The 72,089-nt window shown below is 36.0% G+C and overlaps 1 protein-coding gene and 1 pseudogene across 1 annotated transcript; one reads left to right on the forward strand and one right to left on the reverse strand.

Moving 5' to 3' along the window:
• The first annotated feature begins 5,273 nt into the window (after positions 1 to 5,273).
• On the forward strand, positions 5,274 to 12,494 carry LOC149554963 (protein FIP1-like; annotated as a pseudogene).
• Positions 12,495 to 28,736: 16,242 nt separating this feature from the next.
• Positions 28,737 to 45,165, reverse strand: LOC149554964 (pyruvate kinase isozyme A, chloroplastic-like). Its single transcript, XM_089829001.1, has 7 exons — positions 43,068 to 45,165; positions 36,694 to 36,784; positions 36,118 to 36,311; positions 35,912 to 36,033; positions 35,463 to 35,706; positions 29,445 to 29,679; positions 28,737 to 29,266 (listed from the first exon to the last, which is right to left on the reverse strand). Exons 1-7 carry the CDS (start codon positions 43,656 to 43,658, stop codon positions 28,965 to 28,967), a joined length of 1,779 nt encoding a protein of 592 aa, XP_089685127.1. The 5' UTR covers positions 43,659 to 45,165; the 3' UTR covers positions 28,737 to 28,964.
• Between the last annotated feature and the right edge of the window lie 26,924 nt (positions 45,166 to 72,089).

Consider the following 72,089-nt stretch of genomic DNA (forward strand, 5'->3'; position numbering starts at 1 on the left):
TATCATCCAACTAATTCACAAAATTCAATGTAACAAACTTATTTTTACTAATCTAGTGAATCTTTTAACTTAACAAATAATACAAAAACTCGGTATCATTGGTTTACTGATGCTTGGCATTAACTAGGTTACTCGGCTTCTATTGCATTTACTGATGCTCAACACTAACTAGGTTACTCGGCTTCTACTGCTTATTTACTGATGCTTGGCACTATCTAATTCAGGATTGCTCGGCATCCTCTGTAGTTTTTTCTTTACTCGGCACCTGAAGCTTTCCTGTATTGCTCGACTTCTACTATTTTCTTGAATCACTCGACACCTATTAACTCCTATGTTACTCAGTACCTGAATGATCTTGCTCGGCACCTAAAGAATTGCTCGGCAGAAGTTGAACTTTCTTGGCTTCAACTAAGAATTTGCTCAGCACTAACTAGCTTGCTCGGCTCTCACAAATGAACTTAGTTAAACCTTACATCTTTGATGTGTCTTAGTGTGTCCATTCCCTGTGTCTTAGAGTATGTCATCAATACACTATTTCATCAATGGCTTAGCTGATCCTTATACTTCATTACAACATCATAACTTCAACCTTTCTCTAGGTGCTCTAGTTACATCTTATTGATTGCCTCCTCCTTGTCAATCAACTAAGTGATAGTATTTGGATCACTTAAGCAATTTTCATTCCTGCAAGTAGCAAGTTTGACATCAATGACAAAACAATGATTGAAAACATTCTTTACCAATTCCATTATTCTTCATTCATGATCTTTTCAATCATTTCAAACAAATAGGTGGCAGCACAAAGAAGATTGTTTGGCTCTGCAAATGGTAGAACTCAATTTTAACAAAAAAATTCAAAAAATGGATGTTTTTGGAGGATCGACATAGTGAAAGTTTTTGGCAATGGTGATGTCATAATGACTGTAGGATTAGATGTCAAGTTTGTTCAGTGAAGCAAATGCCTTTTAAATAAATTAGCCTAATAAAGAGGCTTTTTTGGTATTAGATGTAAAGGAGATACATATCATATTGTAAATGATGGTCCTCTAGATAGAATTAAGAACCTTTTTATCTTGATGTAAAAATTATTATATTAATAATAAAATAAAAACTTATTACTGACCAAAAAAAAAATTATGTGTGTGTGTTTTTGTGTGTGTGTGTGTGTGTGTGTGTGTGTGTGTGTGTGTGTGTGTGTGTGTGTGACTTTAATAAATAACAATTATTTAATAATTAAATTTAATTAATTAAAAATAATAATAATACTTACCTATCGCAATACCTTTCCATTAGGGGTAAGATGTTGTCGTGGCAGCACTATTGTCGTAGCAACGAGGTATTGCATCAAGAGTACCTGTAACTATGGCAGCAAGGTTGTTGTGTGTAGACCTTAAAAGGCCATTAGCAAGGGAAGAAGAAAAAGGGGGTGGGATGGTGGCCCCGGCCCACCTAAAAAATATATAATTTTATAATTTTATATATATATAATTTTTTTAATTAAATCAATTCCCAACCCAAAAAACTATCTTGTTACCACAGTAATAAAATTATTACTGTGGTGTATATATATATATTTATTTATTTATTTATTTATTTATTTATTTATTTATTTATTTATTTCTTTCTTTCTTTCTTTCTTTCTTTCTTTCTTTCTTTCGTTCTTTCTTTCTTTTTTCTTTTTTCGGTATAGATTTGATAGGGAAAATAATTGCAAACAATCAAATATGTTAAATTAAATTCTAGTTTTCATTTTCAAACCCTATCTTGACCTTAGTTTGCTAAAAAAAAAAAATTCCCGTTAAGCGTTTCCAATCTGATTTCTCTAATAGAAGTTTCAATAACAAAGAAAAATAATAATTTCTAGACAAGGGTTTCAATCCAAAATCACTCTTGAAACAAGATCCATAAACAACCATGAAGAAGACAAAGGAAAAATTTGAAGTAATTTACTGTGATAATCTCAACAAAGTTCTCACCTCAATCTGATGCTAATTAGACGAGTGCTCAAAGATTGCAAGAATTTTTGCCTCTCAAAACCCTTTCCAAAATTTGATCCCCCAAATCTATGTGTGGAGAAATGAGCTCTAATTTCTTAATAAAGAATTTCTCAACCCAGGGTTTTGATTTTACGAACACGCAAAGCCTTTTCTTTTATTATTTTAATTTCATGTGAAAACTTTTTGCATTTTAATTAAAATAAAATTTATTTAAATTATTCTCAATTACTTTTATTAAATAACAAGACATATTTAAAAGTATATTTATTAATTTAAGTAATAATAATACTTAGAATTCATTATTAAAATGAAACTCCTAAATTTCAATTATTATTAAATTAAATAAATATAATTATGCCAAATTTAGATCTTTAATCAAGTCTTTTAAATTTAATTCTTCCATTTAATTAATTTCTCAATTAATAAAATATAATTAAAAATTAGTTTTTCTCTAAAAAAATCGTTAAATTAAATCATCTAATAATGTCTATTTTCATTTAATTATAACTTAAAATCATAATAGATCCATAATTTTGAATAAGAAAATCTATCTATAAAATAAAGTACAAAATCAAACTCAAAGAGTCAAAATCTCAAATTCACGCCACTTGACAAATTTGGAAGGGTAAATAACTCAGGTACTTGTCCTATATTCTAGGACAATTGGCTCAGGTTTAGGATTTGAACTTGAGAACTATCTCTCATCTTTACCATTGAGATATTGCGATCGGGCACACTCATCCTAGTAATTCATGGAAGGTGATGCCCAGCACCTGCAATCTGTATAAAAGCTTAACATGTACATATGCATATATATCTAAACTAAACAGGCAATGGTAGGGAGTGGTACATCATGTAGATCCTGACTAGCATGTGACTACAACTCCCTCCCTCAACCACATCAGAAACCTCAAACATAAAGTAAAACATACATGTACACCATACACATGCAAGTATGGGGTAACCATAAAACCACATATAAATCATTGATCTAACTATCATTATGAAACAACTAAAATCATTATATGAACATGCAAAGCATTATCATCAAAAGAATAAACATGAACACATGAAATAACCGAGCATCAAGTAACTCATCAAATATATAAACTAAGTATGAAATAACATCAACCAAATCGGGTAACCAAGTACCACTGAATCATAACACATAACTATAAAAGCTAGCCTACAAGAATTTGGTAATATAACATGAAAAGTAAACTAGGGGTAAGCACTACATCCACTCCCCCTAGACTTATGCTTACTCCTAGAAGCCTACAACTAAGATAAAACTCAAGCACTCAATTTGTGGTTCCCATTGGACCCTTTCCCCCATAGAGGATAAGACTCCACTAAAAATTAAATACCCATATCTCCAACCATGGGTTCTCAAACTGTAGGTCTCTAGTCTAAGAATTGTGGTTTCGGTTGGGGATAATGGAATGACTTATGCCCACATTGTCTACATGAAAAACACTCTCCAACAAAACTCCCCTACACTCTAAGTATGTTGGACTACTCAAAGCTACACCCACTAGAAAAATAATGAGTATTATGTGTTGGTTGGTCGTAATGATTGCATCTATTGCACTGAGAGTAATGAGAATCCCTAAAGTGTGAACCACCACCACCACTTGTGTTGGAGGATTAGATCCTCCCTGCTACTACTATTGATTGCCTCTCAAAGAATGAGGCTTCTTATTACTACTCATTCCATGGTTTTGTGTGCCCTTGGACCAAGATGGTGCATGTCCACTAGCAAGTGCACCCACAAAACCACCATGTCGCAAAGTGACATTCTGCTCCACAAGAATAGCTTGATGCACTGCATCCTTAAGAGTCTTGGGTTGGAATACATGTACACCCCCAATGAAATATTTATTCAAACCCTGAATGAAGTGTTGTACCATCAGTGGTGAACTGTCATTTATTCCTGCATATGGAGTGAGCTCATAGAAATTTTTCTCATACTCCACCATGGTCATGGTAAATTGCCTCAAATTATGAAGCTCATCAGCTCTATTGTTTCCATTGTTCTGTTAAGAAGTGATCACAAAAAATTTCAAGAAACAACTCCCAAGTAACAGTATTCATGTCCATGCCTAGTTTCTTTTCCTCAATATTCCACCATGTAGCCACAAAGACTTCCAAATGTGTGATGGCATACCATGCTTTGACATTGGAGTCAAAGTCTTGCATCATGAAACATCTATCCAAGGCAATCAACCATTGATCTGCATCGTAACTAGTACCTTGCTCGGTGAAGGGTATGATCTTGGCCCCTTGTAGGTCTCTCATTTGAGTGGCCTTGGCCAACCTCTACCTATCCTCATGAGGATCTTCCTGAGTACTCCTAGATCTCTACCTCTCCTCATTTCCAACATGATGTGATTCCTTCTGATCAGCACTCTTTAGAGGAGGTAGGCGCTCTATAATAATCCTCATCATCTGCTTCATATTAGCCTCCTCTGAGTCAGTGTGCTCTTCTATATGGCTATCCTTCCTAATCTCTTCATGAACAAGAATATCTCTATGAGCTGGAGGAGGGCTATCATATCCACCTCTCCCATGACCTCTACCTCAGCCTACACTACAACCTCTAACAACTAATCTAGTCTCAGACACCATCCTCCTACAACACCCAAGCAAGAACAACAAAAATGCCCTTAAGTCAACAAGGCGTACTAATGTAAAGCATAGTCATAAGAAACATGTTTTGAAATCATGTCTTTTTCTAGGTTTAAGTATTCGTTTATGAAGTTCAAGTTGTAATATATATATATATATATATATATATATATATATATATATATATATATATATATATATATATATATATATATATATATATATATATATATATATATATATATATATAGTTGTTATTTAAGTTTCATTTAAGTTAACTAGTTGTCATCTAGTGGTGTTCTAATATACCCAAACCTCCCAATGTAGAAACTCGAACTTTGATACTAGATGTAACACCCTGCCAAAGAACCCAAAATAAGTTAACCTTTTATGTCACTAAGTTTGCCAAACATTTTTTTTAAAGATTAAAACAAAAAGAGATAACATAGCAAAAGCAATAACTCACATACATACAAAGCAATACATTAACAGTTACATCTCTTAAGGGTTCCATGATGTTGAATCACATACAAAGTTTTATTAAGATTAAATCTAATACATAACAAAATCCACATCATAGACTATGAAAGTATTCATTTCCGCTATAGGGTCTGCTCTAGAACTGGACATGTTGTTGTGTGTTGCCCTATGGAGCTGAGGAAATCAAAGAAAAGACCTTCTTGGTGGGCTGGGGCTTTGGGTCAACATTACTCTATCCTTAAAGGCACTGCTCCTTTGATTTCCCCCACGCCTATGGTTGCTTCGGGTGCCTGTGCTTCTTCCCTATCTGACCATGCTTTTGGTCCATTGTTGAATATGGATGTAGTGGTTTCTCCTCCTTCTATGGGTCAGGATTTTGTGGGTAATCTTTCTAGTATGGTATTGCTTGTTTCTCCAGATGGGCTTGATGTCGATGCTTTGGTTTGGGATAAGAAGGCTTCTTTGGTGGAGGAAGGTTGGACAAAGGTTAAAGAAAAAAATACAAACGACCCCAATAGTCCTTTGATCGGCATCTTTGATCTCATTCTTTTGGGACTAAAGGGTCCTAAATGGTTTTATGAAGTTGTAATTTGGTGGCGGAAGTGAACTGTGTTATCTGTGAGGCCACCCTAGTCACCTTTTTTGGTTGGTGACCTATTTCTCCTCTAGTCTATTGTATTTTCTTTTTGGGCTCCATTGAAAAAAAAATTATGTGTAAAGAGTTTTAGGCACCCTTCAAAACCTGTTTTACTTAATCAAAAACAAAATCCACATCATAGAATAACCATAAGTACGAATAAAATAAAATAATATCTAAATACATAAGATGCCACATGGCATAACCCAAGTGCATAACCATCCTCTGTAGAAGTCATAGGATATGAAATGCTAAAAGAATATACATCATGAATAGATACAACATCTCATAATATCCCCAATAATCAAGTACAGTACATTAGAGTATGACCAAAAAACACAATCATAAGATTAGAAGAATAGGACAATTGCATAAGTACACCCAGCAATGGCATCTTGTTGTTAGACTCTCAATGCTATAAGAAACACTACCACCCAACCTCATGGAACCTAAATTGCCCACTCCCACCATGCTAAGGAGATAATCTCAAGTCCCAAATAGCTAACAAATCCAAAAGTCATAACCAAAATCTAGGTCAAGAAAATCATGATAACAATCTATCTCAAAGGTACCAAGTACACACATAACATCTACACCCATAGGCAACAAAGATGCATAGGAAACTTAAGATGTAAGTCGGCAAGTGTAATTGCATGAGCCAACTCAAGGTTACCATGGTAGCCTCTTTGGACTGTGCCCCCCTAGTGACACTATGTGGCATTAGTATCCTTTCTTGCAAACAAGGCATACTAACGAGGCAAGGTCACAACTGTGTATCTTCTTTATTCCTATCCAAGCCTGTACTAACACTCAAGGCATGGACAAGGAAACATACTTACTCTTGTTAATTCATTTTAACCTATTTAATGAAATGTTATCACTTATTAATACAACCTACAATGGGTTACTCAGGCAACCTCTTTAGGGCTTCGACCTCCATTACAAGCCTCTTCCCAACATACACATAGATAACCTACCCTAAGCTCATAAAAGTATATCTCAGAAAATTATAATGTTCACCTCAGTCCTATACAAGCAACTAGAAAGCACCAAAAGATAACTGATTGAAACCTCATAGGTTACACCAAGAAAAGTCATAGTATTCACTTCAATCATATACAAGCAACTAGAAAGCACTAGTAAATAATTGATCAAAACCTCATCACAAAAATACATGAATGCATCACAATGGTTGGGAATAAAAGATCGTGACCGATAACATACATAACAACATCATAAACCAATCACCTCCCAACCCTCTGGTATATACATACCTAACTGGTCAAAACTACGTTTATCCCAAACTCATCACAACAAAAATCACAATACTGCAATAGGTATACAAACAAGTAAAAATAATCAACAACTTTAAAAATTTTTGATATAAGTTCCATAAAAATTGTTTTACGTCAAATTTGTGTTTCATTGGTAATAGTCTTCCTGATATATGTTCCTTCCAAATTTATATGATCAAAATACAACCCCCTATTTTCATAATTTTAAAGAACCCATTTTTAATAAAAACTTTATGTGTGTGTGTGTGTGTGTGTATTTTTATTTTCTTTTTATTCCCGATAATAGTCATTACTTTTTTTTTAATAAAAAAAAATGATAATGATACTAAAATTTTGATGTATGAAAGAAAACCTCATTTTTAAATAATGAAATATATAAACCAAACTATTATAAAATTCAATTTAACCCTTTTAACAAATCAAAACTTAATTTAAAACTAATTATATTTTATTTTATTTATAACTAATAACTAATAATTTAAAACTTTATATATATATATATATATATATATATATATATATATATATATATATATATATATATATATATATATATATATATATATATATATATATATATATATAATAACAATTATTTAATAATAAAACTTAATTAATATTAAAAAACTTTTAAAAAACAATAATACTTACCTATCACAAAACCTTCCCACTAGGGGTAAAACGTTGTCGCGGTAACCCTGCTATCCCAACAGCAAGGTATTACATTAGTTGTACATGATGCTACAGTAGCAGGTATGTTGTGTGCAAACCTTAAAAGGTCATCGACAAGGGAAGAAGGAAAAGGGGGTGGGGGTGGTGGCCCTCGCCCACCTACAAAAAAAAAAAATTTAATAAATTTATATATATAAACTTGGTTTTTTATTAAATTGATTCCCAAACCAAAAAAACTATATTGTTACCACAGTAATAATTGCCTTACTATGGTAATTATTTATTTATATATTTTTCTTTTTCTTTTTTTAGTATAGATCTGATAGGGAAAATAATTGCAAGCAATCAAATACATTAAATTAAATTCTGTTTTTTGTTTTCAAACCCTATCTCAATCTTAGTTTTCTAAAAATTCAATTTCTCAATAAGAGTTTTCAATCTGATTTCTCTAACAGACATTTCAATAATAAAGAAAAATAATAATTTCCAAACAAGGGTTTCAATCCAAAATCATTTTTTGAAACAAGATCCATAAACAACCACGAAGAAGATAGAGGAAAATTTCATAGTAATTTACTATGATAATCTCAACAAAGTTCCTACCTCAGTTTGATACTAACCAAACGAACTCTCAGAGATTGCAAGAATTCTTGTCTCTCAAAAACCTTTTTGAATTTTGCTCCTCAAAACCTGTGTGTGGAGAAATGACCTCTAATTTCTAATAAAGAATTTCTCAACCTATGGTTTCAATTTTACAAACACACAACTTTTTCTTTTATTATTTTAATTTCATGTGCAAAATTTTTGCATTTTAATTAAAATAAAATTTATTTATTTATTTCTCATTTATTTTATTAAATAACAAGACATATTTAGAAGTATATTTATTAATTTAACGAATAATAATATTTAGAGTTCATTATTAAAATGAAACTCCTAAATTTAATTATTATTAAATTAAATAAATATAATTACTCCAAATTTGGATCTTTAATTAAGTCTTTTAAATTTAATTATTCTATTTAATTAATTTCTCAATTAGTTAAATATAATTAAAAATTAATTTTTTTTTATAAAAAATTTGTTAAATTAAATCATCTAATAATTTCCATTTTGATTTAATTATAACTGAAAATTGCAACAAACCCACAAATCTGAATTAAAAAAACCTATCTATAAAACAAAGTACGAAATCAAACTCAATGGGTCAAAATCTCAAGTTCACGCCACTAGACGAATTTGGAAGGGTATAAAACTCATACACTTGCCCTATATTATAGGACAATTGGCTTAGGTTTAGGATTTGGACTTGAAAACTATCTCCCCTCTTTACCATTGAGATATTGCGATAGGGCACGCTCATCCTAGCAATTCAGGGAAGTCAATGTCTGGTATCTACAATCTGTATAAAAGCTAAACATGTACATGTGTGTGTGTATATAAACTAAATAAGCAATGGCGAGGAGTGGTACATTGTGTAGATCTCGACTAGCAGGTGACTACGACTCCCTCCCTCAACCACATCAGAGACATCAAACATAAAGTAAAACATATATGTACACCATACACATGCAAGTATGGGGTAAGTAATCATAAAAAGACATATAAATCATACATCTAACTGTCATCATGAAATAAATGAAATCACTATATGAACATGCAAAGCATCATCATCAAAAGAATAAACATGAATGCATGAAATAACTGAGTATCAAGTAAATCATCAGATATATAAAAGAATAAACATGAACGCGTAAAATAACTAAGTATCAAGTAACTCATCAAATATATAAACTAAGTATGAAATAACATCAATCAAATCGGAGCCACCACTTGTAGGTGAGTTGGTATGAGCCTTGAGGTTTATTTCCTTGAGGTCATAGGTTTGACTCCCCTTCATAGTGGAGAAGGGTTGTAGGCCAGTTTCCCTTATGGGACTTGTTGGCGCTCAAAATTGTAGCCCCGATTTTGATTGCCATTGAGAAATCAAGCCCTTTAAATGCTTTTAAATGCATGTGTACCCAGTTGTCCATTTGAGACCTAAGAGGTGTCTAATGTTTCTAACACCTTGTATTCAATGCATCTATGTGTTTCATGAAGTTAAATTGCCATTCTGATTCATTTCGTGAAGTCTTGTTTTGAGCAATTGTCAAATCTGCATTTTCACCTGTCAAACAACGACAAGATGTTGTGTTTGCAATTGAATATCTCACACCCAGTAATGTTTCATGACTTGCTTCTTTGAGAGTGTTTAGTGTCCATGACAGAGGTCCTATGTTTTAGATTATCAGTCGTTTCGAGTCCGTTTGACTAGGTTTTGAATCCCTCAAAGTTGGTCTTTTAATGTTGTTATGCAGATGTAATTTGTTCTGAATTTTGGGAAGCCCTGTTTGACTTGTTATAATTTTGACCCAGTTGACCAAAATGATGAAATTCACTTTACATTGCATTTTTGAGGTCAGAGACTTTCTATGTTTCAATTTTGAGCTTATGATGAATCCATTTGATTAGATTTCAAACGTGATTCCAAATGCAACTTTTAACCTTTTACTAGTGTCAAGTAGTATAGATTTGTCGGTACCCCTATTTGTGATGTCATAACTTTGAATCCATGATAGATGAGATTGAATGGATTGTACCACTGCATTGTACTCTAAAAATACTTCAAGTGTGTTAATTTTCAAATCTTGATGAATCCGTCTGCACACTTTCCTAGGTCAATTCCATTTGCAAAAAAATGTTTTCTATCATTGTTTCTAGTCATCAAATTTTGAGTAGCCCACTTTGACCGCTTGTCAAATGCGTCCTGTTATTCGTCATGAGCCCAAATCATAGATTTATACTATCCTTGTGACTAGTAAACCAACATCCCAATTTTCATGCCCCCAAGTGTCAGTTTACCTAATTTTTGAAGCCAAATCCAAAAGCATTTTATGGCTTTTTGACTTGCTTTCTTGCAAGCAATTCTGAGAGGGCAACTTCGTCAATCAATATCTTTTGATTGAGATTTTTTCATGAGACGAGATTTGATAGGGTAGGAGAATGCAGAACAAAGAATCAGTGTGTTAAATTTCAAAGCCCGGTTATGTGTTTTGGTCAATTTTTAAAGCCAGTCAAAGGACCTCCTGGCATGAAGTTGATAATTTGCAGAAAAAGGTGGAAATGAGTTTTAATGATCATTTAGTACTCGAAATTAGTCCTAATCAACATCAAATGTTATATGGATCACTTTGGCAGTTTAGTTGTTCAAAAATGAAAAAAAATTAGCCGAACCCAATCTGGGGTCCGACTGATTGCATTAGCTTGATGGATTATTTAAAATAATAAGATTGTTGTTGTCTAACAAGAAGAATATTTAGACCCAATTTGTGGTTGTTGAGATTTTAGAAATCCAAGCTTTTTGATTGATCAATGAAGGTGGATTAAATTGATCAAGTTTATGTATGAGAAAGATGTCCGATGAGTTAATTTTATTTTTAAGTGCCTTGAAATCCACTAATTCACTACGGAATTGAGACTAGCATGTTAGGTGATGATAAAGGAGACTTTGTGGGTATTGTTGCTCGTGATATCAAATTGGGGAAGGTTATTGGGTGCTTTTGTCAGTCGCAACTATATTTTGATAACATCTAAGGATCTAAGGAAGGAAATGCTAAAGTTACAATTGCTAGAGCTAAGGTTGAGTCAAGGGCTATGATAGATATATGTAATGCAACAACAAAAGGAATTACTATGTTTCGAGAAGCCATTAAATCAAATGATTTAAGATATGCAAAAAGTCATCAAATGCTAGCTAATTCAATTTGGCATAAATAATCATAAAGAAGGGGTTGGCAATGCAAACTAGGGAGCTAAATTTTAATTGAGAATTCCATACTGGTTATAACTCAACCACATCTTTTGAGTTGGAGTTGTCGTGGGTCTGTGGATTTTGTTGATTTGGGCTTTAGTATTTTGTTTTATGAGAAAAGAGGAAGCCACAGGGGAGACCAAGAAAGCCCACCCCTACACCCCCACTTTGTGGTTATTCTCCTAATTCCCAACTTCATGGTTGCTATGTTCAATGATTTGAAGGTTCATTGACTCATTGCAGGAGGTTCCCTTATTTGGTCATCAGCAACCTACAAGTTTATTTGGAGGCTTTTTATATTGTATCCTCTTGGAAGCATGTGCTATTGTTGTAGCATTGGCATCTTGGATATTTTCTTCAATGACTAGTTCACTTCTGGCATTGCTTTCTAGTGGAAATGTAGTTCTTTTTATTGTCACAAGTGAGAGGTGTTTTGCAACATTACCTGGTTTATCAAGTTAAGAAAGAGCGCATGCAAGTTACCATAGGCAAAGGGTCATGGTTGGATGACCTTGAGGTGTGCAATGTTACTAGCAAGAATATTAATGGAATTTACCTACCCAAGTCCATTCTGGTCCCCAAAATTCTGGTGTGGGCAAGGGGTTTTATATTTTCAGCCAGAAATCAAGCCTATAGTTCATCTCCCATTTTCTACTATTTCATATGGAATTGCAATAAATTTGTTGATTATTGTGTGGCTTCCATTTTTAAGGATTGATGGACTGTCCATTTCTACAATGCTTAGGATTGTAATATTTGCAGAAATTATTTGGGCTGGAGGTGTAGTTGCTTTGTACATTTGGTGTTTGTATCGACACAATTCATTGGATATGCAGCCAGATGTTACCCGGTCACTATATTCTTCCCTATAGCCATCAAATTTAGTTGAAGAATTAAGATATGGTGATGCAGGAAGCCAAAGCTGTGAGCAATAGAGGAAAACACTGAAAGAAGAGGAAAGCCCCCACATTGAAGAATGAAGGGGTATATATGAAGCATCAGGTATTTGGAGGATGCCACGTGTGATGATATTCAACTAAAGTTTTGGCCAGTAAACTTCTAAGCTTTCAAATTGGGCAAAGCGATAAATGTAGGACTTACTTTTAAGGTGTCATAAAACATTAACAAAGATTATTGTCATTTATAAATCTCAAGGGACTCCATTTCATACAGGCTAAAATTAACATCTAGACCTATATCTATCCTCTAACTTGGTCAAGGGAGGCTTGTGTTTTAGCATCACAATTGGATTTGTACAATGCAGGAAATCGTTAAGTTGGTTGGAAGTCTTGGTACCATGGAAGTTGCTTCTATTATAGAGGAATGTGAAAAGACACGGAAAGATTTCATATTTTTTATTATTGCCAAAAATGCCAGGGCAGAGGACTAAATAAATTGTGGTTTTAAAATTTGAAATGTCCAGAAAAGAGGGCAACTTACACCAACAACAGCAATATGCCAGGCAGGGGAGGTGAAATTGTGTTTGGAGGCATTGATCCAAAATGGTTCAAGGGTGAACATTGCATATGTTCCAATTGCACGTGAATGAGGAGTTCAGAGAAAGCTGCGCCATTGAAAGAAAAGTGCAGTATGTGGAAAACATTCAAAAGAAATTATCCCACATGCCCTATGAAGAGGATTTTTTAAGTGTTTAAATTCAAGAACATGCCATTCACAAGGCTTTTGGTAAGTTGCAGGCATGAAGGAGGGGCCCACTTGGCCGGCCAGCTGACGAGGAGTTGAGTAAATTTTGAAGGAACGCGTAAACCAAGAGGATGATGTCAACGTAATTGAAACTCATCGAAAAAGTCCAAAATTTGGTAAGGCACTATGTCACCACTAGAAAACAGCAAGGTTTTTTGGTAGCGCCATAGCGACCTGCCAAAAAACCATAGAAATCTAGCAAGAAGGTCGTGGGTCTCGCTTGGATGTAGACAACGAACCAAAATCTAACACGTGGCAGCATGTGGCGAGCAGATGGTGATCAAAGGTGACATGGTGATCCAGATTTCAATGGTGATCCAGATTTCAATGATGCACCAGATTGTGCCACGTGGCAGATCTAACATTAGTCATTATGTCGCTAAGGCAAAGTTGCAAGGAAGTTAACCATGCGACATGGCGACCGGCCAGCTCGCAATGACATGGACAATGACGTGGTGTTAACGTGGCATGTTGAGGTGGATCAATGACTGGTTCTGAGGTGATGAGGATGACACGTGTCTCTCTATCGCTATTTCACTGATGATGTGGCAAAATGCTAACTCGGATAGTGACATAGCAACCAATAACATGGCGTAGTGACATGTTGTGATGACATGGTGAGACAAGTAACCAATGAGATGATGCCACATGGTGCCCAGTTGGAAGGGTCAACTGACTATGCAAAAAAGGGAACCAATCAGAGCGTGACACATGTCAAAAGGGTGGTCAACCAGGTTTGACTTGGATAGAAAAATGAGGGAAATTTCAAAAGTTTTCAAAAATTAATTTTTAAATGTTTTTTCCTCAAAAGTACGTGTCAATCAGATTTTAAATGAAGTCTGAATTTCTCTATAGTTCAAACTTTATAAAGGGTAAAAATTTTATAAAATGTTGTGCAAAGCCATGAACAGGGGCCTGATTTTCAGAGGGGCATAACTAGAAAAAAAAATATCCAAAATATACATTGCAATATACCATTGGAAATAGGACGATCTGAATTTTCCAAATCTGGGGTTAGAATTTGCACAGGTGCTCACTAGTTCGAGTTATAAGTGAATTTGTGATTCTCGAGGCATTCTCAGCAGAACGAGTAGATTTCATCATGGAGCATCAAAATTGGTTAGAGGGCAGATTTGAGAGCTTGTTGAGTCTTGGGTATTAAAAAAAATGATTTTGAAAAGTTTATTTTGCCTTTTGAGGTCATATAATTATTTTTTTCTTTTGCCTTTAGTTTCAAATCGGGCATCAAAATCAGTTATCTTTTTCACCAAATATCTAAGATTCGTTATGCCTTTAAGAGCCAAAATGATGGGGATTTGATTTGCAATTACAGAGAGAGGGTAGAGAGAGGTTTTTTAGCTTCTTGGAAAAGAATTTTGAGGGGACACTTGTCAACTTTTGATCGAATTTGGGATTTCTTTCTTGCTATATAACTCTTTTTCTTTCTTTTTGTAAAGGTCGGTTCCAATTTTTAGAAGAAAATTAACGCTCTATTGAGACACCATTCTTTCAACAATTTCTCTTGTATGAATAGCAGTAATAAAGAGAATATAGAAAGTTCAAATCTATTAGGTATTTTTCATGTTTTAATTTCAAGCATATGAATGTATTATTTCAAGGAAATCAATTCAAAGAATAGTAGGTGTTGAGTTTTATCTTAAATCTTGTCTCCTTTATCAGTAATCTTCAATATTTTATGATCTTTGAACAAAGAGCCTAGGTCATAGTTGCAGTCCCTTAAGGCTATATGTTGTTTCATTGTTGCTTATAATTCAAGGAGTTGTGTAAATGCTTAAGGGAAATCAAAAGGGTTGCAAGTTTATTGATAAGGATATCAAGTAAGAATGAGATTTAGATTGAACATAGATGTCTATTTACAAGGTGAATGGATAGATCAAATATCTGAAGATATAAATATGTCTCAGGTATCCATATGTATGTGATTGATTCATGGAATTGCCCAATAGATAAGGCACCGATCAGCTACAGGATCATTAGTTCTTATTGCTACATATTTCGGGTGTTGTTGAATTCAACATTATTAATCAAATGCTTTTTCCCCTTTCATGTTGAAGAGTTGAAAAGTCTAACCCTCACTCAGCTTATGAATATCATAGAATTACAATGTGCTATTGTAGATTTGTGTTATTGTATAAGTATTAGGAGATATAAGGGTTAAATCTGCTTAATAGATTCAGGAGTATGTTTTGCACTGGTACCATATTGATTGAATCTAAGGTCCACTTGCCTAGGTTTTGCAGAGCCTAAAGTAGAAGAAGGGTCAAGCCTTATAGTTGGCCTGGTGTTTGAAATGATATGTTAAAGATGGGAGTTAGCTGCCCCTAGATGTACCATATTCTCATTGGGGTAATTTGAAACCTATAACATTTCAAAACACCAACAGGACTTTCATGCCAAGTACCTACTCCGCTAGCCTAGGGTATAGGACTAGACTTTCCCCCCAAAGTTTAAAGAAACCAGCAAACAATATTTTGCTACAAAAATTTCTTGCTTGCTGCTTCCATTTCCTGCTCACTACTCCCACCATCACCAAGGCCAAGAAAGGTTGTTGGGGTCGTGTTTGCTCAACCTATTTCTTCCGGTGGTAGACTGGGGGTTAGATTTTCTGCCTTTGTTGCTGGTGGCAATGCTTCCTTTTTTATAGATGTGGCAGCTTTCGTAGCTAATGTCCATGGATTAGGGGTCCCATTTGTGGATCGTTTGGTTTTTTCCTCGGTTGTGACTCTTGTCTTGGTTAGCAAGCCTATCCAATTGGAGTTGGAGGATGATATAGCCAAAGAAATTGCTCATATGATTGAGAACTTCTCTAAGGGCTGTTATTTTTAGATTTTGAGGTTTCTGGCCTTCCCTTGAAGCTCTTCATGCTTGGATATCTAAGCACTGGGACCCATTGATTTCTAAATTTGTCCATATTTACCCTATAGCTAGGGGTCTTTTCATAGTAAAATTTGATCCTGCTAATAATAGGAGGGCTATTTTGTGTAGTCACTTCAATTGGGAGGATCGTTACCCTTTGTTGGCCAAACCCTAGCTCAAGGGTTTTGACCTTGCATCTGAATATTTTTCTCATATGCCTCTCTAGGTCAGACTTTTGAATCTTCCCCCTCACCTATGGTTGGATTTGATTCTTGAAGCTATGGGAGATGCCATTGGTGACTTCCAAATGGTGGATTATAGATCGTCCAATATTATGCCTACTAACGCTTGCATCCTCATGGCAATTGATACTTCGCAGGGCCTCCCTGAGAAGATCAAACTTGAGGTCACTAATGGTTCCTAGATTTAGACTCTAGACTATGAAGGAATTTCTTTCTATTGTAGGGTCTGCTCCAAGATTAGACATAGTGTTGTACATTGTCCTACCGAATTGAGGAAATCAAAGAAAAGACCTTGGTGGTCTGGGGTTTTGGTTCAGCATTACTCTATCCTTAAAGACTCTGCTACTATGGATTCCCTCACGCCTGCGATTGTTGATGGTGCTAGTGGCCCTACCCTGTCTAACCTAGCCACTGATCTATTGTTGGATGTGACTGTCATGGTTTCCCCTCCCTATGCGGGTCAATTTCCAATGGGCAATGTATCTGGTGAGGTTTTGTCTATTTCTCCGGTTGGGTCAAATGTTGATGCTTTGGTTTGGGAGAAGGAGGCTTCTTTGGTGGAGGAAGGTTGGACAAAGGTTAAAGGGAAAAAATACAAACATTCCTAAAAGTCCTCTGATCTCACTCCTTTGGGATTAAAGGGTCCTAAATGGTTATATTGAGTATTATTTGGTGGCAGAGTATACTTGTTATCTATGAGGTCACCCTGCTCACCCTATTTTGGTTGATGGCCTATTTCACCTTTGATCTGTTGTATCTTTTGGTTGGGCTCCAATGAAAATATTTTGATGTGTAAAGGGTTTCAGGCACCCTTCAAAACCTATTTTACTTAATCAAAAAACATCAATGAAATTAGGTAACTAAGTACCACTAAATCATAACACATAACTATAAAAGATGGCCTAAAAGAATTTAACAATATAACATGAAAAGTAAACTAGGGTAAGGCACTACATGTATGCTACCATTTAATCAACTCTATAAGGGTATCCATTTTTTTCTAACAAAAATTAGTAAAAATTATTGTGTTAGATTATACCCAATGGATGAGTTTACATTGTTCATCAGAATGCATGCTGCAACATTATTATAGATGTGGCTGGTAAAGATTGTGTATAATATTGTATGCAAGGAATACCTATTAAAAAGGCACTTAAAACACATAAGTGAACACAGTCATAAACATGACTAACCATTGCTACAAGAACCTAGTCCAAGGTAGCAGGTAAAAAGTACACAGTGCAATCTCTGTACACATCTCAAGGTAATCACAAAACAGCCTCATGATACCACATTGATCATGGTAACCATTAGCACAAACCTCAGTGAACCATAAATCACATCATAATCTCATAAATCAACCATATGCATAATCAAAGCAACTGATACAAAAACATAAATCCAATCACCTCAATGATGTAGACCACTCATGGTCACAATCATGATCCCTTCTCAAGGAGAGATCAACAAAGTTGCATCCATTGGGATGACTTATAGAAGTCAAATGGAAGAGGCACTACATCATCCCCCCCCCCAAAGACTGGGCTTACTCCTAGAAGCCTGCAATCCAAAAATAGAAACAAAAACACACCAAGAACCAAAAATCAAAACCAATCAATAGGAATGACTCAACAAACTCTCCACAAGTCAAACCAGATCACTCCAATGTTCTCAAACCATCACGTCAACCCCCAAATAGGTTGACAACTAGAGAATAGGTGTCACACTGACACAAGGTACTCCAACTAGGAACCTTCTATGTGCTAGGAAAAACCCATCAAGCCATAAAGTCAACAATACAAGGTAAGGAACAAGCCACTCTACCTCATCAATAGGTGCCCAACTACGACATGCACCTACCACATGACCGCAAAACTATGTCAACACACTACACACTTCCAACAGAAGTTGGAATCATGGGGAATAACCAGCCCAAAATTTCCAAGAATACTATCATGTCACACATGAGCATCCTTGAATCCACATAAATTCACCCTTAGATCAAAGTGGATACAATTTACCAAAAAAATTACCCACTCCCAAAAGATTACTCACCACCAAGCGTAGGAGCACAACGCCTCTCCAAGGTACAAAAGCTCAACTACCACTTGGAACTAGGGTTGCACAACCCAGCCAGACAAGGTATCACCTTTCCACAAGGTTGCAAAGACATTTGTCAATGTACACAATCATGCAATATCTGCATACCAACTCCTAAGATGGTAACATGTGTCCAACGATACCATGTCCCTCCAACACCGTGCTGGGAATACCACACCCAACCTATTGCTAAACTCAATCTCTAGCCTCAAGCCAACTATCAAAGAGCAAATTAACTAAGACAATCCTCTAAAAGATACAAGGTTAGGGAGAAAGAAACTACAGAGTATTAGGACTGAGAGGGAGTCTCTCTCTCAACCTTTGCACTAAATCAGCCCAAGACATGTTAGGGAACTCACAATTCCACCAAACATCAACATACTCACTTGACTACACTAACTGAGCTAATGGCATAACCACACTAGCCTACTCTCACAAGAGAGAAAAGGATACAAAGATACGTCATCAACATCCAAAAAGGAGAATCTAGACTCATCAAAGAACTAAGTCACCCCTAAACGACAAGGCAACATCAACCTCAAACAAGGAACGCTCACAAACCAAACTTCACCTCACAAGGGTGGGTTGGTGCAATAGGACACACAAAAACCCAAGCATGAACTCCAACAAGTCCCTAGTAGATTATGAAGACTAGATAACTCTTCTCTTAAGAATAACATGAAGATTTAAACTTCTCCAATGGCTATAAATATGATATGTCATGATTGAATTGGCCTCTACTCGATAAAGGTTACTCAAAACATCGATCAGCAACTCTAGAAGTGCGAACAAGATAATTGTTGTCCCCCAAGTGAAATTTTGCATTAGCACAGTCTCGCGCAAAGTTTCTCAACAAACTAGGCAAGAAAGTGCAATGAACTATGCAAGAAAGTGCATGATCACTAGTTTTTCGTACGAAATTTCAATTCAGCACAAAAATTGGCTTCACTCCGGAGGCCATAACTTTCATGTCCTGACTCGGATTGGCTCCATTCAAAAAGCATCGAAAATATATCAACATGACCTACAACATAATGGAGCTTAGAAAGTCCTAAGATCTAAGAGTTTGAGTCACCACTCAAGACAAAACCACACAGGCAAAAAACAACTATCTTGATAACCAAGACAAGCAACAGACAAAACATCCAAAACCACTCAAGAACACACATGCCCAAAACAATCATAAGACATGGAATGAAAGGTAATTCACACACTAAAACCATCATTACTTCTCTTTTATAATTTCATTAATTAAACATAATATAAACACTAATGCACAAATAAACTGAAAGGTTTTCAAAGCAAGGGTTCAAGAGTCACCATAAAACAAGTACATATCTTTCAATTTCTTTCAAGAATAACATTATGTTTACTCATCTTTTAAACCATCCAATTTCATTAACAACTTTAAATCTATCAAAGACACACTAGAATGTTCTCCATGATATTATCCCTTATACGTACTACTAGAGGTTCGAGATGAACATGGTAGAATCACAACACACAACTTGGCAATAGTTAAAACACACTCAGAATAGCCATCATGAACCAAAACAAAAATCCCAAATGGGAAATTGTCAATTCCAACAATAAATATCAAAAAAGTGCACATTTCAACAATAAGTCAAACGTGACAACTATCACAAAGAGAGTGATGGATAAAATTTGATGACTATTCCAAGAGGAAAAATATTGAAAACCAATGCTAGCCCAACAACATGAGGAAAGTACCTCCAACCAAATAAAATAATTCATCAATTAAATCATGTTACATGTGATGACTGAGTACAGTCACACAAGAGAGATAAATCACCACACAATGCTAAGGAATGCATCATCCCAGCAGTGTTAGAGAACACACTCACACACATCAAGCAATATACTATCAGTAACCTCATGCATATGCAAACAACATGAATTTTCATGCAAGGCAACATTCAAATATCCATCAATTTAATGCAATTTCCATAAACTTATAAAGCATTCAGAATGGGGACTTAAGTCATTAACCCAAGGATATAATGCAAAACCTACTTCTTTGCAATGGTTCACAATAAACACTCATTTCTCAATGAAAGGAACCATTTCATCACTATAATGATATAACATCGAATCACAAATAAGATTCATTTATTTAATTATAACAGGAGAAAATAGGGAAACAATTCACCTAACTCCACAAGGAGAAATAAAAGAGGCACTGAAAGCCAACACATGGACACCAATTAGTGGTTCCATCCAACAAGGGTCACACAAACAACCAACCAAACAAGGCACATCGATTCCGCTAACAAAACCAGGAAGACTCACTTCCTTCTCCTCACACAGATCTAGTTGCATCCACTAGACAAGCAAGTCCATCTCAAGTAAAGACCAAAGCAACAAAGATCACAAGCTCTCACTAAGACACTTGCACTCACACAATGCAACATCAACCATATGGGCAACATATATGTAGAGATCCCAATGTTTGAATGTGGGCTCTGATACTAGATGTAATGCCTCACCTGAAGATCCTTGGAACAAGGATTCAATACAAGCCAAGATTTTTTTTTTACAAGTGTGAATGCACATGACAACATCATACAGGGATCACAAAGATTGTAACGAAAGACTTCACCATAATCCTGACAACCAACAAATCTTCGAACACCACTACCAAACTAACACACTCAAACAAAGGCCAACAAAAATCATGCACATGATGAGGGCTTGAAGAAATGACCACTCATCAACAAACCACCAAGTTGGGGTGCAAATGCAAAATTCTGAAATTTGGCTAAGTCTGAAATCCTGAAGCCCTAAAATTTGGCTAAGTCTGAAATTCTGAAGCCCTAAAATTTTCTAGAATCTTTATGTTATCTCGGAGAGGTCTGAAACCTATCTCAAAAGATTCCTTTCATATATTAAAATATATCTTAAGTATAAGAAATTCTTATACTTAAATGATATATTTTAAACCCCTAGAAAGACTATTTTGAACTAGAAAGGTGTGAAATCTAATAAGGTGTCCAAAACCAACTTCCAAAACTTCCTCGGCCAAGCCTAACTGCTCCCTATTTCTTGCGCGAGGAAGTGCACTGGTCTCAAGTTTCACGCAAGACCTTGCATCACTACACGTGGGAAAGTGTTATTCTCTACACTGCACAAGGACATACATTCTTGCATGAGGAACTACCTTTCCATGCAAGAAAACACATCAACACGACAATAGAGCATAAATCAAAAGCATAAAAACATGAAAACATCCACACTAGGGAGTACCAAATCCACGTAAATTGAGGAACGATCACTCGAGTGCATATGCATCAAGAAAGAAGAACATATATCCATCTAAACCATAGTAGTAAAGAACATATTGAAAGCGACATTGCAATGAATAGAAGAAACATCACAATGTACAAAAATAACATTGCAATGAACAGAAATAACATCACAATAACCAAACAACCAAACTAAGTACATGGTTCCTCACAAGTGTCAATAGCAACATAAGACCATCGTGGATCCTAGCCATCCCAAGCCACCGATCGAATCATCGGTACTATTGTAATAAGGACATCACTACTAAAACATGCTACAATAAGAGCATAAGGAAATCTAACATGCTAGTAGATAACATCACCTATCACATGTTAAACATCAATAAGCAATAGATATACCAACAAAGCAATTCACATCATCTAATCATATGCTAAACATCATAATATGGGAATGCATCAAATAAACTAATATCATCTAACATGATATCCAAGCATTCCAATGAAAGCATAAATCACAAGAAAGCATACTCCAAAACCCAAAGCATCAAGTGAAAACATCCAGCAACGGTCGCACTAGGACAAAAGACCGTCTTTGTACACCGATATCTAGCAATGGTATGGGTAGCTACACCTCCCAACCACGTGGCACCCATAGGTCCACACCTACTGTGCTGATGGAGATAATGATCCAACCACAAACACACAAAAACAACATCCATGGCTAACACTCACGCCAGACAGTATGATTGATGTAACCAAGAACCTAAGACAATGCAAGGAATAAAGGTCCTAGTCAAACACTCAATAGGTTACTAAGTAGGGGCTGACATCATTGAGAGTCGCTTGGCATCGACAAGCCCAAGCTAGTATTGGCAGCATCAACTTCCCAATGGAAGGCGCACAATTCCAAGCAGCATCAACTTCCCAACAGAAGGTGCACAATTCCTCTTTTTAATTATCTTAATTTTTATTACCAAACATGCATTATATTTAGTTATCACTTATATAAAACTTCCTATGCCAACTAGGAAATAGTCACCAGGTTGCGAGATAGAAGCCCCTCCATATGCTACCCTCCCCTACCCATGCTCATCTTACAACAAGTGCCCATGGGCATGCATACTCCCATCCCAACCCCAATGATCATAACTTCCAGAAGCACCACAGAAGATCGAGCCTCGCAAGTCACTCGACAAATGTACACGCACGTACTTGTGTGTGACGCACCACCATCACGAAGATCATAACACAAGGACTAGATGAAAACACAATGCAAAAATATCACTTAACTGAAAACAACTCGGGAGGACGGATTCTACACGAATCCCAAAGCCAATAAAACCATACATCATGAAATCACTCAACCAGCCTCAATCCGAAAGTATGGATTCTACATGAATCCCAATGATGCAACAAGACCAAACATCATGAACTAACTCAATTGACCTCAATGCAAAAGTATGGATTCTACGCAAATCCTAATGTCCACGAAACAAGAACAAAGGTCCAAAAAAAACCATAACACCAGGTATAAAATCACTCAACTGGACACAAAGTCAAGAGTACAGGTGTGACACGCATCCCAATGCAACATAAGAGAACAATAGTTGTCTAACTAATATCCAAATGGATCATCCAGGTCCATGACCCACATTGTGCCAAGAAAATAGTGCACACACAAAACGAGGTAAAAATCTTAAATTTTTGAAAAACTTCAAAAGTAAAACCCATTTGACCTTTAAGTACAAAAAATCCAAAAATTCAAAAATAATCAAGTTCAGACACTGTATGCAAAAACGGCCAGCATAACAGTGCAAAACCCTAAAACCTCAACCTGAAAAATAGGGAAATGCTCATATCCGCCCAACCGGGTAGAGCTAGCATATAGAAATGGAGGGGAACACTAGTTCTTAGCCTCCAAACAAATAGCTACCAAAAATAGAAATAGAAACAGAGCTAAAACAATAAAACGGGAAAGCCCTACCTCACAGCCAAAAGGGCAAAACGAGAATCTGAACCATAAAATAAATAGCTCACAAAAGTAGCTAAAAATCGTGGCAATCCAAGGTTTCTCCGAGCTAGATCCAATGAGCCCAATCTCGCGACGATTCCACGATCGTAGCTTCCACAACGAACAAAACAGTAAATCTTCATGAAGAGGATTTTGAGTTTTTACTCTCCAACTTTCTAATTCAAAAGTGAGAAGTGAGGAATTAATTTCTTTTTTGGATACTTATTCACTTTTTGAGTGAATAATTGATTAGGGCAAATAACCAACCAACCTAGTTAAACCCCAAATCGACTCAAACGAAAACAGGCTATTCCTATAAATAGGAATTCATCTATGGCAAAGCTGCCAGAAAATAAAATAAATCAATTAAAAAGTCTAAAAATTCAAAAAAAACACATAAATTTCTTTAACAACCTTGGCGACAAAGCGAACCTCTAAATGCACAGACACGCTCACTGGTCTAATCACATAATGCAAATGAGTTCGGATTTAATAATCACAGAAAGGTTTAATTTAACAATTAAAATAAGGATGCGTCGACTATACAGGGACAACATTGGTAAAATATGAATGGTTGAATTGCTAATTCCATGTGCCACTACCAGGGATATAAATCTTGCACACTAAACAACACGATCAAGTGCAATTGCATATAATAACATAGCCAAAGCAATAAATGCATTAAATCACCTAATTTAACCATTTATTTAATTATATTAAAATAATCTATTTACATCACTAATGTTCGCATAAAGCATAACAACACAGGAATGAAGTAAATAACCATAGCATTAAATCTATCACATAACATAATCAATGATATGTCTAAGCACTAGATATCATCATAAAACACACAGTCATCTCAAAGTGGCATCATCATGCAATATGATCAACCAAGCAGCATAGTAGTCTAACATCTATAATATTGAAATTAAGGTATATCATCCGACCCTCAGGTCATCTCAAATGTAAAACATAACATGAGTAATAAAATATCTTTCAGATTGAAATATAACAAGGTAAATATCTGCAACACATAACCAATGAATCCAACATGAACAATCCATTCCTAACTATTTAAGCATTTAATAATGGTTGTTTACACCACATTAAAAAGGCACTTAAAACACATAAGAAAACACAATCATAAACATGACTAACCATTGCTACAGGACCCTAGTCCAAGGTAGCAGGTAAAAAGTACACAGTGCAATCTCTGCACACTTCTCAGGGTAATCACGAAACAACCTCATGATACCACATTGATCCTGGTAACCACTGGCACAAACCTCAGTGAACCATAAATCACATCATAATCTCATAAATCAGTCATAGGCATAATCAAAGCAACTGATACAGAAACATAAATCCAATCACCTCAACGGTGTAGGCTACTCATGGTCACAATCATGAGCCCTTCTCAAGAAGAGATCAACAAAGTTGCATCCATCGGGATGACTTATAGAAGTCAAATGGAAGAGGCACTACACTCCTTTTTAGTAAATTTTGGCAAACAAGTGCTTGGCCAAGCCATTTACTTTTGCATTTAATTGTGATGTTTATACTTGTAATGCATATGTGTGGATATGCTTACTTTATTTTGCATATGAGTATGTTTAGATGTTACATATGAGTAGATATGTTTCAATTCTGTTTTACTGCATATGAATAGATGTGTAGTTATATTGTTTTTCTTTTTTTTTCTACCACATTTCATGATTAGGTTACTAGGCACATGTGTGGATGTAGTATGTTTCACAACTACACTAGATCCATTTGTTCCATCTTGTTCTAGGAAGCTAGGCTCCTCGTGCCAAGGCATTCTTCATGTCAGGAAGAACCCCGGGGAGTAAATACTTCATGGTTGGCATTGTAAAAGCACCTAGACCACACTCCCATCTCAGATAGCAAATGGACAACATCTTATCGCTTTGGAGACTGGGTCTCTCAAGAGGACACACAACAAGGCTTTATGTATATAGCTATTTGATGGTTTGTACAATCATTTATGATGATAATGTATCTTAATGATCTCAACATTCTTGTTATTAAGCATTTTGATGGATGTATGATATGTTGATCAGCATCATATGTAATGCCATGATTGTACTTATTTGATTAGTGAACTGTTAATCCTAATTATTGTCATGAATGAGAATTTGACATTTCAACTATGGTTTTATTATTTATTTTGTGCATTTCTAGCATTTGTATGACGTGCCATATGCTGACTCCAACACAGTTCTTACAAATAATCAATTGAAAAGGGCTCTCAAATTTGAAGTCTTAAAACTTCTAGACAAAGTAATTATAATATCCACATGACAGTAGAATTATGCTTAGTAATCAAGAATGATATTTTCTACAGGATTATGTAATATAATATGCTTAATATTTTTGTTTATAATGACCCAAGTTCAAGCCCTCAAGCATATAAAGCATCTCTTGGGCTGGACAATTGCAAATCTTTTGATTCACTGAATATATCTATATGTTTTATATATTATAAAAAAACTATTGGATATGCGTGTATGCTTGTAATCCACATATGTTTCAAAATTATGGTTATAATCTTATTGTTGTGTAGTCTAGACCCACTTAAATTCTAGGTCAAAGTTCAAATGTAATCTTTTTAATTAATAACTATGTCTATGATTCTAACTATCTTTTTTGTGAGTTACCTCCTTGTTTACAGTTGCAACATTGTAGTATTGCTTCTCTTTCTTATTAATATATTAAGAAGTTAATTGAAAAGCCAAAAGCAATATGAAAGTTAAATAAATACACACATTCCCAAGATTCATTCCACAAAGTGATTGCAAATTTTAATGGATTAGTTTGAAACAAACAAAATAGGTAAAGACTATGATGTTTGACAATCAAGGATGTTAAAAGAAATATTACTTCATTCAACAAAAATAAAAATTATAAAATTTATTATAATTAGTATTCATTTAGCTTATTATTGTAATCAATTAATAATGAATTTGTAATTTAAAAAATTCAAAATAATATAAGATTTTTTTGTTATTGAAAAGTTTTTTTTTTCAATTTTATAATAAATATTGGGTGTTTGTGAAAGAAAGAAGGGGACTTATATAGGAGTGGAGAGAGACTAAGAAATAATGACATAGAGACTAAGAAATATAAAGGAAACAAGAAATACACGTAGAGAGATAGGGAGAGGGAGATAAAGAGAGGGGTAATATAGGATAATTATGTAGAGAGAAAGAAGTGCCGATATGTGTGAGTAAGAAAGATATATAGGTACGGATAGGGAGATGGATAGAGGGAGCAACAATCAACTTTGTCAAAATAGAGAGGCAAGGACTCACATTTACAAGTTTGTAGAGTAAAATCTCTAGATGGTCTTCGTATTCAACCCACTTTTACTTTTGACGAGAACTCTAAAATACAAAATAATCCATATAGAATTATATAGAAAATAATGAAAACTCACCTAAATCAAATGGCACTTGAAACAAAATGTAATAATCTTGTATGTATAGATTAAAAAGATGAAATTATAAAAAAATATTATGAACAAACCTTCTATATCATCAATATAATGGGGTCATTTAATATATCTAACACTATCAGCACAGCCCTTGCACCTTTGGTAAATATATAGGCAATTTATTTTTGTATGTACAGATGACTTAATGACTCTATATACCCCAATATGCAAAAGACACATAACTATCAAAAAATACAATGCCTACTTAATTAAGACGAATTGAAGTGGTTACTTCTCTTCCACGAATACAAGTTGACCACCATTAGACCAACTCTTGGATGCTTTATTTTTAAGATTTCTACACTATAGGGATTTCTAGAAAAATTGAAGACTTGTAACATGACGGAGAAGTAATGTGCAGGTCAAGAGGTGACTACATCAATTTATAAAATCTTGCTACAAATGTTCGATAGTTCATCTTCTCATCTTTTCTTCTCATGATTAAAATCATCATATAAATTATTTTTCTGATTTAATACAAATTATTGTTAGGCTCTTTCTAAATGCGTCCGCAATAATGCATCTTCGTCGGTCCAAGACTCCGAAGTCCAAACTACAGTCGTACTTCAGATTATTTTACTGGCACTTTAAAAATAGTAGCGATGTGCTGTATTTCTGTCATGAACAGAATACAACAGTATCACACTAATAGAAAATATTTATGATTTAAACCTCCAAACAACTAATATTGTTTGTAATGAGGCCTTAAGATCGTTATATTTGTCATAATTGTTATTGTTTATCTTTTAACTACTGAGAATTAACACGCGCGAAAGATTATTATACATTTCCTTGCCATTTACCATTGTAGAATTGCTGACCTGTATATAACAGTACATTCCCAAACCTAAATCTACTCACTAAATTTGTTATTTTTCTTATTTAACGATAGACGCCCAAATTTTTCGATGTTTACATTACATTCCCAAACCTAAATCTACTCACTAAATATGTTATTTTTGTTGTTTACCGATAGACGCCGAATTTTTGGATGTCTACAATATTCCACTGTAATAATAGTTTAAGACTCCAAAATAGCTATGGAAATTTAATCCGTATGAATTCAAACATGGATAATACAGATATATTGTTATACACGTGCCTTTGGCTTGTGAAAATGTGTGATACATATAAAAGCAAGGACAGAAGTCCGCCGTCTATGAAAAGCTAGAATCTACACAATGATATAATAGCTGGAGGTTGCCAGGCTTCTCGTGACAAATTACAAAGATCCATCTAATATTTAAGGTCCTGACTTTTGATGAGATAATTAGACACAGATTGTGAAAAAGCTACAAATTTATTTGTATCTGATAAGGTAATCATCATTAAACAACTAAATGTTTGAACATCAACACATTTCTGTTGAAATGCAAATACGTCTCCTAAATTATTGTATTAATGAGCATTTTTGACTTAAATCGTGAAAAAATGTCACATTGGATCCCCACTTTTAGCTTCACTGATGCAAATAAAACCAGATCTGTTATTCATTCAACTAGAACCCTTTTAAATTCTGTAGGAAATAAGATATGCACCACCTATTTCACTTAAGCAACTTACAGGAGAGGAAATAATTTGCCATTAAAAGATGGGCTTGGAGAATGGCAATGAAAAAATGAAGATATGAGATCTTAAGAAAGAATGGAAAGATCTTCACTGGCGAAAAAAGATCGTCCTTGATATACAGTTTATGGCACATTCATAACCTGAATAGACTGCAACATATCTGAAACGGCTATCACCAAATCCCCTGACTTAATCATACCTCTGGCTTTTAGCAAAGCAAATGTCCGATTGATGTTACTTTCGATATCATCGGAGAAATCCAGTCTAAAAGGAATAAGACCCCATTGAAGATTCAAGCGCCGCCGCACACTCGTTGAATTTGTGAAAGCAAATATCGGGCAGTCTGGACGACATCGTGACAAAAGAGATCCCATACGCCCTGGTCTTGTGTAGACAAAGATGGCATCTGCTCCAAGTTTGTTGGCTGAAACAAAAGCAGAGTATAATAAGTAAAATCTAAATTTGGTCAAATCCTCTGCATTATTGAAGCAATTTTATTTTATTGTCCTTTCTCTCCATAAATCTCATTCTAGTCTTTGAAATCAAAATCAGAAGCACCTCAATAGCTCTTACAAAACTAGGTACATCCACAATCCACTTACCCATTTGGGCAGCAGAATTACAAATCCCTTCTGAGATGCTATCTTCAACTGATGAAGCAATGTCTGGGAAAGGCATGGGCTCATACTGCTTTTCTTCACGACAACAATGTTCAATGCGTAGGCTTACACTTCTAAGCACACCCAGAGCTTTCTCTGGAAACTGACCCATAGCTGACTCACCAGAAAGCATCAATGCATCAGCACGCTGCTTTACTGCTTCTGACACATCAGCAACCTAGATACAAAAGAGTGAGGTTCATACTTAATTAGACCGATTCATTTTGTAATGAGAAAATTGTTAAGTAATATTAATGTCGCACTAAATATTCAAAGGGTATGTCAAAGTGCGTGGGACAATTTTGTAACTTTTTGATATTTGGATTAACAACAAGACCAACCCACAAAGGACAGAAGCAACGCCAAGCAATGTTAGTTTCAGATCATACAGAAAATTTAAAAACATGAATCCTGAGTCCTAGCAAACTTTCCTTGGCTAACAATTACTGTAAATATACAACCTACCCAACAAATTTTCATTTTTTAATGCATTTTTGCATTATGTAAATAGACAAATATTGATGTCAAACTGAACCCTCTACTAAGTATATGCCACAGTATTTAGAACCAGCTTCCAATATTTCAAACATTTCCATCAGGAAAAATCAGACGATTAGGAAACACTGGCAAAACCTCACAAACACCTGAGATATGTTATAGCCCAACGCAGGAGGATGTTTAACATCATAATGTTAATAGACAAGGAAATTGCACTCTTTGTGAAAGGAATGTGAAGTTCCTAAACAATCATGCATAACCTAATGTCAAGTACCATGTGAAAGTTATTTAAACAAAGTGTTTATTTAGTTCACAGACAACAGAACAAAAGAGAGAGTAAAACAAATCACAGTTGTATTTTCACACAAGCATAAAAATCACAGAAACAAATAAAAACTTGGTTGATTTTCACAAGATGAAGAAAACAAGATCAAAAGTAATGGGTCCAATATGCATATGGATAAAGAAAAATTAGACAAATGCGGAAATCTCAGTAAAGCATTAAAAGATGCATGTGGATGATAATTAGAATGAACTTTTGCAATTATTGATAAGTAGGAGATATTTTCCACAGCAAGTCAAATTGTGATATTGTTGCTATCAGGATTTAACTGTGTAGTTTTTGAGTCAAACTCATTGACCCATGTTGCATGAGTAGTGATTCACACATGAATCCATCTCTCATGAGAATAAATGGAACACTTAGCACTCATTGGATCTAGGCGATGCTCACAATGGTGCAGCACCGGGACTTCCCAGGAGGTCACCCATCCCAGTACTGCTCCAGCTCAAACGCTAACAACAGAATTCCTCCATGGTTAAACCCACTCTGCTTGCAACCCCATTTGCAAAATCTTCACCAAGTGTTGTACCTTGTGAACCATTCATTAGAAAGCCCCTTAAGCTCATCAACTGATAAGTAGGAGATATTTTTCACAGCAAGTCAAATAGTGATATTGCTATCAGAATTTAACTGTGTAGTTTTTGAGTCAAACTCATTGACCCATGTTGCATGAGTAGTGATTCACACATGAATCCATCTCTCACAAGAATAAATGGAACACTTAGCACTCATTGGATCTAGGTGAACATGCTTAATAACGGACTTTCCTCCATGGTTAAACTCACTCTACTTGCAACCCCATTTGCAAAACCTTCACCAAGTGCTGTGCATTATGAACCATTCATTAGAAAGCCCATTAAGCTCATCAATTGATAAGTAGGAGGTATTTTCAACAGCAAGTCATTAGTGATATTGCTATCAGAATTTAACTGTGTAGTTTTTGAGTCAAACTCATTGACCCATGTTGCATGAGTAGTGATTCACACATGAATCCATCTCTCATGAGAATAAATGGAATGCGTAGCACTCATTGGATTTAGGTGATGCTCACAGAGATGAGCTTAAGAGGTTTTCTAATGAATGGTTCATAAGGCACAACACTTGGTGAAGGTTTTGCAAATGGGGTTGCAAGCAGAGTGGGTTTAACCATGGAGGAAACTCCGTTGTTGAGCGCATTCGAGCTGGAGTAGTACTGGGATGGGTGACCTCCCAGGAAGTCCCGGTGCTTCACCTCTGTGAGCATCACCTAGATCCAATGAGTGTTAAAGTGTTCCATTTATTCTCATCAGAGATGGACTCCTGTGAATCACTACTCATGCAATATGGGTCAATGAGTTTGACTCAAAAACTACACAGTTAAATCCTGATAGCAATACCAATTTTGCAATTATTGTTTATAAATCTCAATGAAGCATTATAAGACTCAAAGATGCATGTGGATGGCAATGATAATGAACTTTTGCAATTATGTTTGTTATTAGAAAAAATGTGGACAGAAATTCTAATGCAAGCTTGTCTTCTTCAGAACCAGTTCTTTGGAAGGAAGGTTATTCCAAGAAACTCAGTTTGGATGGTTAATTTGCTTGCAGACTGCTGCTGCTGCTGCAGAAAGCAGCAATTATAGAGAACGTACAGCTAATATGCCCTTTTTAGATAATGATGCCATGCCATAGCTTTACTGCTATATTTAATCTAGTATTATTGTCTGGGATGTGCCATGCCTATAATTGGATATTTTTTTGTTGACTGCTGATGATATTTGAAGTTAAAAACTTGATTTAATATATGCCAATATCATACTTCAAATCTGCATTGTGTGGTTCCTTTTTAAGGTGGGAAAGAGCTACATTTTAATTTGTGGATATACCAATTAAAAATAAAATAGGACTTCCATTTCCTACCACATAAATGATTTTTTCTTCAATTCAGCAATGTTGGAAGCTAAATGTATTCCTCAATCTACTCTTAAGGCCATATTGACAACTTTCGGATTCATCATCTCTTCTGCACATAATATTCACTGCATTTATGAACATAAATTTAACAACTGTTTAGGCTTTTTTAAGACTCTAATAATTGGATACAGCACCCCCTATAAACTGCAGTGCATCTATTAAAGCTTTTTACGTGGCCAGTGACAGTGCTGCAACACATCCTCCAATCCCACAGGAACTGAGGAGAGACTGGACCTCGTGACCTCATGCTTTACCACAGGAAGTTCTCACCAATGAAACAAAGCCCCCAGCCCCTTATTAACTATTTAGTTAATATGGATAAACCCTCTGAAATTTTGAAGGCATGTAATCTTGCAGAATACATTGGGAAAATTATATACTATCAGATGCCAAGAAGAGAATGGTTCCCTTTTAATTTGATTTGAAATCTGTTCAAATTGGCTTAGCTTCACATTTTAATTTGACTTCCTAATGAGACCTTAATTAAGCTGACTGCAATATATATTCATGGAGCAACTGAAATATGTAAGTCCAACTAACATAGGCAAACAATGTCCCAGCTTTATACTTAGACTTGAAAAAATGCAAAGCTTAAGAAAATTCATCCAAGGAGCTAAACGGGCAACTGTGGGAATTGATAAATTTGGTATTCTAAGCCCAAGTTCTATTCTCGTGCACAACAGGGCAAAACTTGTAGCAGGCACGGAGACTCCTGAGAGGGGCTAATTAGATGGCAAGCATGAACCCGCACTCATTCTGATAATAAGCCACAATGAGAAACCTTGAGGTAAAAGAATGACAACCCCCTCCATTTTCTCTACAAGCTTTGCCGTAAAGTGTACCACAATACTTGGTCCACTTGTCTAGTGGCTTGCATTGTAATGATATGGCACTCATAAGAATGCAGCCAAAGGTCAGAGTAAGTCAATAATCCAGCAGTACTGAGGGCATTATGATTATCTTGCTCCAAGTTTACCCTACACCATGCTAAATATTGAATAGTGACATTCTTTCTCAAATTGTTTTTCATATGACAGAAATGTGACAAGTTTTTTGCACAAAGTAAATCTGTATGAAGAGAACTAATATAAATGTGCATATTTTAGTTATATTATGGCCAAAAAAAACATTAAACTTCTCCCTTTCCTTCTCCCCTTCCTGTCCTATCCCTGCTTCCCACAAACTATTGTACTTCAAATTTAAACAAGTAATTATCCGTTTGAAGTTTTGTATCATCTTTACTCTTGATATTTTATTATTTTGCTATACTTCTGCACATAATTGAAGAATAAGATTATTTATGTCAACATGGACATAAGATAACGGAATGCAGTATTATCTGATTTACAAAAATATCTTCTGCTAGGAAATTTATCTGCTCAACAAGGACAGCTCGGTAAGGCCTTTAACTTAATTTTTTTCACTTCTTGTTTTTCTTGGAAATTGTACTTATTTGTCCCTTGTATCTTATTCAGAATTTATTTTCCTTTGATCATATCACTAACATTAACCAGAATCTGCATGATTTCGTAGTGTGCATGCTAAATTGTTGGTTGATTGTGTAAATTTGTACAAACTGACAACACTTTTAATTTCTTTTTAATTGCTCTTTTCTGTTAACCGCAATATCACCATCAAAATTGGAAATATTTATAATTTCATAATAATGAGGCACTTTCACTTCTTAAAGAGAGTTTTACGCAATTTAAAACTTCATAGTTGTATTTTAAGACCCTACGGCCAAAGAACAGAGGCCCTCATATGAAGCATAATCAAATGCTGATGATCATATCTGCTGCTTTGAGTTGAATCATCCAGTGTTATGATTCAACAGGAAGTCTACAGGACACAAGCTTAAGATGCAGAGGCTTTGCTGCACTGTGATGCTAGGAAAATTCAAGCACATGCATTTTTTCTGCACATTTCCAAAGAGAGTTTTACTGTTCACAAGAATTCAAAACTTAGCAGCTATCTTTACTGATGCTCAGACTGAAACAAAAGTCAACAGAAAACTCTACAGTACCATCACCCAACCAAATAAAGATCCAAGTGTTTTACTCGGCTGTTTGACAAAACCCACATCCATAGTTGACAAAATCATTTTTCTGGTACAACTAATAATTATGTGTAAAAGCTTTCTGAAGGGAGAAGGAAAACAATGTGAGATTGAGGTGGCCTACGGCAATGAACATGAGTATTTAATATTTATGTATCCATATAACTAAATAGAGTGATTTATAATTTTATATAATCGTGTCCACAAGAAAAAGCAGAAGAAATTTGGGAAAATTCGAAGCTTTGAGATTTTAGGGCAAACACAATTAAACCTAAAAAGCTGATAGAATTCAATGCATAGAAGCAAGCTTGCAATTATTCATGAGTAGATGTAATCTACCGCATTGTCATTTCCTATCTATCTATCTTTTTTGAGGTTCATTCTTGCACTTACAATAAGAAAATATTGAGCAAAGGTAGACTGAAGTTTTTTAGTTTAGGAATAGACCTAGGGCATCTTGAATAGACCTAGGGCATCTTAAATTCTCTTGTATATTTTATTTTCAATAAATCTGTTTTAAAAGTTCAACTTTGAACCTTAATGAGAGTTTAGCCAATAGAATAGTATGTCATGATGTATAATGGCACTGCATACTATTTGACATGCGCCAGGGCTTTGTTTTATTCCAAAGACCCTTTCAGATAAAAGAAAAAAATCCTATAATAAACCCTCTTGGGTACAAGTAAAATGTTTTAAAAACCAATACCTTGAGTTTCCATAGTATGTTTACTATTATTTCCACACACTGTATTTGACATGAAAGATAACAAAATCATAGCTTTTCCCAAACTACAAATACTACATCATTCTTTAATTTTACCTGCCTTGCCTTTTGCCAATCCCCATTTTGAACATTGTTAATTTAATTCCACTAGCATATCATGTGAATGGAATGCTACTATACATAGGGAAATCTTGCGAAGTGATGTGTAGGTGAAATCCTCCCAGATGAAAGAGGCATCGTGCAGGGAAAGGCTACTGCTTTTAAACACTACCTAAACTCAACAAAGACTCTATATTTTTAGCTCCCACCACTATAAAACTAAAAGAGAGCATTGAATTACTGTTAAATTTCACCTAATAAGGTCCAATCCTTAATATGAAATTACCTCTGCCCTAGTTGGTATAGGGTACTCTATCATTGACTCAAGTAGCTGAGATGCAACAATAACTGGCTTGTTCAGTTGCCGACATAGCTGGACAATTTGTTGTTGGACAGATGGAACCTGTTCCAAAGGAATCTGTGCACCAAGATCTCCTCTTGCTACCATAGCACCATCAGACGATCGAATTATATCTTCAAGATTCTTCAGAGAGTCGACACTTTCAATTTTAGCAATGACACCAATATCACTGCAGAGAATGAGGATCCAAAGTACACTCATGTCAAACTGCAAATTTACTTGTGTGTGGATAAAATGTGTGAGATATGCAAATTAAACTACCACCAAAAGCTACAGTGCATCTGTCAATAAAAGCATAACAAACCCATACTAACAAACAAGTATTTTTGTTTTCTTGAGAATTAGTGAGGTCCATTTAGAAATCTTTTCTTTACCTGTCACAAGATCGAGCAGCAATATAGCTTTTCAAATGTCTGATTACATCTGCTGACTTCACAAAAGATATCGCAATGAAATCAACACCCTCAGAAATCCCAAAATCTATGTCAAGCCAATCCTGCAGGACGAAATGAACATTAGGGTCTACAAGAACTTAATCTCAACACAAACACTTGTGACATCTAATTGAATGAGAAATAACCTTCGAAGAAATTGTGGGAAGCATGGCATTCCTTTCACGAATCACTTTTCCCTGCCTCCAAAATGTTAGGTTTGCACGCGGTAGTAACAATCCAGGATCTGTACATTGGCATTTCACGTCGGGACCTTCTTTTCCTATCACTTCAAACCTCACCATGCCACCATCTACAACTAGCTCATCCCCAACTTTGACATCTGATAAGTCATCAAACCATAGGTCATTTGAAGATTTTAAAGAGTAAAAGGCAGAATCGTAAATATGCAGATTACATAGATGTAGCGTAAGAAAAGTACTTTACAGAATATTTATAAGATTACTTTTAAGTAAGACACGTGTATTCCAAACCATACTTAACTTTTTAAGTTAAGAATTATTCATGATACTTCTAAATGCATCTTCCAGTATGAAACATGCATTCCAGAAAGTACTTCTCATAATTTAATTCAGAATCGAAAGCTGTTCCTTAAGGCCTCATTTTGCTAGTCATGCATTAAGCAAACAGGATCACAACCGTCTGACAGAATTTCCTAGAATTCCACTTACCAACTAAAATCTATCAGAGGAAGAAATGCTAACCTTCTGCAAAACCCTCATAATTGACATGGATTGTCTTGGGTGGAAGAGGCCCATTCAAAGTCCGTACACTGAAAGTCCAAACATCACCATCCTGGACAAATCAAAATCATTTTAAAGGATTAGGAAATAAATCATACAAGAAAAGAAAACTATCAAGCGACTTCCAATGCCATCAAATAGTGAACAACCTATGATAGAGGAAAACATCAAGCAAATATACTTCACAATAAAAAAGCAAGTGTTCACAAACCTCACGAACTCCAACTTGTGCATAAATCATATGTTATAATGCATTATGCTTTTGAACTGAATAACTAGAATAATTTCAAATCAATTTGAAAACTTGATAAAGATCTTCAAAGGAAATAATTGAAAAATGAACAGTCAAAGAGCTAGACATCAAAAGCCATAAATACCAAGGCACTGAAAATTCCAAAGAATGAGATAAAATTCTTGTTTGCAAATTGATTTATTCATTATATATTTCTCAACCCTCTTAATTTGCTACAAATGCAGAATAAAACAAAGCCTAGAAGGTACTCAAAATGGAGCATTGCCATTAGGTTCCAAATGCTGCAGACAGATAAGGAAGTCCAGTCAATATGAAAGATTAACACTGATGCAAGTGAATTGTGACAAAGTCATACCATGTATGTCTCTTATCTCAAAACAAAAAAGGGGAAATAAACCAGATTTCAAAATCATATCAATGATCTTTTTGCATTTATCAACATACTTAACATCCCATGTAACAATTACGTGCAAAAATCTGAACTTTGTGGTAAATACTTCATCCCAGGTCTGACTCGAATTTCTATGCCAAAAATTATTTTCAGTTGTGTATAATATTTAAATTCCGTAGCTGTCAAAGAACAGGTATATCAGTGTATCATTGTCAGGTCCTGCTTTTTGTATATTCACATCCAAAAGAGAAGGCATAAAAGCCTTAAAAGAAATATAAACCTCAAGATGAATACCAGTTGTCAAATATCTAGAGGGAACGGTGGGAGTTCAGATTGTATGGTCATAAAAGGATGAGACAATATCCTATAACATGTACAAAATAGACTGTCTAAAATTTTTTCTTTTCCAATACATGGCAAATGAAATGATGTAAGGACAAACCTTGCTCTCTAACCCTACCTTCTCTTAGGATCTTCTCTAGCCTATTAGGCTTATTCCACTAACCCTAGCCCAGGAGGATCCTATTCCCAATCCTCCCCCTCTTCAACTTGACCACACCAATAATGAAATCAACTCAGCTTTGCCTTCTTCTCTTAGTGTCTTTTTACATCATCCTTGCCAAATGATCAAATATGACCAAGACTAGTCACCGATGGAGGAGGGTCTATTACTAAGGCATGGAGTCCATTTCAATGCTCAACAACACAAAATGCAATAAGATCCTTATCGATCTCAAGAAATTGCTTCAAACTAGGCCTTGTAGGGCTACAAGGAATTAGGCCTCCAAACACACCTTTTGGCTTTTAACTCAAAACCCCCATTAACAAGATGGCAAACAAACTTCAGTTCTAGATACCCTTTTGGAAGACCCTTCAGATTTTTTCCAGTCTCACTTCCCCAACCTGTCCGTACAGTGGGTTGCTAGAATTAAGCCTAAAAACAAGGGTTTTGCACCATGTTGTCAGCCATCACAAGGGTTTGGTCAACCGTTAAACACATAGCAAGACCTATCATCATGACTTCTCCTTTGGTATGAGGCTTCTTCACACACATGACCACCTCTCCACACGCTCAGATTGAAGCAATGAATGCACTCAATCCATCAAATTGCTCTTGCAAACTCTGTGATCCCTAACTATGCTGCTCTGGCTTGCCTAGGGCATCATTGCAAAAATAACAAGCTTGCTTTCCAGGGCCCAAACTTTTGCACACTTAATGTACAGGGAGTCATCTCACAAATCCCAAGGAACCGTATAGATGTCAAGGTAGGAATCTGAGTTATGACCCAATAACCCAAAACTGCCTGGTTCAAACCAGTGAGAGTGCTATAAACAAGAAATTTATAAGATGCAATGAAATGAAACTATACAACCTGGCTAACCACACACAGAACGGAGAAATTACATCTACCAACTCATGCACAAGCTACAGTGCAGAGTTCAATCCATTAATTAACAAATATGAAAGAAAAGGTCCTAACTGTGACAAAATTGTACAGAAATTATGCTTGTCTAATATCCAAACTTACTTCAAACTTCTTCCAACCCTTCCAACAGGTCGAGCGAGACCTTATATAGCCTTTCATCACCTGTCCTAACTGTTTAAGACCATTACCCATCGCCATTCCAACATGGAATCCAGTTGCAATAAAAGTTGTCATGACAACTTTTGCAATTTTGCAAAGTCGTCATGCCACTTGACAACTTTTTGCAAATCAAGCCCAAACTTGGCCAAACCTTGACAAAACAGTACCAAATGGCTAAATAGACTCCCTAGACCAAGAAACCACCATTCCAACCTTTCCTTGTCCAATCTAACCCTCATAAGTGCAAAAATGCACTATTGACAACATTTGCAACATTGTCACACTACAAAGCAACTCAAAGAACTATGCAACTATGAAGGTTATCATGACCTAACAAGGCCTCCAAGTGATCAAGGCATATCCTAGGACTAACTAGCCCCCTTATTGCACTAGTGGCTTGCCTAAGACCACTACAAGCCAAAACTTGACTAGGAACATTAGGTTACAATGTAGCCTTACCTAGGTGCTCCTGCACCATGAAACATCAGTAATAATTTTTGTTTGAAATTAAATTTCTTTGCTTAAGCAAGTAAGAGTTAACACTAGAGGATATATTTATATGAAAACATATTTAACTAATGCAAACCTTTTTAAAAGGTTAAAGAAAAGGGCTCGGCAACTTCCATCCTGAATATATCCTTCCATTAGTATTGCATATTTTTATATAAAAAATATATAAATTTAAACATTCTACAAAATTCAAAGAAACTTGACAGAGCTTGCATTGCGCAAGCCATGTCTCTAATAAAAAGTCCATACTTGAACTTTGAAAGGATATGCTTGAGTAAGCTTGTTTAGCATTTTTTCATCACACATGCCAATCATTCAATGCAATTTTCAAAAGAATAGTCATTTGAAGCCACTCACTCAGAACACACACATGCAAAGCTGAAATTTTGAATGATGAAGTGAGCATGTTGAACATGATATGATAACATCCCAGGGGTGCTCCTGAGTCATTTAACAAGACAACTAAAGAATAGTGAACGAACTAAAATCTCAGGCTCAATAAATGCAACATTTATTGGTCAGTATTCAACTCAGCAGTGTACACATCAATCATGTATTGTTTGCTGGGAAACACGAATAAAGGAAAGCCTTGAGGTTTGCTCTGCTCTATATGTCAAGACAACATCCAATTTAGGAGTACAAATCAATTTATGTTTGGTTTACTAGCAAATGAAAACGAAGTAAAGCTTTGACAGTTGCAGATATCTACAAGTCAAGAAAATCATATAGATAGAATCTTGCATAAAAAAATTCCTAAACTACAAATTCTTTGAAAAGGTTTAAAGAGTGTAAATGCAACTTTTCGTCAGAAATGATTAGATTATTTTGCAAAGCAGATTGACCGAATCCAGATGACAGAAGCAATCATATAAACAACTATCAGTATTATATTAACCTAACAAACAGAAGAAACAACCGAGAGAAATCCAAACTACCTACAGATACAGAAAAACATAATAACAACACTAGTTGCATGAAACCGGATTTTAGAATGAAAAAATCCTTTCAAGCACACTCAAGCAAAACTAGAAAATGGAAAGAACATGTACTTTGAAATATAGTCAAATTTTATTTGCCAGTACAGATACAATCATATGACACAAAGTAAACAAAAAATAATAAGCGATTAATAAAATTGTGAAGACTATTCCACCAATGAACAATAACAAATTTGATATCAATACCTCAAAAATAGAGCAACAGACAGTTTCTTTCTAAGTTTACTGGAATGAGGTGAACATAAATGCCTAAAATTTCCTAAATTTTGGAGATGGCAAACACGAATAAAGGAAAGCTTTGAGGTTTTCTCTGATCTATATGTCAAGATGCTTATGGACAACATCCAGTTTAGGAGTACACATCAATTTATGTTTGGTTTACTAGCAAATGAAAACGAAGTAAAGCTTTGACAGTTGCAGAGATCTACATGTCAAGAAAATCATATAGATAGAAACTTGCATAAAAAAATTCCTAAACTAAAAATACTTTGACCAGGTTTAAAGAGTGAAAATGCACCTTTTAGTCAGAAAAGTTTATATTATTTTGTGAAGCAGATTGACCGAATCCAGATGACAGAAGCAACCATATTAAAAATTATTATATTAACCTAACAAACAGAAGAAACAACCAAGAGGAATCCAATCTACCTGCACATACAGAAAAAACATAATAACAATACTAGTTACATGAAACAGGATTTTAGAATGAAAAAGTCCTTTCAAACACACTCAAGCACTGCTAGAATATGGAAAGATGTACTTTGACAAAGAGTCAAATCTTATTAGCCAGTAGAGATACAATCATATGACACGAAGTAAACAAAAAATAATAAGCAATTAATAAAATTGTGAAGACTATTCCACCAACGAACAATAACAAATTTGCGACCAACAACTCAAAAATAGAGCAAAAGACAGTTTATTTCTAAGTTTTCTGGAGTGAGGTGAACATGGATGCCTAAAATTTCCTAAACTTTGGAGATGGTAAAAAATTTGAGGACTAGAAGAGGAATCTGGGAACTGCAGGCGGATGGCTATTGTAATTAACTTAACCAAACCAAAAGCAGATGCAATTTTTATAATTACAAATGTAAATACAATGTGCCGAATTCGCAACAACAATCCTCTCACTTCTAGCTTTTAAGGGGATTACAATATTTTTTCTTAAAACCCAACCTCTTTTTTTTTATGAACCAAATGGAACAGGCTATCCAATATTTAGAAAAAGGGAAATCCTCTCCAAGTTTCCAAGAGGTCCAGAATTCACTTCAAGCCCCAGGGATGGATCCCCATACAATGTTGGCACAACACATATCAAATTACTAACAATGTATTTGGAAGACCCAACATAAGTCATCAATGGGGGTGTAGAAATACAATAAAAGGTAACATCTATCTGTACCCACAACACGGGCCAGTGTGGGTGTTTGCAAGATGTAAAATTTCCATTTACACTGTTTAGAACTCTGATACTTCATGTCTTATCTCTTCGTCTGGTGAGACTCAAGAAATGAAGGGAAGATCAGTTTGTCATTTGGACTCTTACACCTTTTTTAGTAGGATTAGAATTTTGTCTATTGACCAACATTACAAATCTGTGAAAAGGAGAGACACAAAAGTTGCAATTTTAGTGTGATGCTGCACAGAAATAATACATAGAATTCCTGTTTTTTAAGTTCTTTTCAAATAGCTCCAACTGGAAACCAGCTAAGAAATATTTAAACAATGTTTTTGGGTGGACAAACTAATTTTTTACCCCCTAACCTACGGTACAGATAGGTGTAGAGTTGGGTGTGGGTTGTTCAGTCTAGGACTGTAAAATATAAAGAATGGGTCGATAAATGCATACAGGAAAGTACTGTGTCAGAAAGAGCTTCTCACCTAGCCAAACCTACTCCAACACAATCCCTGTTACCCTCCCATCCCCTCCCTTGAAAGTAGTAGGGGTAGGGATAGGGTAGCTCAGGGTTGGTTCATTCTGACATATAGAACTGTAAATATTAGACCAGTTACAGACCAGCCAGGCAGGGTATTTGCCATTGGAAAGAATAGGTTTAATGCCTGCTTTATGTATGAATCATGCTCAAGTAAAAATTTAATCCTGGCTCACAATGAATGCTAGCTACATGTTCAACCCGTGCAAGTCGTATGTTGCTCATGTTCCCAAAACCGTGCCTTCTCTTTTATTTGCTCCGAGGTGATTACTTTCTTCTGATTAGAAGCAAGAGGTAATAGGATAGTTATGTCCAGTTCATGTGACTCTGCTTCATCTGTATGTCTATATCCTAAAATCAAAAATAAATATTAAAAAATAACAGAAAACGCAAATGCTATCTTTAAGCTCACATTCTAGCCAGCAATCACTCCTAAACGAGAACAAAGGAAATTCTTCAACTACATATCGTACGTATTTCCTGTAAATTGCAATCATTGGATTTCGACTTCATTGCGAAGGCTTGGGAATAAATAGGGTCTAGGTTAACCAAATGAACAGCGATTTAACCAAAATTAAGTACAATTTAAGGCATAAATCACGATGAATTAGAAAGTTTAGAATTTGAGTTTACGAAAATAGAACAAAAAGCTTGAAAAAATACCTCGGCTTTGACAGAAGAAGCACCACCAAAATCTCCCATATGGATCTCACTTCCCTCTGTGTCCATCATGATAGCCACTGCATAACCTTTCTCTTGATTGAGTTTTCTGACGTTCCTGATTACATCCCGGTGCCATTCTCTAGTACCATGGCACATATTAATCCTCGCAACGTTCATGCCCCCCATAGCCAGCGCTTCCAGCTGCTCAAAACTACAACAAGCCGGTCCCACGGTGCAAACTAGCTTTGTCCTTCTCGTGCTGCGGAACCCATTTTCTTTCAAATCGAGTTCAGTTACACTGTCTACCTCAATTACAGAGGATGAAATTACAGAATTCTTACTCATTATAACGTTATTTCTACCCTTGATGTCCTCTGTGTCTGAAATAACTGCAGATGCATCCATTTCAAGGACCGCAAAAACCTTGTTTTTCTTCAGTGCTGTATGGCAGAGTTTCAGTCTGTTCGATTTATTAAGCTTAAGCTGAAATGGCAACGAATGGACTCCTCCGAAGGAAGAAATCGAAGAAGGGATTGCATTTTTCACCGGCAATTTGTAGGCCATGAGAGAGTTCTGCATCAACTGTGCCATCAAAACTGATAAATATAGCTCTTTTAGGTCCTGAAATTTGCAGATTTCAGCGCTAAGGGAAGATTATCGGTACACAAATAATTTCTGTAGACCTGAAAACAGAGGATTTGAAAGCAACTTTGGCTGCGGGAAATAGATTAATAACCTGAAATTCTAACTGGCCTGAATGTAAGCGGTTTGCGTCGAAGAAGATTTGGCTGAGGGACCCAAAAAAAAGGTACCTCTTTCTTGACCTGGGAAAAGTGGTTTCGAGTGCACCTTTGGCTGAGCTACAAGAAATTGACAAATTTAGCTTCTTCTTATAGCCTAGAAGGGGATGGTTTGAGTGCAATTCAGGCTGAGAAACGAAGTATAGTAATTTGGGCTTTAAAAAACTAGAAGGCGGATTTCAGTGCGACTTCGACCAAGCGCCAAATCTCGTCAAATTGTGCTTAGAAAACCCTGCAAAAGGCATAACAAATGCAATCTTGGCTCAGAAGACGTGAACCCCAACTCCTTTTGTTGGCAAATTTCGCGTGGAAGCAATCGCCGTATTCAGCAAATAAAGGTGGCTACAATCCTCGACAATTCCCCGTCTCTTAGTCAGAGGTTTTGAAGTGGAACTTACGCTCTTCCGAAGGCGGAGAAAGCTAGAGGAATGCAAATAGGGCAAATCGTCGAACTTGACTATAATCGACGGCTCTCTTGTTGCATGGCCGGACGACGTTTCCCAGGAAAACTATGTCCGATAGGTTTACTAGGGGACAAAAACCCTGGGCATCTTTTGAGGCTGGTATACAAAACACGTTTATGAGGGCGATGCGTTTCGAACGGAGGACGTTCAATGTGCCACGTCGGACGAGAATTTAGGGTAGATTCCAATCTGGATCCTCTCTCATTGTCCGATGTGTCTGTTGGAAGTTTTAATTGTCCCTTTAAAGTGCCTCTGTTGTTAGGTGTAAAGGTTTTGGACAGGATCTTGAGAGGTTTGTTTTTCACCAGGAGAATTGATAACTCAATTTATAGAAAAATGACAGTCTTGACATAAATCTATCAGAAAAAGGACATTTTTACTGTGTTTTCCACCATTTCTCATAACCAAAAGCCTGACAGCAAATTTAAAAGCTGTAAAAGTAGGGTTTGAGGTGGACCCCCATCCTCCGATCCTCTTTATTTGAGTTGAAAATAGTGGATCACCAACCTCCAACAAATTAAAGTCTTGCGCAAACAAATTCTCGGCCACAACTAAATCAACCTATTTCAAATACCGGGGATCCTGAAAAATTACTTACCGGTTTTAAATGCATGTCCCTCTCCTTATTCCGGCTCGTGTTCCTCTTCCTGCGTAAATGGGAGGAAAGCGTCCAATTTATTCGCTCAAGACGGCTTTGATTGGTTCAACAGCCTTAATCAGTAAAGAAGCTAAATTCACAGCACAATTTAAGGTGTTCTTGTGTTTCCACGGATCTTGGAGTACATCCCGCCGTCCATTAGAGTGATTTTTGAACATTTTTCGGGAATTTCTAGTCAACATTCATCATCAAATAGGGTTTATTTGCTTGCGCGTCAAGTCAAGAGATCTGAAAATTTTTATTCAAAACGTGTTAGCAAATTGTATTCTGTCGAGTCAATGGACGGGTTTAACTGCTGTAAATCTTAGAGGTGTATTTTTGTCACGAGACTCAAAACAGTAGAATACAAACCCCTGTCTTTCAGTAGCATGATATTATGTTATAATTATATAACTAGCAATCGCACCTTAGTGTGCAATGGGTATGCCCTAGAGATAGGGAAGGTGAATTTAGTATTTGTCCTTTATGTGTCTCTCCCCCATCATCCTTTCTATATGCCATATGTCTATCAATCTATCTCTATTTCTCTTATCTTTTTTTTTTCCCATCCCATCACTCTATTTTCATCTCTATTTCTATCTTCCTCTCCCACCTCCATATCCCTTTTCTTCTCAATCTCCATACCTTTTTCTATATCCTTACTATCTATCTCTCTTACTCTTCCCTCTATACCTTGCCCTCTTTCTATCTTTATCTCACCCCCTCTCTCTCTCTCTCCATATCTTTATTTCTCTATTAATCACCCTCCATTTCACTTTCTCCATTTTTATCTCACTATCTCTCCTCTCTCCCTCTATATATCTCCCCCTTTCCATTTACTAATATCCCTTTACTTATCCTTTTTTATCTCTCTACCAATATATTTCATTATTTATATCTCTTCCCATCTAACTCTCCATGTCCATGTATCCCTTTCTATCTCCCTATTTGTCTTACTATCTTTAACTCATGATCGATCTCTAACTCTCTATGCACTTGTCTTTATCCTCTCACTCTATATCCATCTAGACGTGCATCCCTCTCTATACCCATCCATCTCTCCTCATTACCTGTGTGTGTCTATGTGTGTGTGTGTGTACCTTCTTATATTTATATTTTCCATTCCCACTATCTCTCTCTATCTCCCCCTCTCCTTTCCATATCCCTCATCTTCTCAGTCTCCATCTCCATACATCTCTCTATCCCCTTACTCTCTCCTTCTCTTCCCTCTACACTACTCTCTCTCTCTCTCTCTCTCTCTCTCTCTCTCTCTCACACACACACACACACACACACACATTATTTCCTCATGTCTCCTTTAAAAACATTTTCTATATAGTATTAATTAAAATAATATCACGACATTAGATTCTACAATCTATATTAATTAGAGTAGGCTTTGGATTCAACTATTTGAATTTTATCTATCTCAAATAATGTTTCAAATCATACTCAATGAACCACCATTGAGAAATTGTATTATATCTATCTTTACTTATTTCTTCCAATCTATCTCTCTCCCTTGTTTGTATCTCCTTACCTTTCCTGATGCTATCTCCCTAAATACATATCTTTTCTATCTCCCTTCTCTGTCTCTATCTCCTTACCTCTCCTCACCCCCTCTGTTATCTCCTTACCTCTTCTCACCCCCTTTCCCCTTTCCTACATATATATCCTTTCTATCTCCCTTTGTTATCTTTATCTCCTTACCCCACTCCCCAGCCCCTCTCTTTACATATGTATCCAATCTCTATGTATATATATCCATCCTATTGAAGCAAGCTTCATTGCTATTGAACTTCCAAAGGGATTGTAAATGGTTGCAAAGGAAGTTCAGCCTTATTTCTGGTGCTCTCAAAGATGTTGATGACCAAAACATGGACAAGGCTTCTGTAAAGCAATGGCTAGAAGAGGTGAGGAATATTGTTTTCGACGCAGAAGACATAATTGATAAATCCTTGAGTGGCGTTTCCAAACTGACATGTGAAACTTGACTTCCCAAATAACAATGTCCAATCAAAGTGTACGCAACTGACTTGTTAGGAAGAAAATGAATGCTAGCATGTATGCACTCATGGAAGTCAAGAGGACCAATGAGAAAGGCACCTTACGATGAAAGATTGCTAGGGAAAATCAATGGATGAAATAGCTTTTATGGTCGTCCATGGCCTTTAGCGTAAATATAAATAAATAAAAACCTATTATGATATTTTAAAAGGGGCATACGTTTCCATATTACATTATTTTCATTATTATATGTGATTAAAAGAGGGGCAGACGTTTCTGTAGACACCTAAATCCTTTAGAAAATAAAGTATTTTTATTTTCTGAAAAAGTCCCTAATGACATCATCATTTATTAATTAATTATTTTTTATGCCATTAAATCCCTTTATCTTAATTAAAAATATTTAATTAAGGAATCCCTCCCAAAAATGTTTAAATCTTATTTAAACATTATTTCCTTATTTATTAATTATTTAATTAATAAATTGACCAAAAATTCCAAAATAAATAAATAGTTTATTTTTTGCCCAAAACTTGGCCAATTTCCTTAAGACCACTAACCTCTTCCAAAATCTTCTAATCCTTCTTTAATTTCGATTAAAGGCTAATCCCATCATTTCCTACCCCTAATTCCAACTCAAAATATTTAATCAAGATTAAATATTAATCCTCATATTTATTAAAAATATTTTAATAAATATCTCCTCAACCCAAACTTTTGAAATAAATAAAACTTTATTTATTTCCTAAAAACCTTATTTATCCTCATCCTAGGAAGTTCTAGACTCTTCTAGAAAGTCTTCATCCTCATCCAAAGCCTAGACTCTTCTAGAAGATGGCAATCCTTATCTTTGACCCTAATCCTAATCCCCCCCCAACCTTGTCACATTCCCTAAACATGGATTAAAACTTGCTAACCCAAGCCAAAGCCAACAAATATCTCCTCCTTCACCCACCCTCATTAAATGCCATCCACTTGCCCATCTCTAACAAGCCTAATCTAATCTTAACCCAAGCCTAATCCAAGCCTTAATCATTTGCACAATCCTAAACAAGCTTAAGACTTTCCTAAGCCAAGCCAAAGTCTATCCCCTCAAAATATCCCAACCATAAAACTTGATAAAGCCCACAAAGCCATAAATGACTCTTACAAGCTCATTCATTGCTCTTACAAGCCATTATGAGGGTCTTTATGAGCTTTGAGCCTCCTTTGTTGACCACTCAACCCCTTTTGCTCTAACCAATGACCCTATGACATGTGTCACTCTCTGATTGGCTGTAAGGAAGCACAATCCATGTGCTCTCCTCTCATTCAATCTAAACCTTCCATAAGCTTTCTCCCATCCTTGCATCCTAGCCCTTAATCCCTCAAGCCCTTTGCCTATTTAAAGAATCCTCTCCCAAGCCATTTTAACACAATCTAGAAAGTAAAGCCAAAATGCCATTTTGAGAAGCCTTTTTTTACATCAAATCCATTCACCAAAATCTATCAAAAATCCTCCATTGAAACCCATTTGAGCATTTGAGCATACATACATAATCAAGCCATCTTAGCTATTAGACACACCTCCACATCAAGTGATCATCCTCATTGAGAGAGCCTATCCATGGCTCATATTCTCATTTGAGGACTTCACTTTGTCTCTCATGAAGTTATGTTAAATTAGTATGCAAATGCTTTTTGATTGTTTTAATTTAGTGTTTCTAACATACTAAAGTAGCATATACATTTTGGCACGCCCCGTGGGACCCCGCATGGGTCATTTTCATTAGCTTTTTTAGTCAAATTTTGTATGTCATTTGCTAATTTTGGCTAATTTTGCTTGTTTTTGTGATTGGTAGGATTGTATAAATTGGTTTTGCAGGTCCACATGAGTATGAAGAAGACAAAGGAACTCATAGTCTATCTCATAATGTTTGCAGATTTTTCAAGCTTATAGGTGGATGGAGCACTTGTAATTCTTCTTCCTCTTCTTGTCTATATTCTTCTTCTATTCCATCTACTTCTTCTTCTTGAGGGATCTTGGCCTTTTTTTTTTTAGGAAGCAAAATCATACACACTTTTTTTTAAGTGCTTAAAATGAAACCCCAAATCATACTTAAATCCATTAAAAACTAAAAATTTGCAAAAAATCTTTTAACAAACGAAACTAAATCAATCCAATCATTTGCATCCTTGCAACATCAAGGTTTTAGATGCATTCATGCAAAGTTGGGAACATTTCATTTTTGGAAACTTAAAAAGAACTTCATGTTTCTATTTCAAAAGGTTCAAAATCAACACTAAGTGCAACAAAATTCTAAATCAAAGTCAAAGCATCAATCAGGGATAAAATGAACTTCATTTGCAAATATTTTAAAGTTCTTTTAAAATCTCATGAAAACTAAGAGTCCTAAATGGTTGCCAGAATTGTCCTAAAAGCTTTGTTATTTGTTCCAAATAAATGTCTTGTTGCAAAATCTTGAATGTTTCCTAGGTTTTTCATGCATCAAAACAATCTAGGAATATCATTTTTGGGCTTAAAACATGCAAACTAGAACACAAAATCTTGAATGAAAACCAAAGTCCAAAGAGTCATTTTTTTGAGTCAAAAACAATCTTGAATGATCTAAATTGGAAAGAAAAGCATCCATATTCCTTCCTCTTTGAATTTCAGTTCAAACAAACTCAATCTTGAATGATCTAAGGTTAAAACAAAGCACTTCAAAGTTCTTAAAATAACACGCAAAATCTCAATCTCGAATGCTCGAAGGAAAGAACTTGAATGTTTAAACACTCGTCTTTGAATGCATGTTGCTAAAATCACTCTTGAGTGCCATGGATTAAAATCAAGTTTGTTTTTTTCATTGGAATGCATAACAAATCCAATCTTGAATGCTACAGATCAAATAATCATTATCATACATCACACTTCATCTTTTGGGGCATAAAAAGAATCCACATTTTAGAAACTTTCTAAGTTATAAAAACAAATAAAGACACTTTGAGTGAGTTTGTTGTTGGACTCGCCCTCTTTAATCAGCCATCATTCTAACCATTGGTTGCAATATCAGCGCCATATATGGGGATGGGTCTACCTAAGAAGGTGTTAAATGCTCCACAAAAATCAAACTCTACTCACTTGAGTTTTTATTGGTTTTTCTAAAATAAAAAATTTCTTGAATGCACATTAGTCTCGCTAACACTTCATTTGGGCATAAAAATTGAACAAATTTTGACGTGGAGGGCCTCCGAGCATGCGCTTGAAATTGAGCTTTACACACATCTTTGTTTTGGGCTTAAAACAAACTCACACTCAATCTTGAATGCCTTAAAGAAAATCAATTGATACTTGACGTGGAGGGCCTCCGGGCGTAGGAGTTTACTTTTTGTTGACCCTAAATCTTCTTGGTGTATTCATTCTTCGATCACTTCTCTTTTGTTGGTGCATTTCAAATTGGAATTGAACCTTTGCATCTTAAATTGTGTGTGTTTTCAAAAGGTCTAGATCAGAAAACTTAAAGCGTCAATTAGAAAAGAACTTTGTCTTTTAGCCCAAGATCATCGAAGTCTTCTCTCCCCTTGTCGTCTTTCGAGGCCATCTTGGGTGCATAAGATTAGGATCCAAAATCTTGTCTTAGCTTCTAGGAGGCCTGCTTGGGGATTTCATCACCCCTTGGGACAACCTCAACTCTAGCGTTCCGATGGAGTATAAAGATCGGGAGATGAATCCAAAGACACCTCTCTTGGGATCAAAATTCTGTCACTCAAGCTAAGTCTCAAGGAACTTTATACCCTTGAGAAGTGAAAGAGGAGAAGTGGGTTACCGCTCCTCTCGACTGTGTGACATTGTTTTGGTTTCATCTATGGATTTGGGCCTCACGTACCTTGCGTATATCGAGGACTCCCTAGCTAAACCAAATTTCATCCTTGTAGAAAGCTTCCTAGGATGTTAGTGTGTTTGACGTGCTTGCTCCAAACTTTTGTCTACTTGTTTGTTCATAGCTTTTGAATGAATGTTTGCCAACTTTGGTCAAAATCCCAGAAAAGCATAAATCTCCCAGCTCAAGGCATACTTAGCGTAGTCACTGCCTCATTAGCAAATCATCCAAGCTCCCCCACCACAACCAAATCTATCTAGTTCTTTGCTTTAGAACAATCCCAAATCCAAAGTCCATCCAAATCATCCCCCCAGCCAGCTAGCAACCCAATCCAAAATCACCCAAGCCTTTAAGGAATTGTTGTTACTCTACCAGAGTTTGCTATCCAATCAATCTATCAAAATCCCTCAATCTCCCCAAGGTTATCCCTTTAACAGAGCTTTGTCTAGGGTAATCTAGCCTTGTCACTTGTAATCCTTCATCACCTTAAGCTAAAGGTTGGGATCCACAAGTGGTCAATCTCGTGTCATGACCATAGGATCATTTGTCTATCCTCAAGTTTACACCAAAAGCCACCAATCCTGCACATAGGAAAGCAAAACTCTCACTTTTTGACAACATACCCTTGAAGTCTTCCATCCATAGGAAAGCCAAAAATCTCCAGCCAATCTTCCTTAGGTCTGTCATGTAGCTTTGACTCTCCCTAAGAAATCTTTCATCAGCCAATCCAAAATCTACGCTTAATCCAAATCCAACCATGAGCTTCCATGTTCATCCATATGCAAGACCCCATCCCCATCCAACTCATCATCAAAACATGAAATCCCAACCCTATCATGATGAGTTTGATTGCATTTTCCTTTCTCCCACTACATCCTATTCCAATGATGATGAAAATCTTGTTGACTATGATGGGTATCTTGAGAGCCTTAGATGTCTTTCGCCAACCATCCTCCAAAATCTAAGCATTCCTCCAAACTATCTAGTCATGCCATCTCATATCCCAGCTTCTCCTCCATCACCTAATCAACCAAGTTTCCAATCTTCCACCTCCATCACACCAGCTATTCCTGTCAATCCACCACCTCCACCTTCGACACACAAGTCTCCCAGGAATCTCCTAGAGGAAATACAAGAAAAGTCGCCTCCAACAATCGATAAGCCATGTCATCTAATCCAACCATGTGAAGTAGTCAGTGATGAAGCTTCCCCATCTATAATATCACCTCTACCTCCCATAGCTATCATCCCCATACCATCCATCAAATTGCTTAAAATCCTTCCACTTCCCGCAAGCATCAAAATCCCACCACCTATCAAATCCCTCCAAATCCTATCCACGTCACCTCCAAGCATTTCCCAAATCTCTCGTAATGACCCTTATGCATCCATCTTCTACTCACCCATCTCCACTACTGAATCTCCCATCTATCCATCCGCTGCCTTTGAAGAATCCATCCCTTCACCTCCTATCGCACCATCCACTCCAATCCAATCCTATCAAGATCCTGCCCAAAAGCATGTTGACATCCACCAAAGCATAAACAAAGATATAGTCATACCATTTCTTCCATCCATAATGCAGTCACCATCCCCTCCATCTCCAAAACCTCAAGCCATACCTCCTCTACTCCAGGATATCTTTTCATCCCATCAGCTAAATCAAGATCCTATCCTACCATCTCCTCCGTTCCATGCTTCCATCTTACCACCTATCCAAGCTATTCCACCATCTATAATCTACCCTCTTGGTTCACTTACATTCATCCATGGTGGCCCCCTCTTAGCAAAAGAATTAAGAACAGTATCTCCCCGTTGCAGTACATCTAATAAAGCACTTCTACCATTTTCTACAAGCAAAAAGTTTCCTTAGCTCGTTCAAATGCTCAATTGATGGCATTATCAAGGTCAAGGTTTAGGACCACAAGAGCAAGGAATCAAAAAGCCTATTATTGCACAAAAGAATCCAAGATTTCATGGTCTTGGATATTTATCCAAAGACTCACCATCTAAAAGTGTTGGTACACGCCATCCCCAAACCAAGCCTATCTCTAGGCCCACCATGCCAACCTCCCATCACTCCTTCAAGAAATCTTATGTCATCCCCCCTCCACCATCTTTGCAACCCAAAACAACCTACCATATCCCCCCTTCATCCGCTAAATCCATTTTGGGTCCCCATGTCCCAAAATCTACCATCCTCCATCCTCCTATCAGGCATCATAAAAATCCCATTCCCTCCATTCCTACACAAGATCAACAAAGGCACATATCAGGGCAAATCATCCATCATCATCCCCCTACACGCTCTTCCATATCCTCTTCATCTCATAAAGCTTCTCCTAACCAATTTCCCAAAGCTTACCACAACAATGTGAATGCCAACTTCAAAATGCATAAAGCTAAAAATCCACATCCTAGGCAATCATATGTCTATTCTAAAAGACATACTCCAAAAAGGAAAAATCCAATCAAAGAATGCAAAACAATGCAAAAGCCTATGAAAAGAAAATCCAAAACCATGTGGATCCCAAAGAAAAAAGTTGAAACCCAATGCATAATGACATCCACCATTGCTAATCCCCCATCCAGTGACTCATGTCCCCTATCTCCTAACTCTATCTTGGGTGCCTATATCCCCAAGCGCACTTCCACAAATCCTCCATCAAGCTCGCATCTACCATCTATCCCCCATATGCTCTTTTCACACCCGTCCCAACATGTGCCAATGTTGATCCTGCAAGCATCCCCATCTCATGCTCCTTTCCAGCCTTTTCATCCCTCCATCTCCTACCATCAATCCCATCTAATCTGATCTATTGTATAAATCACACATCCAGTGTACCAACAGCTAGCAACAAAATTGAACATTCCAACAGCCAGTGAAAAATCCCAAAAAAGCCAAAAATAGCTGAAGAAAGCCAAAATCATTTCAGCTAAGTCCAAAGTCAAAAAGTCAAAAAAATAAAGAAAAATAAAGTGTCCACTGGTGAAAACTTGGCAATTCAAGCGCCTTGGACAAGTACCATGATGAAAACTTGGCAAACCAGCGTCATGCGTAATCCAACCATCCCTAGCTTAGCCTATCATCCTCATGCTTTTGGTCACATCTTTCCATCCAGCTCCATCTTCCAATTTATCCACCTATCTTTCATCCTCCAGCTTTTATCTATCACTATCCACTTGTCTTCTGCAACCTCACCCCATCATCCCCGCTATCATCCATCTCCCTAGCGCCTTTAGCTTTTCCATCCTAGCTACAATCCTATCACATCCATCGTAAGCCCTCCTTCTACATGTCTTCTTTTGACTGGGGGCATTGTATTCCTTGGAGAACTTGTCTTGTCCATCCTCCCTTGTCATTGGTATCTCAATCTAGGCTATCCTCATGCAAATCCAATGTCATCCTCTCATTAACCATTCACTCTAGCGCCATCTATTAGCTCAGCTACCACCAACCTTAGCATTTTCCCCATCCTTGGTCGCACATCTATCATCATCATTGGATGCATCCTACCAAATCCATATCTTCCACTATCACCTCATCCTTAGCTTCTGCATCTTGCACTAACTTGATCCATCTTGCTATCTTCTCATCCGGAGCTCCTGTATAGCTTGTAAATAATCTTGTATCCAACACTTGTATCATACCTTGTATCATATCTTGTATATCCAATCTTGTCCAAAAAAACTTGTACATTTGTAACATATCTTGATCTGTCAGCTTGTACATCCTCTTTAGCTTAGTACCATTGTATCTATCTAGCTTTCGTGTCAGTTCATCCTTGATCAACATCTTGCACACATCACACAAATCTTGGTTAGCTATTCCAATGCATCCTTTAGCTAGATCTCATATCACCAAAGTGTTATCCTTCTTAGTTCAGCTTGTCAGACGCATCACTCATCCAGATCCATTAGCTTAGGTGCTCTCTGATAGATCCTTTTAGGATATAGCTTTCCTCATGTCTAATTTTGGTCTGTTAGTACCTCGTCCTACCCATCTTTTCGGCAAACGGTTCTCTTTTGGATTTTCGCTTTCTTTTGATTTGAAATCTTCCTTTTGGGTCTTGAAGTATCTTTTCCAAGAAATCTTTTTGTTCCCTCCTCAAGATTGCCATAATCTTCCATATCATGGTATACTGTGAATGGGGCAATCTGAGCGTAAGGTTTCAATCAGGTCTTTTGTTTGTTTTTTTTTTTTGCTTGTGCGTTACCCTATGTCAGTTCCACACTGCTTCCTCTGGGATTCATGTGTGCTACTGGGGCAATCCTTGTGTGTTTGTTTTGAGTCAAGTTTGTCAGTCCTCTGGACAATTGGTGAAAAGGCCTTGATGTTCTTGGTAACCTTGGCATTAACCAACAGTCCTATAGCAAATCTAGTGCTCAGCTACATGGTGGTACTTCTCTTTGAAGTATCCCCCCACTCAAAAAGCTTCAATGGATTTCCTTCATCTCCATTATCCCCCATCCATATCCAGCATCTATCTCTCCTACCCCAACTTATGCATCAGTATCTCTTTAAATCAATCTTCACTTTTAGCTTTAGGGATCCATAATCCTAGTCTTAGGGATCCACCAATCCAATCAATCCACCAAGCCTCATCTTTCGAGATCCACAATCCTAGTCCTAGGGATCTCCGAAACCCATCTTTCGCCAATTTGACTCTTTGAAATCCTGTTGCATCAGCTTTATAATCCCCTCATCCTTCTCCCTATCCTGGATTCCTTTTTATAGCACTTCGCTCCTTCATCCTCCACCTTCCCTAAAGTCTTAAGCTTGCTTCCTCTTATGCATCTGATTCTCCTTTATCATTCTCCCATAGCGAGAGTTTGAGCTAATTCAACCTCTTCTCTTTGCCAATCTGAGTCTCCTTGCTTATCCCAGATTCTTGTATTTTTCAAGAAGGCATCGAGCCTCATTTTCTCTCCCCGCTGCCTCCTTGAGGAGGCATCTCTTAGTCTAGTCTCTCCTTCTTATCCAAGACTGGGGCAACTTTTGTTGCTAAAACATCTTCCTCATGTCGTTTATATTCAAACTTTTTTGAAATAGTGTTATCTCAACACTATGTCAAAGAGGGGTAAAATGTAGACACCTAAATCCTTTAGAAAATAAAGTATTTTTATTTTATGAAAAAGTCCCTGATGACATCATCATTAATTAATTAATTAATTAATTTTTTATGCCATTAAATCTCTTTATCTTAATTAGAAATATTTAATTAAGGAATCCCTCCCAAAAATGTTTAAATCTTATTTAAACATTATTTCTTTATTTATTAATTATTTAATTAATAAATTGACCAAAAATTCAAAAATAAATAAATAATTTATTTTTTGCCCAAAACTTGGCCAATTTCCTTAAGACCACTAACCTCTTCCAAAATTTTCTAATCCTTCTTTAATTTTGATTAAAGGCTAATCCCATCATTTCCTACCCCTAATCCCAACTCAAAATATTTAATCAAGATTAAATATTAATCCTCATGTTTATTAAAAATATTTTAATAAATATCTCCTCAACCCAAACCCTTGAAATAAATAAAACTTTATTTATTTCCTAAAAACCTTATTTATCCTCATCCTAGGAAGTTCTAGACTCTTCTAGAAAGTCTTCATCCTCATCCAAAGCTTAGACTCTTCTAGAAGATGTCAATCCTTATCTTTGACCCTAATCCTAATCCCCCTCTAACCTTGTCACATTCCCTAAACATGGGTTAAGACTTGCTAACCCAAGCCAAAGCCAACAAATATCTCCTCCTTCACCCACCCTCATTAAATGCCATCCACTTGCCCATCTCTAACAAGCCTAATCTAATCTTAACCCAAGCCTAATCCAAGCCTTAATCATTTGCACAATCCTAAACAAGCTTAAGACTTTCCTAAGCCAAGCCAAAGTCTATCCCCTCAAAATATCCCAACCATAAAACTTGATAAATCCCACAAAGCCATAAATGACTCTTACAAGCCCATTCATTGCTCTTACAAGCCATTATGAGGGTCTTTATGAGCTTTGAGCCTCCTTTGTTGACCCCTCAAACCCTCTTGCTCTAACCAATGACCCTATGACATGTGTTACTCCCTGGTTGGCTATAAGGAAGCACAATCCATGTGCTCTCCTCTCATTCAATCTAAACCTTCCATAAGCTTTCTCCCATCCTTGCATCCTAGCCCTTGATCCCTCAAGCCCTTTGCCTATTTAAAGAATCCCCTCCCAAGCCATTTTAACACAATATAGAAAGTAAAGCCATAATGCCATTTTGAAAAGCTTTTTTTTTACATCAAATCCATTCACCAAAATCTATCAAAAATCTTCCATTGAATCCCATATGAGCATTTGAGCATACATACATAATCAAGCCATCTTACCTATTAGACACACCTCTACATCAAGTGATCATCCTCATTGAGAAAGCCTATCCATGGCTCATATTCTCATTTGAGGACTTCACTTTGTCTCTCATGAAGTTATGTTAAATTAGTATGCAAATGCTTTTTGATTGTTTTAATTTAGTGTTTCTAACATACTAAAGTAGCATATACAGTTTCCATATGACACAACTACTTAACCATCACAACATGTCACTATTAGCTATTAGTATTATTAGTTCCTGCCTATGAAAATTAACACTATTGCAATCACTGATTATTAATCTCCCATCGCAAACAATTATTAAACTACTAGAAACAAATTCATAGCTAATATCGAAAAAATAACACAACTACAACTTCACTAATAAAATACAGAATGAAATTTAGAATATAGAGAACACAATATTTTTAGACAAATCATCCTTGGAAAAAACTCCTAAGGGAAAACCAATTCTACAAATGGAAAATATATTAACTTCAACAAATCAATAGATACAAAATTCCTTGCCTCTCACTAGCAGAATTCAGACAACTTCCTAATTTCTCCCGCTAATATTCCCCACTACTATCACTATGCCCTTGCTAACCCTGCAAGATTGTTTGCTATCACTGCAAACTCATTTGCTAACACTGCAAATGGTTCTACAACTCTTGTTGTTCTCTGTTTTGTTCTCCAAATGCCTCCCTTGACCCCCTTTTATACTACTTAACCAAGAGGTTTCTAGTTGCTTCTTGATAAAGACAACCAATAAGTTTCTTGTTGTCTCCTAACCAAGAAGTTTCTAGTTGCTTCTTGATTAAAACAACCTAACCAATAAGTTACTAGTGGCTTCTAGAAGGAGTCAAATAATTAACAAATAATTATTATAACTCTTAACCATTATTTGCTAATTACTCACATGTGGACGAATAGTTGTCCAAGCTACCTAAAACAAACACTCCTTCTTAGCGAGGAAGTTCTTCTGCATGACACCCAACTTATCTCTAAAGAAGATGAATTTTTCCTTCCCCAATGCCTTTGTTAGAATTTCTGCTATCTACTCTATAAGTACATACTGTAGCTAAACAACCCCTCGTTGTACACAATCTTTGATGAAGTGATATCTGATGTCTATATGTTTAGACCTATCATAAAACATTGGATTCTCTGACAACTTGATGCAACTATGATTGTCACAGTGTATCACAATAGTCTCAACCTTTTGACCAAAGAAGGCTACTAATAACTTCCAAAGCCATATAGCTTCACATGTCAATATGCTAGCTGCTATGTATTCTGCTTCTACTGAACTTAGAGCCATTGATTTCCGCTTCCTGCTGAACCAAGATACAACTCCTGATCACAAACTGAAACAACACCTGAAGTGCTCCTTTTGTCCATTGTACTTCCTACCCAATCTACATCAGTATAGCCCATCAACCTAATACTTTCACCTCAAACATATGTGATCCCATACTCAACTGTACCACTCAAGTAACACAATACATGCTTGGTCATTGTCCAATGCATTCTCTTTGGTTCAACCATGAACTGACTAAAAGAGTTTATTGCAAATGTTATATCTAGCCTAGTGTTGACCAAATACATAAGCGAACCAATCAATAGTTTGTATAAGGTGGGATCTACATCCTTCTCCTTATATGTATCTACCTTCCTCCAATTCATGATCATGGGTGCAGACATGGCTTTGCAATCCTGCATCTTGAATCTCTTCAAGATTTCAATGCAATATTTCCCTTAACCAACGAAAATCTCTCCATCTATTTGCCAAACCTCCATGCCTAGAAAGCAGTGCATGAGTCCTAAGTCCTTCATCTCAAACTCTTCTGCAAGGTCCCTCTTGTAGTCTTCTATGAGTCCTAGTGAACTTGTAAGAAACAAGTCATCCACATAAAGAACAAGAATGAGAATCTCACCCCCAACCACCAAGTAGTAGAGGTTAGCATCTACTTCACTCTTCACAAAGCCCATTCCTTGCAAGTATGTATTAATGCACTCATACCACGCTCTGGGAGCTTGCTTGAGACCGTACAATGCTTTCTTCAATCGGCACATGCAGGTCCCTTTGTTGTGTGCTACAAAGCCTTCTAGTTGCTCTATGTATACCTCGTCCTTTAACTCACCATTAAGGAATGTTGTCTTGACATCCATTTGATGGATTTGTCATCCCATCTATGCTATAAACAAGATCATAGTTCGTATAGAAGTATACTTGGCCACTGGAGCAAATGTCTCCTTGTAGTCTATTCCCTCCTTCTAAGAGAACCCCTTGGAAATGAACCTTGCCTTGTATTTCTCAATGCTACCATCGGCACCATGCTTTATCTTATAGATCCAGAATGATCCAATTGTTGTTCTATCTGTTGGTCTAAGAACTATCTCCCACACATCATTCTGCATTATCGAGGAATACTCCTCAACCATAGCATCCCGCCATACCTAATGCTCTGAAGCCTCCTGATAGCTGGAAGGCTCACTATCTACCAACTGACTAACTAATGCCACATAGTCATTGAATCTGGTTGGTTGTCTCTATTGTCTAGTACTCTTCCTAGGAGCTCCCACAAACTCTTGAGTATACCTCTGTGCCTCTTGAACCTCACGGTTCTTGCTGCCAACTGTAGAGGATGAGATATCAACCTCTAAGTCTTCTATGTACGTTTCCTTTTGCACCTAGTGCTCCATGCTCTGTGAAACTTCACCACATGAGCCTACACTTGTACTAGTAACTGTACTTGTGCTCTATTGTCCTTGACTAGGCCTTAGAGCTTCTACTGGTTGCTCACTCTGATCATCTACTGGCAAATCTCTAGACCTTCTAAATGCCTTGTCTTCATGAACTTAACATCATGTTTGACAATAATTCTTTTGGTCCCGAAGATAAAAATCATATATGCCTTTGAGGTTTCATTGTACCCAAAAAAGTACCCCCTCTCTGTAGTCTAATCTAACTTGGTATGTGTATCACATAGAATATGACAATACACCAAACTCCCAAATATTCTAAAATGGCTAACATTAGGCTTCATACCTGTGAAAGCTTCCTCTGGTGTCATCCTCCCTAGCACCTTATGTGGAACCCTATTTTGAACGTAGACTATTGTACTACACACTTCTACCCATAAGTAGTGGGGCATATCTTGGTCATGTAGCATGGATCTTATCACCTCTAATATGGAACCGCTATTCCTCTTAGCAACTCCATTTTGTTGTGGATTGTAAGGAACAATCCACTCTCTCTTGATTCCTTCTCTGGTATAGAACTCCTGGAATTAATTTCCCTTGCACTCACCTCCATTGTCTAACCGAATAACCTTTATCTTCCTTCCTATTGAGTTCTTCACTAGAGACTTGAACTCTTGGAATTAACTGGAAACCTCATCCTTCGTCTTCAAGAAGTATATCAAGGTCTTCCTAGAGAAATCATTGATAAAAGTAACATGGTACTCATATCTTCTAAGAGACTTTTTCGACATTGGTCCACATACATTTGAATGTACTAGATCAAGAACACCTTCAAATTTGGTGTCACTCCTTGGAAAATATGCTTTTGCAAACTTCCCCAACACATATCCCTTACATACATCATCATGCTCTTTTCTCACCTCTAGAACACCTATTACAGTCTCACAAAGCAATTTGAGTGCTCCATGATGAATATGGCCCATCCTCCTATGCCATAGCTCTCCAAGATCTCTACGATTATTGATGCTTAGGAGTGCCTTTAGAGTATCAAACTGCAACCTATAAAGGCGACCACTCCTAGCTCCAATAGTAATGGGTGATTTCCAATCCTTGTGCTTAATCAACACGTGTCCCTCTAAAGAGTACATTATACCCCCTATCCTAAAGAAGAGATATGGAAATCAAATTCATACCTAAACCTGGCACATGCAACACATCATGAACTGGAATTATCTTCCCATTCTCCCTCTAAAACTGAATAGTCCCTTTTCTAACTGGGTTAAGTTTGGACAAGTTTTCCATAGAAATCTGGATATTGTTCTCCTCTTTATAACTGGAGAAGTACTCTCTAACTCTTGTCATATGAAATGATGCCCCACTATCTATTTACCAAATAGTCTATGAGGTTGAGCTCACCATACAAGCTATAAGTACAAACTCATCTTCCATTCTACTAGAGAGTTCATCTACACTTACTGAATCTGCCACTAGCTTCTTTGCCTTCTTCATTTTTGGGAAATCACCGACATAGTGACCATACTCATGACATCCAAAGAACTTGACCTTAAAAAGGTCCTTCTTCTTCTCACTTTGTAAGTTCTATCCTTTGCCATATCCCTTCTTTGCTTTCCCTTTCCCCGCTAGGGCAACGTTTTCCTGTTCCACCTCACTTTTTTGACTCTTGTTGGCCCCATTGACAAGACTTTTTCTAAACTCCTCCTGAGTGAAATCAATCCATAGTCAATCCCAACTCGGTAAGGTATCTCATCCACTAACAACTTGAACAAAGACACTCCATTGTTTAGTAAACCCATTTAGGGCCATTCTCACTAGCTCGTCATCACTGGGACTATCTCTAACAATTCTTAACTCATCCTTGACAAGTCTAAGCCTTGTGAGGTAACTTGTAATGTCTTCTCCCTAGTTCATCTGGGTATTCTTTAGCTTCTCTTTGAGAATCATCTTCCTGTTGGTGGTAGCATTCTGGTACAAATTCAAAATGACATCCCACATCTTCTTCGTTGTATCTAACTCTGTGATATGTGGAACAATATGATCCTTGACACCATCAAGGATAATCCTCCTTGCCTTGGCATCATTCTTCTTATATATTGCAAGTTGTATAGGATATGTAGGTATAGCTATACTAGTGGTAGCATAATCCTTGATACCATTCTCTTCCAACAATAAAGAAATTTTGGCCTTCCAGACACCAAAATTTGAGGCACCATCCAATCTGTCCTAATCTCTCAAACCATTTGAAGTCATCTCAAGGGATTAAAGCAATAATAATTCTCAAGAGATCACACTAGGTTATATAAACTCTTAATTTCTTTCCTAGGGCAAAACTTTTCTACCCTCAACATTGCTCTAATACCATGTGAAAATTAACACTATTGTGGTCACTAATTATTAATCTCCTATCACAAACGATTATTAAACTACTGGAAACAAATTCACAGCTAATATCAAAAAATAACACAACTGCAACTTCACCAATAAAATACAGATAGAAATTTAGAACATAGAGAACACAATATTTTTGAAAAAAACCCTAAGGGAAAACCAATTCTGCAAATGGAAAATATATTAACTTCAACAAATTAAGTGATACAAAATTCCTTGCCTCTCACTAGCAGAATTTAGACAACCTCCAAATTTCTCCCGTTGATATTCCCCACTGCTATCCCCAATGCTATCACTGTGCCCTTTCTAACCCTGTAAGACTGTTTTCTCGCTACAAACTCATTTGCTAACAGTGCAAATGTTTCTACAACTCTTTTTGTTCTTTGTTCTATTCTCCAAATGCCTCCTTTGACCCCCTTTTATACTACTTAACCAAGAGGTTTCTAGTTGCTTCTTGATAAAGATAAGTCAACTAAGAAGTTTCTAGTTGTTTCCTAATGAAGAAGTTTCTAGTTGCTTCTCGATTAAAACAACCTAACCAATAGATTACTAATGGCTTCTAGAAGGAGTCAATTAATTAACAAATAATTATTGTAACTCTTAACAATTATTTGCCAATTAATCACATGTGGACGAACAATTATCCAAGCTACCTAAAACTAACACTGCCATAGCAGGAAACTATTGCTAAGGCATGAAGCATAAGTGATTGAACTTTCCTGCAACTACTAATTACAAATTACCGCTTATTAAGATATTAATACCTGCTTACTATTTATAGAGTAAACTTGCATATTCCTTAACACATATATAATTGAAAGATTTTTGCCCTTCTTCTATTGGACTATAGAAATGGTTGTAGGATGCCAAACATGGTTTTTATATTTCCAATGCAAGAGAAGACACATTTCTCGAAACATTGTTCTATCATAGAATAATGGGCAGTGGTGGCTATGTAGAGGCTGTAGGCAAAAGAATAACACATGAATCTGCATGTCAAAAAAACATGGCAAGGTTTTAATGTCACAGTCATCTAAAAACAACCTTATATTACTATTAGGTGAAGAAGCTTTCTATTTTCATTTCTTAACAGTAAAATGGGGAATTCAAGATCAAAGATCAGTCTTTCACTAAGAAACATCTCTACAATCATAAATTAGACTGATTTATTAGTGCATTCTGGTTTCTATATGGAGATTTGATGCATTTTGTTATCATGTTTTACAGTAGGCCTTTCCATTTGATTTTACAATTTCAATTTGTGTGTGTTTCCATCTGTTCCTATGATTTGGGAGTTTCTCTTATTTGGAACCAACAAAAATTATTGCCTGTAGTCTTCTTGTATACCAATAATTGTATCTCTTACTACTACATTCCATGTTGTATACCAAAAATTGTATCTCTTACTACTACATTCTATCTATAAATGTTTTATTTCAGCAAATTAAACAAGCAACTTTCTGGTTGTTGCTATAGAAGAGGGAAATATAAAGCTTTATTTTTGTTGAGTAAAATGAATCCCAATAGTAGTTGTTCCCGACCATCACGATTCACACCTATCAATTGGATGCATTGGCCTGAAGATGATTTCCATGATAGTTTAGACTTGGGTGTTGCATAGCATATCATGAAGATTTTTTTAAAGAGAATAAAATCAAAATGCTCTATTATTCCTATGCGTGTTTTGATTTTTTGCTAACATTATGCATTTATTCTTGTTTAATAGAAATATTTGTTGATTGGTGAGATAAAAGACTATAGTAATCAGTCTAAAATCAACCTAGATTTGTGTGTTGGTAGCAATTTGTGAAGTGAAGCAGTATGCAAGTGATGTCTTTGCATTCTAAAGTTGCAGATGTCTTTTCTTACTTTTTCTATTATATATAAATATATAAATATATATATATATATATATATATATATATATATATATATATATATATATATATATATATATATATATATCTTCTTATTTCTCAAGAAAGTGAACATTAAATATACATAAAAGGACTACATAAATTAACTTTGGTGGTAAGATAAGCTTTTTGAGATTGCAAGATATAGAAACATCACTAGACTTTCAATTTTAAAATTGATTTCTAGAAAAAATTGATTTAATAGTAGTATTGAAATGGCATAGCAGGATGTGATCAGTCGAATAGGCTATGATTTTTTTCTTGAAAAATCTGCATCTATTGATTTTAGTTTTTTCATTTTATCTTCTAGTTTCATTTCTTATTATTTGGCATGAAATAATAATAAGAGTTTCTATTTTTCGTATGTCAAGAATAGACAACAATTTTAAAATTTTCCAAGTCTTTACCGTGTATTCTCATACTCCAACTAGAATAATTGGAATCCATTTACATTTTCAATCTTTTGTATCAGTGCTACAAAAATTGGAATGCCACTATAGGACTGAAGTTCCACCGTTCTAGTGAGGATATGCTGCTAGCTCCACAAAATCCCTGAGTGTTTTTCAGGGTTGGAGGAAATGTCCTTCTTACAATCATGCCACTGCTTAGGACATTTCTAAGATGTCCCACTAATTTGAAGATGGCCTGAGGAATCCCCAATGGAAGGAAAATGAAAATGTTCAAGAAAAATCTAAAAACAAAAAAATGTATTTAAAATTTTATTTTGATGGCCATCTAGAACCCCAAAAAAATTGTAATCACTCTTAAAAATATTTGTAAACAATCATCTAAGCCTCATTGTAAATCACTTCAAAGTTCCAAATATAGTAAGGACTTGGTGTTATAGAAAAATAGTGATTAAAATTGAGAAAATAGCATGTACTATATACCATGATCATTTTTGTGGTTTTAAAGCTCTCAATTTATTCTTAGTGGTGAGAATTCATCCCCAAGCTTCCATCACTATTCCCTCACCATCCACAAATTGAGGCACTTGGTCCCCTATATTGTGAAACTTGAGTCAAGATGAATATTTTCTAGAAATTCATGCATTAAAGATGATTACCACTTTTCCTATTGCAATCCAATTGTTTGATACCGAGTAAAATAAAGAGAATATATGGTTTTAGACAATTCTAGATAAATGAAGTTGGATAACATGCATTCCATCCAAAAACTAGAAAAATTCAACCAAAAAATTGAGAAAAAAATTCAGTATGATTGTAAGATCATAGGTACAACTTACGATCCATCACATTGGTTGTCTAATCCAAGAAGATAGTTGACAACAAACAAACACTCCTTTTTGGATCATGAACCATTCCTAAGGCCAAAGGAATGCTTGCCAAGATGAACCTAGCTTTAAACTATATTATCAAATAGCCTACAACCATTAGGTTAAACATGAATAATTGTTGCAGTATTTGATCCATCTTATCCATAGTTTTTCTTTTTCTTTTTTTAGCAAAAGGCATAAGCTTGAAATATATAAATAGTAAAAATAAAAAAGATTACAAAGAGGAAAAGCTCACCATCAAGACTAAAGATGGAAGCAACACAAACAAAACTAGAAGAAAATAGAGAACAAAACGCTCTCCATCAAAACTTAAGAATAGAGCAATGCTGACAGCACCTCACTCAAACCTCAATTGTATAGATTCTTTCTCAATAATATCTTGCAATTGAGGATAAAAATTGATATCAAGATTATGCAAATCAATGCTAATATCATCACAACCAAGGTTAGCCAAAAAGTCTATTGCTTTGTTACCTTCATGGAGAGTATGAGAGACATAATGATCCTCAAAAGGATCAATAAGAAACCAAATCTGCTTCAAAACATAAGAAATCTACCAATTATAAGAAGTCCTAGAAATACAAGAATTAATAATCACCATAGAATCACCTTCAACATGAACTCTACGATAACCACCTCTTTTAGCAAGCAATAATCCTACAAGTAGAGCATGTGCCTCTACCAAATTATTAGTTCTAGATGGTAGAGGGGAAGTTTTAATAGCTAAAACTTTATTGTGATAGTCTCTAATACAAACACCAACACTAGATTAACCTGGGTTTCCTCTAGAGGAACCATCAAAATTGATCTTTATAAAACCATTGGAAGGAGGTGACCAAATAATGAGAGCCCTGTCAAAAACTTTACTACCTTTTCTTGCAGGAGCTAAGCCAATAGGAATTAAAATATTTTTCCAATCTTTGATAATAAAACTATCCCATGAAGAGAAAAAGAAGTTGAAGCTGACTTTGAAAGTAGTGGCATTAACAATTTCTGAAACTAACTTCTTAATTCCAGCTTGAACCTTATCAACCAAGGAAAAATCTTGCCGAAAGAATCTTTTGTTCCTTTCCCACCATATGGCCCAAATAATGATAGCTGGAATACATTTCCAAATACAAGCAAATGTGGAAGATGGAAATAAGAGAGACCAAGATTGAAAGACATCCCATAAATTGTTTTGTAATGGCATAGACATGTTCAATTTATTTAGCATAAATTTCCAACAACCCTGAGCAAAAGAACAATTCAGAAGAAGATGATTTGTAGTCTCAAAATCATCCTTACATAGCACACATTTGAAGGGTTGGGAAATGCAGAGTTTCTCTAACCTATCACTAGTTAGAATTCTTTTTCTTAATGCTAGCCATGCAAAGCAGCTAACCTTGGGAAGAACTGAGCTATTCCAACAAAGAGAAAAGGCTCTATTCGAGACTTTAATGTTTTCTAATTGATGAATCACCTTATATCCTTCCTTAATCAAATAACTCCCATCTTTAGAGGAAGCCCAAATTAGAAAATCATCTTTATTGGAGAGGAACAACTGTCTTTCCATGAGAGCCTTATTCAGATCTACCCTTTCTTGATAAAAAATGGGAATATCCAAAAAATCTTTCCAAATCACTTTACCAGAGTGGAGTTCTACAACAAAAACATAATTCACTAATAAAGATCCCCACTTATCAGTTGAAGCTAGCATGGAGTCTCTATAAATAGGGAAGGAAGAGAGGAGGAGCAAACTATTCCACAAATCTAACCAAAAATTTACTTTGGTTCCATTATGCACTTCCCAAGTAATGAATTTGACCACCACCTCTCTTGATGAAATCATGAAATCCCAAATTGTTGATCCATTGGGAGGATTTGAAATGGAAAGAATGTGACTAAGATCTTGATTGTCCAGATATTTGTGTTACATTATCTTGCACCATTTATTATTAGGCCTAGTATACATTTTCCAAATAAGCATACCCCCAAAAGCTATGTTCCTTTTAAACAAGTAATGTAACCCCACACCCCCAACAAATTTTCTTTGAGCCATTTCTTTTAAGGAGATAAGGGGAACCTTAGTTTCATCAGACACATTACCCTTCCAAAGAAATCCTCTAATCAACTTCTCTATTTGGTGCACAACAGATGGAGGGGCTTTTAGAATAGCTAAAAAATAGATCAGAATAGTAGATAACAATGTCTTTATAAGTAAAATTCTACCTGAAAGTGAAAGCCATCTAGCTTTCCATGCTAAAATTCTGCTCCTAATTCTTATCCATAGATTTGATCTAGCACTATTTGAAATTTTCTAGCCAGCCTTTCAAGCAAATTTGCTTTGTCCTTGAAAAAAGAAAAAGGAAAGTATTTTCCCAAGCACAGTTTTTTGGAGCCAAAGAAATTGCACACTCGTTACTAAATTTGGCGAAGGAGAAATTTTTTAATTCACATTACAGCAAGTAACAAATTGGGTCACCAAGATTCACATCTCCTAACTGCAAAACCAAGGTAGACTGTTTGCTTTAAAAATGAAAATGCCTAAAACATGAAAATGGCACACCTCGTCACACAACCTCTGTGGATTTCTTTGGACCATAATATCAAACCTCATTACAAAGCCAATTTAGCTATAATGAAAGCAAGCAAAGAAATCAAGTACCCACAAAGTCAACACACAAAAAAAACTAAACACATGAGGAATGAGTATGTTAGATCGATCTAATTTGCTGAAAGGCACCCAACACCTTCTAGGACTGCCAAATATGGGATCTCACAAACAAATGATTGTGCAACTATAGAGAGATTTATACTCATGAAAGAGCAAAATAGTGATATCTAATTTTCCACTCGGACATACACTGTCCACTTAAAAAAACATACGCTAAGATGCAGAACCTATAGAAAACATGAAAAATTTGCACTAGATTAACATGCCATATTCCCATGTATTTGTAGCATGTCTTGATTGCAGATGGAATTGTGACAGTTTTTTTAGAAACAATGAAGTTTTTTGCTAATGCTACATCTACGAATCTTATCTTTTATCAAGATGTTAGATTATGGTGACTGATCAGGAAAGTACTGTACATACTTCATAAATAGTACTGTACATACTTCAAAAAATTTTGGGCCATGGCTGACATGGTAGCTGACGTATGGCCAACATGTTATAACCCTAAAGCAGTTTAATACTTGTATAAAAGGGTTTAGGGTTGAGTATTTTTCATTATGTTGTGATGTGAAATTGCCTCTTGCGACAGTATTGAGCTGTAAGGGATTACGGATTGTAATTAGGTTGTAATCATTGGATTGTAATAAGATTGGACTTGCTATTTTGGTGGACGTAGCCCAGGGATTAGGTGAACCACGTTAAATCTTGGTGCCTTGTGTTCATTTCTATGTGATCTATTATTTTATGTTATTGGTTATATTTGCATGTACTTTTTATTTCTGTCAGTGGTTTATTCTAACATGTGGTATCAGAGTGAGGTTGTCTTTTAGTTATCCTCTATAGGAAAGTCTCACAGTTAAGTGGGTGTCTCACAGTTGAGTGGGAGCGATGGTAGATGAGGGAAAGCTGAGGGTTGACAGGTTTAATGGGAAAAACTTCCAGTTATGGAAGATGCAAATGGAAGACTATCTATATCAGAAGGATTTGTGGAAGCCATTGGAAGGCAAAGCCAAGAATCAGGAAACTATGTCAGAGGTTGAATGGGATCTTTTGGACAGAAAGGCACTCAGAAGCATTCAGTTATGCTTGGCACCATCAGTGGCATTTAATATTACAAAAGCAAAGACGACAAAATATTTGATGAAAACCCTATCGACACTGTATGAAAATCCCTCTGCTTCAAACAAGGTATTTCTCATGAAGCGTTTATTTAATATGAAAATGGCAGAAGGTGGATCTGTTGCAGATCATTTAAATGAGTTTAATACTATTACTAGTCAGTTATCTTCAATGGGTATCAATTTTGATGAAGAAATTAGGGTTCTCTTGATTTTGTGTTCTTTGCCTGAAAGCTGGAATGACTTGGTAATGGCGGTGAGTAATTCTGTTCCTGGATCTAGTACCCTAAAATATGATGATGTGATCGGTGTTGTTTTGAGTGAGAAAACTCGTAGGAAATCCTTAGGTGGATCTACATCAGGAAGTTCTTTGAATGCACAAAGTAGGGGCAAAATGAATGAAAGAGGAAGTAACTCTAGAAATTGTGAGAAATCAAGAGGAAAGTCAAAGGGGAGGAGGTCTCAATCGAGAGGACCAAATAATTGCTGGTACTGTGAGAAACCAGGGCACAAAAAGAAAGATTGATGGAATCGAAAGAAAAATGAAGGAGATAAATCAGATGGAGACAAGGAGGCAAATGTGGTAAGTAACAAATCTGAAGAGGATGCTTTGCTTTTGTCTTTAGAGAGTGTTGATGATTCATGGGTTTTAGATTTTGGTGCTTTATTTCATGCTACACCTCATAGAGGTTATTTCATTGATTATGTCCAAGGGGATTTTGGGCTTGTTTATTTGGGGGATAATGAACCCTGTCAAATTGTTGGAAAGGGAAAAATTAAGATTAAGTTGTAGAATGGGAATCATTGGCTACTACATGAGGTAAGACATATTCCAAAGTTAAGTAGTAATTTAATTTCAGCAGGGCAACTCGGTGATGAGGGTTGTGTAGTTACTTTTAATGATAAAAATTGGAAGGTTTCAAAAGGTTCCCTTGTAGTAGCAAAAGGTGTGAAAGTAGGCACCTTATATCTTTGTACAGGTCATATTGTTCCTTCTACTTTGATTGTTTCAGAGAAAAATGAATGTTCAGGAACAATTGCTACAGTTGAGCAGGGAGAACAAATAGCCGCTATAGATTCTGATACAGTGCTGTGGCACAATAGACTTGGGCACATGAGTGAGAAAGGTATGAAAGTACTTCATTCAAAGAAAGTTTTACCAGGTCTGAAATGTGTTAATATGGATTTTTGTGAAAGTTGTGTGTATGGAAAACAAAAGAGAGTGAGTTTTGTAAAGACTGGGAAGGAAAACAAAAAGGAGAAATTAGAGCTTGTGCATACAGATGTATGGGGACCAGCTCAGGTATCTTCCCTTGGTGGCTCTCATTATTATGTTACATTTATTGATGAAACAACTAAAAAATTATGGGTTTATTTCCTTACACAGAAATCTGATGTATTTCAAACTTTTAAGAAATGGAAATGCTTGGTTGAAAATGAGACTGGTAAGAAATTAAAATGTCTCAGATCTGATAATGGTGGTGAGTATTGCAGTCATGAATTTGAAGATTATTGCTCCACTAATGGTATTCATAGACAAAAAACTATTCCAAGGACTCCACAAGAAAATGGAGTGGCTGAACGCATGAACAAGACTATAATGGAGCATGCAAGGAGCATGAGGTTGCATGTTGGGTTGCCCTTACACATGTAGGCAGAGGCTGTCAATACTACAATATATTTGATTAATAGAGGTCCCTCTACTCCTTTGGGCTGTGGTATTCCGGAGGAAGCATGGACTGGTAAGAAGGTGAATTAGTCTTTTCTCAAGACCTTCGATTGTGAAGCTTTTGCTCATTTAGACTCTGAAAATTGAACCAAGCTAGAAGCTAAATCAAAGAAATGTGTCTTTGTTGGATATGGCATTAATAAATTTGGTTATAGGCTTTGGGATTTTGAAAATCTTAAATTTTTTAGAAGTCGAGATGTCATATTCAATGAGAAAGTGTTGTACAAAGATCTGTTGCAGCAACATGAGAAGAAAGAAGATGATTATGTAGTGCTGGATGATACTCCAAAAGTTGATGTTCCATCCATTCCTCATGATGTGCAACAACTGCAACAACAAATACCACTCACACCAATAAATGTTAGATGGTCAACAAGGCAAATTAGACCTCCACAAAGGTTTTCTCCCTCTTTGTATTCTATTTTACTTACTAATGCTAGTGAACCTGAAAGTTATGATGAAGCTGTGCAGGTGGATACTAAGATTCAGTGGGAGTCTGCAATGAAAGATGAAATGGACTCTTTGCTACAAAATAAGACATGGGATTTGTGCAAGTTGCCTGCAGGTAAAAAGGCTTTACAAAATAAGTGAGTTTACAGGTTGAAAGAAGAGGAAGGAGGTAAGAAAAGCTTTAAGGCCAGGGTAGTTGTAAAAGGATTTGCACAGAAAAAGGGAATTGATTTTGATGAGATATTTTCTCCTATTTTTAAAATGACTTCTATCCGTACTATTTTAAGTCTTGTGGCTACTAAAGATTTGCATTTAGAGCAGATGGATGTTAAAATAGCCTTTCTTCATGGTGATTTGGATGAAGAAATATATATGGCTTAGCCATAGGGTTTTGAGGTCAAAGGTAAGGAGAACTTAGTGTGCAAATTGAAGAAAAGTTTATATGGCTTGAAGCAAGCACCTCGGCAATGGTATCTGAAATTTGACAATTTTATGCATGAGCATGGATATAACAGGTGTCATTCAGATTACTGTGTTTATTTTAAGAGGTTGGATGATTATAGCTACATTATTTTATGTTTATATGTTGATGATATGCTTGTAGCTAGGTCTAACATGGAT

The sequence above is a fragment of the Cupressus sempervirens genome, chromosome 5 (assembly GCF_028749045.1).
Source record: "Cupressus sempervirens isolate cs-2001-9-10 chromosome 5, ASM2874904v1, whole genome shotgun sequence".
Lineage (NCBI taxonomy): Eukaryota > Viridiplantae > Streptophyta > Pinopsida > Cupressales > Cupressaceae > Cupressus > Cupressus sempervirens.

Excerpts from the sequence above, each read along its gene's own strand:
- LOC149554964 (XM_089829001.1), bottom strand. The coding sequence starts at position 43,658 with ATGGCACAGTTGATGCAGAACTCTCTCATGGCCTACAAATTGCCGGTG. Across the intron at positions 36,312-36,693 it reads TTATGAGGGTTTTGCAGAAG|ATGTCAAAGTTGGGGATGAG; the intron begins GTTAGCATTTCT and ends ATGACTTATCAG. Across the intron at positions 29,680-35,462 it reads CTATACCAACTAGGGCAGAG|GTTGCTGATGTGTCAGAAGC; the intron begins GTAATTTCATAT and ends TTTTGTATCTAG.